The sequence below is a fragment of the Macrotis lagotis genome, chromosome 6, assembly GCF_037893015.1.
Source record: "Macrotis lagotis isolate mMagLag1 chromosome 6, bilby.v1.9.chrom.fasta, whole genome shotgun sequence".
Taxonomy (NCBI): domain Eukaryota; kingdom Metazoa; phylum Chordata; class Mammalia; order Peramelemorphia; family Peramelidae; genus Macrotis; species Macrotis lagotis.
Window position 1 is genome coordinate 131,637,401 of NC_133663.1, and position 72,089 is coordinate 131,709,489.

Genomic DNA, 72,089 nt, shown 5'->3' on the forward strand with positions numbered 1-72,089 from the left:
GCACGTGAATTAGATTTAAATGAGGGAGAACTGTGCAAAGTCACCAGCCTCACTTTCTCCTTCAGAGTCATCTGGGTCCAGTGGTCAGATATGGATCAGATAAGGATGGTCCTGGGAAATTAATCAACTCAGAGGTGGAAATCCTATCCTGGAGTTAAGTATTTGACTGGTGAAGGAGTGAGAGCATAGTCTCAACTACCAGACCTGATCTTTCTGGGTTGAATATATGCACCCAGAGTCTATGTGGTCCTTTCCCTCCTCACCTTCCCTTTCTATCTCTTGCTCTGGGTACTATAATTGAAACCTTAATACAATTTCTTATGGAAAGAAGCGGCATTTGACATTTTTATATGACTCAGGTTCACTATCCTGTGGTTCTGTAGATCAAAGCTTCCTTTCCTGGCTATTACTTTGTCTTCCTTTGTTGAAGTGTAAGATTCTTGAGGTCATGAACTGCTTTGCTTTCATATTAGTATTTCTATTGTTTAACACAGGGTTCATAGTAAACACTTCATAAGTGATTTTCATTGATTAATCCTTCAAAACTCTTATCTCAGGTTATTCATTTGACATATTGTCCTGAAGAATTTGTGCATTAATTCAGAGTAAAGTTATTGCTAATTAGGGAACAAAATGAAAAATGCACTGAATCTGAAAAGCATGTTAACAATGTTATTGCTATCTTTTTATTAACATGCCCTGATGGCTTGTTGAAATTATTATAGTCATTGACTGATTCATTCAGAAAAAGAAATATGAAACCTCTAAATTAGCAATTGATTTCTTTCAAAAGAAGGCTTGAGTAGATATTTATTTCATCTAAATTCAATAAATATTATTGGGATATCAGGAACTCTTAGTATTTCTTGCCTCAGGAGAAGGAATAATAGGATTGACTTCATCATTAAAAGAAAAAAGCCTCAAAGGGAAGATCCTGAGGAGAATAAGATAAGTACTTGGGATATTGAAATTGGAAACTTAATAATGAGAAGAAGGAGGCAAGTCCAAGGACTACATTTTTTCCCCATAAGTTAAAATCTGAAATGAGTTGATAAACTAGGGATTTAAATAGTTTCTGTGAATTCTTAAAACCAAATGTCCTGGAAGGCACAGAAATATTCTTGGTCTGATTCTGCCTGAGAAACTATAAGTAAGTATAAACATGAAGCACATTTTAACAGGTGCAAATGGAAGGCCTCTCTAAGTTTCTTGTAGAAAATAGTGGGAGGAGAAGAACACTTGTTCAGTGAGTTCATGTTCATGAAAAAAGTATCCTGGAAAGAATAGTACTTATAAGAAGTCTTTGCAAAGAAAGTTATTTTTTCAAAGTTTAAAAGCAAGGAAGGAAACAAGATTTTGTAAGCTCCTACTAGGTATCAGGTTTTATGTACCCTATGTTATTTCATTTGACCCTCACAAAAACACTGGATTACTAAACCCATTTTATAGATGATAGACTTGAGATAGCAGAGGTTTAGGGATTTGCATAAAGTCACATCTAGTAAATGTCTGAGACTGGATTTGAATTCAATTCTTCTTATTTCTCCAGGGTCACTGCCACATTCACTTGATTTTTAAAGAAAGAAATCTTTCACATAGATAATAGAATAGGATAAAATGTACATCTACCCTATGGACTTATCAAAACATGAAAAACCTTTAAAGTATGTAAGTCAAAATGAAAAAAAGTACTAGATTTTGAGTGAGAGGATCTGAGTTCACTTCCTAGTACTAATGGTTTTTAACTGTCTGGTGCAAATTATATAACTTCTCTATCAGTTTTCTTATTAGTTTATTGGGTTAAGGTATCATTTAACTATGAATCTATGATATTAAAAATGCAAATGTAAGCAGCTTCTCTAATTCAAAACTTCAAATTCTATCACTGCATATTGGTATTTTGAGAGTATTATAGACTTCAATACCCAGGTAATCATATCACAAATAATCATGGTATATCAGAATGGTCAAGAACTATGTTTAAAGGAAAGAGTAACAGACATTCTCAGATCAGGATGAAATACTGCAAGAAGATGAGAAGCAATATAATCACTTAAAAGTGGCATGATGCAAGCAAAACAGACCTAATTTTTACATTAAATCAAGGAGATCTGAAAGTTGCAATCGTCATTTTAAATTTTTTTTATAATTTAGCATCTAAATTAAAAGTACATTTGAAAGTACATTAAAAAAGTTTAGCATCTAAAATTTTACATTTAAAATTTACATTTAAAAATTTAGCATCTAAATTAAAAGTACATTTAAAAAGTAAATTAAAATTGAAAAATTTGGTGTCAAATGAATTAAAATATCATTTTAAAGGAAATATTCTGTTATGTTATCAGTTTACTCTAAGTTTAAAGTATTTAGGGTAAAAAATTTACTGTCTTCTTGTATGCAACCTCATCTGGGCTCTCATTGCTATTAGACAATCCTTTTTCATTTATAAAGTTAATCCCTTTATTGCTCAATTGATCCTATTCTCACTGATATACCTACTCTATCACTTATTTTCAATTTCTCCCTGATTACTAGCTAATTCCCTCCTGCCTATAAACAAACTTATGTCTCCCTCATTCTCAAAAAATTTCAGTTAATCCTTTTAACTTTGCTATCATTTTTAAAAAATATATATTTTATAATTAATTTACTTATATAGTATCATATCAAATTACCAAAATTTATTTCATTGGTTTAGAAAAAAATAAAAATTTACCTGAGAGAACAAAGGATTATCAAGAAAATCAATGAAAAAAAGGTGAATGAAAGTATTCTAAATATATATAAGATCTCCAACTGTATTACAAAGCAGTAATTATCAAAACAATATGGCATTGGCTATGAGATAAGAGAGGTGGATCAGTAGAATAGATTGGACACAATATATAGTAGGTAATAACCATTGTAATCTTTTATTTGATAAATGTCAAGATTCTAGTTTTGGGGGCAAGAATTCACCATCTGACAAAAATTGCTGAAACAAACTGGAAAACAGTTTAGTGGAAACAAGGCATAGACCAACATCTCATACCATATACCTAGGTAAGATCAAAATGCCTATATGATTTAAACATGAAGGATGATACCATAAGCAAAATGGGAGGAGTGTAGAATAGTTTGCCTGTCAGATCTGTGGATAAGGGAGCATTTCTGACCAAAAAAGAGATAGAAAACATTATGGGATTCAAAATGGATATTTGACATTAAATCTAAAAAGTTTTACAATAGCAAAACCAAAGTAGTCAAGATTAAAAGGAAAGCAAAAAACTGGGGAAAGAATTTTATGGAAATTGTCTCTGATAAAGACATCATTCCTTAAATGTATAAAGAACTGAGTCAAATTTATGAGAATTTGAATTTCAAATTCATGAAAATTTTATGAGAAAATGACTCATGAGTCATTTCCCAACTGTTAAAGAATATGAACAAGCAGTTTTCAGATGAAACATCAAAGCTTTCTATAGTTATACAAAAATGTCCTAAATTACTATTGATTAGATAAATGTAAATTAAAACAATTCTGAGATACCACCTCATACCTATTAGATTGGCAAATATGATAGAAAAAGAAAATGACAAATTCTGGGAGGATGTAGAAAAATTGGGACACTATTGGTGGAGTTATGAACTAATCCAAGCTTTCTGGAGAGCAATTTGGAACTGTACCCAAAGTGCTATAAAACTGTGTACCCTTTGATTCAACAATACTTCTAATAGGTCTATTTCTCAAAGAAATTTTTTAAAAAAGGAAAATAAAAGGATCCATAAGTACAAGAATATTTACAGAAGTTCTTTTTGAATTGGCAAAGAATTGGAAATCGAGGGGAGACACATCAATCGAGAATTAAGAAACAAGTTGTGGTATGTGATTGGAATATTATTATGCTATAAGAAATGATGAGTAAGATTCTTCTAGAAAAACCTGAAAAGTTTAGGTGAATTGATGCAAAGTAAAGTGAGCAGAACCAAGAGAATATTGCTCAAAAACAGCAATATTGTATAATGATCAACTATGAATAATTTAGCTATTCTCAGTAATACAAAGAGTCAACACAGTTCTGAAGGATTTATGATGAAAATTGTTACTCATCTTCTATGAAAGAACTGATGGAGTCTAAGTACATATCAAAACAAACTATTTTTTTGTGTTTATGGTTATTTTTGTTTATATTTTCTTATATAATATTACTAAATGGAAATATATTTTATTTATCTGTCCTTTTTAACATATTAGTTTGTTTGCCTTCTCAATAAAGGAGGAGGTGAGGGAGAAAATTTGAAAATAAAAAATTTTATAAATGAATGTTAAAATTGTTTTTGCATGCAATTGAAAAATAAATACTTAATTTAAAAACTAAAAAAATATTTGTTTTGCCAAATGTTTCCCAGTTGCATATAAAATTTTTAACAACTTTTTTTTAAAAACTGTGTTCCAAATTCTCTCCTTCCTTTTTGTTCTTTCCTCTTCCTTGGGAAGACAAGAGATCTGATATCATTTATACATGTGAAATCATGAAAAACACATTCCACATTAGCTATGTATTATCATCTTATTTCTGGTTAAACTCCCCACAAAGGCTATCTGCAATGGGTGCCTCCATTTTCTCTGCTCTCACTCTCTTCTTAATCCCTTTTCATTCAGCTTCCACACTTATTATTCCCCCTCCCCCCACCACCAAATTGCTCTATACAAAGTTGGCAATAATCTCTTCATTGCCAGATCCAAAGGTTTTTTCTTAATCCTCATTCTCTTCTCTGTAGCCTTTGACATTGTTAATTATTCTCTTCTTGATATTCTATTCTCTCTAAGTTTATGGGATACCACTCTCCTAGTTCTTCTCATACCTATCTGACCACTCCTTCTCAGTTTCCTTTGCTGGATCCTCATCCAGATCTGATCCTTTAACCTTAGGTGTCTCACAGACTATCCTGGGTTATCTCTTTCCTCTGTACTTTGTTATTTATTGATTGTTGGGAACTGTTGTGTATGGGAACATTGTAAATTATCTTCCCCTGATGTCTGACCATCAGATCCTTGTTTTACTAAGTGCCAGGGGAGTGGGAGTGTATTAGAGACTGGAAAGGTATTTAGGCACTGGTGTTTTGGTAAATGGAGCACTTGGAGATCTTGAGGGAGAAACTTGATTCCTTTGTCTTCTTGGTCTCCTGGCCCTCCAATGCTCACTTGGGAAAGATAAGTAAGTCCAGAAGTGGGACTCTACAAGTGATCCCATTAGCTCCCATGGATTTAATTATCCTCTCTGTGGTGATGATTGTTTTAAAAAAAAATTCTATACTGCCCTAACCTCTCTACTGATCTTGCACATCATCTTCCTGAAGTCATGGACCTTTTTAAGAACAAGACAAATAACTGACATCCAATCTCACATCTCCAAACACATTTTGGTCTTCTCGAACTAGATTAGATATTTAATAGACATTTTAAATCCCAAATGGAGCTCATTATCTTTCTAACTCCCCCCCCCCCCCCCGCCCCCTTTAATTATATAGGATAAGATTATCTTTCTTTCCTTTTTTTTTTAGGGTTTTTTTTACAAGGCAAATGAGGTTAAGTGGCTTGCCCAAGGCCACACAGCTAGGTAATTATTAAGTGTCTGAGGCCAGATCCGAACTCAGGTACTCCTAACTCCAGGACGGGGTGCTCTATCCACTACGCCACCTAGCCGCCCCTGTTTATCTTTCAACTCAGCCTCACAGCCTGGAAGTTAGCCTTGACTTCTTACAATTTCTCACACCTCTCCCTTCCCCTCCAAATAAAATCTGTTACCAGAGCCTATCAATTTTACCTTTGCCACCACCCTTCCAATATCCTGCACCCTTCTCTCCTCTGATACTGTTGTAAGTCTGGTTCAAGCCTTCATCACCTCACTCCTAAACTTTTCCAATAGCCTGCTAGTGGAATTGCCTGCCAAATACCTCTCCTCCAATCCATACTCCATTCAGCCATCAAAGAGATTACACTTTATTGAGACAAAATAGTATTCCCATAGACAAAGTTTTTTTTAAGTGATACAGAATAGATTCAAAGTGATTTGGAAGGCAACTCTAGTGAGTGGTGTAAACAAGTTAGACCTCCTAAAGAAGATGACATTTGACATAGGCTTTGAAGGAAGCTGGGGATCCTACTAGACAAAGGGGAGAAGGGAGTGCATTTCATATATTGGATACAACTTTGTAAAGGCAGTGAGATAGAAAATGGAATATTGCCTAGAGTAAATAGGCCAGATTGGTAGGAGTGCAGACATCATGAAGGAGAGTTATGTGCAGTAATCCTGCAATGGAAAACTAAATTGTAAAAATCAAATAGAGTGAGGACCTGTGCTTTAGGAATATCAATTTGGCAATTATATGATTATGTGTATCATTAGGTAGAAAACAAATTAGAAGGTTTGAGTACAATAGTCTGAGAACTGAGAAAGACCTGAACTAGACTGTGATCTGTGAATCTTAAAATGTAGGACCCTATTCCAAAACATCAAATAGTTTTGACCATTGACTTTATATTCTCCAGGCATTTTTTCAAAAGTTTTTCCAAAGTAGAGACCCAGATAAGCTAACTACTGTTAAAGGATGAGTTAGGGAAAAAACCCTATAGTTTTTCCTATGTTTCTTTCTCTATGAGATATTTTGGTGGGAGAATTTGCCTATTTGGGTCCCAAAAGGGCTATACAATAAGGTTTTATTTATTTGGCTTCATGGAGGAAAGTGCTTCACATAAGTGAATTTTCTAGCCAAGTGAGATCCTTTGAGTCCCAAATGAAAAACAACAACAATAAATTTTAAACATTTCAATGAAAAATTCTTTAAATGTATTGTACCCTTTCCTATCTTCTAAAAAGAAGCACTTAAACTTCAACTAATTAAAAAAAATATAAATGTCAGTTATTTCATCTTTCTTATTTTCCCATCTAAGAATTGAATAATTAGATCAAGGATTTTTCAGTTTCCTTTGAGCTATGACATTCTGTGAGATGAATAAAAGCATCTAATATCCTCTATAGTGCAATAATTTGGTATTTTACAATTTTTTTGGGGGGGGTAAAGTTTTTGTACAGTTATCTATTGCACAATGCAACTTTTCCCTTTATAGTTTTGACATATCACAGGTGAACATAAGAAATTAAATGGGACTTTGGAGGGGGGTTTGCAAAAGCAATAGACAACACATAAAGTCCAGCAAATGACAGAATCTGTGATCAAATACTTAATCCATATTTTACAATAAGGCATAGTAAACTCATAAAAGAAAAAGAAAAATACATTCTTCTTTTGTGGTACAAAAAAGAGGGCCAAAAAGTTTCCATATTGCAGGGTCATTGTGCCTCTAGCCCCCTATTGTGGTAGGGATAACTGTACTTCTATTATCTGAGCAGTCGTCTTTGATTAACTTGCAACAGTTAGATAAGTGGAAGAGACCTGAAGCTAGCATTGTGTGTACAAAGGGTTCCAACTAACCTATTTAGAAAATAGGTTGCTAGTTTTCTTTGGCAATCAATTAAACATTTGACTCTGATAAACACAATTCATTTCAATGTCTTTATTTTTAGAAAAAATTATAAATTCATATATATATATATATATATATATATATATATATATATATATGTACACACACACATTGTAGTAGACTAGAAACTATTTATTCTTTGGAAAGAGTGTTTAAAAGAGAGAGCCTAATAGGTTTACAGAACTGGCCTGGCTGTATTCAGTTGCTAACAACTCTAGATTAAGACATAACACTGAATCACTTTAAATCAGTTACTCTAGTTTTATGATTCCTTCCAAGGGAATCACAGAATGTATGTACTTTGTTCTTTTTGGATTCTTCTTTAAAAAAACATTTCATTCATGCCTCTTCTTGACCATCATCCAGAAATATGTATTCATGGATTAAATTAATATTAAATGTTTATGGGAATTTATAACATTGACATTTTGTCATAATAAGAAAAAATAGTAATTCTTTTCTGAGAATAATGTACAATTTTGAGATCATGATTCATCATCATGAATGTGATTGGTGATGACATTTCTATTGCTATTTTTGATTTAGAGAATATAATTTTACTTGAAATAAACACATTTCATTAATTATTAAATTCACCTGTTCGTTGCGGCCACTGTGTGTAAAAAGGGAGAAGATTAAACTATTTCTCTTAATCAGTTTTCATTTTGTGTCTATTTTGAATGGTGAAACACCCATCCCTCTAAATTTAGTTGACTGACATTGTCACTGAAGAAATTATTTCATTCTCTTTACATACATATTTCTACATATCTATCCTCAGAATTTACATGAGGGTAACAGGAGCAGAGACAGGTTAAGAAGGCAAAAGAGTTAAAGATCATTAAAATGTATACAGGAAAAGATACACTCGAGCTACTGAATAAAATACCTCTAAATGATCCTATTTTTGGATCCAGAAAAGAGACATGTCAGTGAAAATATAAATTCACCAATGAGCTTGGTTAGAATCTCTCTTTCTGTTTTTCTATCTTTCCCCACTTTCTTCCAAGTCAAACCTTAAAATTAATCCATTCTTTTCATATGCTGCTATGTTACTCTCCATCTTACTAACCATTGTCCTATCTTTTTATTCACAAATTCATCCTTCACTATCTCCTATCCTGTCTTCTACATAGCACTTCTATTTATTTATTTATTTAGGTTTTTTTTGTTTGTTTGTTTGTTTTTTTGCAAGGCAATGGGGTTGAGTGGCTTGCCCAAGGCCACACAGTTAGGTAATTATTAAGCGTCTGAGGCCGTGTTTGAACTCAGGTACTCCTGACACCAGGGCTGTTGCTCTATCCACTGCGCCACCTAGCCACCCCGACATAGCACTTTTATTAATTTCAAAAGGAGTTAAACTTGGCTGTGTGTGTGTGTGTATGTGTGTGTATGTGTTTGTAAAATCTAGGGATTTTTCTGTTCTATATAAATATGTTATATACATTTTCTGTTTTTATATATGCTATACATAATTCTGATTATATGTTGTATATAATTTGGTGTTATATATGTACATATAGGCATGTGTGTATATATGTATATATATAACTTATATATATATATATATCTACAAAGTCTGAAGTGGGGAAGGTTACTAGTCAGTAACTTTTCATCTATGTGACTATAGTTGGCCCTAGAAAATGTGCTTCATCCTCTCTCTCTCAGTCTATTTTCTTTTTTTTGTAAAGTGGGAATAATACTAGAACCTACCTCACAAGATTGTGAAGATTAAATGAAATAATTTTTGTAAAGTGCTTTGCAAATCTTGATGTACTATCTAAAGGCGAATTGTCATTTTAAAAATAATTTATTCATATTGTAATGCTTCAGGGCATCATATGAGTTGATACTATAGAGAGAGGACAGATTTTTAAAATCAATATATTGAAACTTCTCCAGCTATTTAAGTGCTGTATTTCAAAATACATCTCCATTTGCCCCGATTCATATCTGGCTACTGAACCCAGATATTTTGGAGGAGAAAATGAGACTGGTAACTTAGCACAGTCTCCTTTCCCTCCCTCTCCCATTCAAATTCAATTTAACATACTTGTCATGGCAACCCCATCCTGATGTCACGGTCATCTTAGAAAGTGAGGGACAAAACATCACTTTAGAGGAATCACCTTGAGGAGAGTAATCACTCAATATACTTATATCAAACAATGTTAGTACCATTGTTCAAAATGTTTTTTGATTTTCTCTTTTGGATTTTCATATGGAACAAGTCCATTTTTTCATTCTTCTTTTGTCAGATAAACCATATAAAGCACTTTGTAAAACTTAAAACATTATAAAAGTGTTCATCATTATTATATTATATCCTCAGTGTTAGTAAATCTTCTGGACTGTAGATTTGGAGAAGGGGACTTGAATCATTTAGAGACATCTAATCCAGGTCCCTAAATTTTACAGATGAGGAAACTGACACACACACACTCATATAAACATGAGTTTATCTATGTGTGTAATAGGTATATGTGTACATATATATGCAAGCATAACACATCTAAAAACAGATTAATGTCATTCCTAGTCAGATAAAACCATAATTACAAATTACAACTTTGTTACCAAAACTGACAACATAATTCTCATAAATATTGGTATATATGACTTTTGATGTGTTTCAGTCTCCCACTGTGAGATTCTTGAGGCAAAATGAAATAGTTTTCAGGAACAGAGACTAGGAAAGCAGTTCATGCCTTCTGTAGTCCTAATAATGGCATCAGACTCTCTCCTTCTGTAGCTATCTTTAGGCAGAAGATAAAAGCAGAAAGAGCCTGGTCCTCTGGGCTATTATTTAGCCTGCCCCATTAATTTTACTGTGGTAGTAGAATTGTATGCTCAGAGGTAAGGCAAACAAAAGTCAGGTGAATTTTTTTGTGTTATATCAGCATGGCTCTGGGAAGTCTGGCTATCTGAGTAGCTTTCCTTATGAGTTTGTATTTATATTTCTCTATGTTGTGTATGTTCTTGGAAAAAGTCTTTGAAGTCTTAGGCTCAGACTACCCCCAAAGGGATCAAGTAATGATGACTTTTTGTCTGAGTTACAATGGTAATTGTGTCCTTGGCAACACCATCTGAGTCTTTCTTGATTTTCTTGGGTACTCTTGGGTTAGGGATACAGATCTTTTAGCAGTCCACAGTTGCTGAATCTTTATTTTCTGAGTCTATTATTCATATCAAGTCAGAGTTTATAGAAGCCTCACAGTGGATAGTGCTGGGACCAGGAAAATTGTAAGGATTCTTAAATTGTATCCTCTGGAATCCTGGTGTTCTGGAAAACAAACAAAGTATTATGAAAATAAGGGGATATGCTAGAAATAATTTGCTGGAAACAAAATGAGAAAAGGTTCATTTTTCCTAATATCAGAGGGAAGAGGTGGAATAGTATAAAGTAGTAATTTTAACAAAACATTGTCTGAGCCCAGCAGGAATAGGACATACTGGAATGAATTGTTTAGAAAGCCAGGGGTTGATTGGTTGTTTTTTTTTCTTTTACTGTCTAAGATACATATATCTATGGCTAAATTTGGAGAAAGGGTGTTGCCAAGAGACAGATTGGATGGGAGAGCAGATATCCTGAGAATATTGACAGTTGAAGGAAAAAGATTGGGCAGTATCAAATCCCTTCTTAAAGTAAAAGAGAGAGAAGAAAAGCACCGAAAGTCCAATGTAATCTGAGAAGTTACTCTTTATAGATCTGTAAATCCATTATACTGGAAGATGATTACAGCCCAGTAGTGTTTTACTCCAGATCAACGAACCAGCACTAATACGTTCTGTAAATACCTCAAGCCCCAAGGTCTTAAGTTGGCAAAATGAGTTTGGGAAACATATCTCTGTATTATAGACAGTAATCTGACTTTTATGATTGAGTAGTGTGATATTTAATTCTAATCCTGCTTAGAAATCCTACCAAGAATAAGGTTCTAATTTTTGTCTATGTTTCTTGACAAAATTATATATATTTGATAAATTCTAGCTTGGATGAATAATTTTCTGGTCTATTTTTCTTCCTCATCTGAAAAAACTGGAACAAAACTTACTGTAACATCACCAGATAAAAACACTAAGGAATTGTAACAGAAAAGAAACATGAATGATGCCCTTTGACTTGACACTAAAAGAAAAAAGAAACAGCAACTAATAGTTGCTTATAAAGTAACTCAATCAAATTTGAAGTCATTTAGATTTCTGCTATTCAGTAAAATAGAGAAATAAAAAACTACTTTGAATATATATGATCTTGTAAAGTAGTAGAAATACTGATCTAATAAGTTGAACTCCATGCTCAAATAGTCCAAATTCTATACACAGATTTGTCCATTTGAAACATCTGAAAATGAAACAAAATCAATCAATTTGGAAAGCAAGTATTGCAAATGTTTACAAAGTTTTTATGCATTTTCTTTTTAGAATTAAAGTCCTTCCTTAGGAAACAGGTTATTTATTAAAGTATCTTAGTTCCTTTTTACCTCTTTTTATTTTTTAAATTTTTATTAAAATAATAAGATAGAATCTTGAAAATTATACATAGAAACAGTATTTCTCTCCCTTGTAAAGACCCTAGTGAATTTCCATATATGGATAAGGAAAGGTTGTAATAGTAGAAAAAAATCCTATGCCTTTTCTAATTTCATAACTAGAAAGTTCAATTTTGAGTCATATTTTATTGGTCTGCTTCTGTTTAGCTAAAGACTATTCTTTTCTGATCTGTATAATTTTCTAGTTCACTTTTGCAGTTATGAAGCATGGAATTAATTTCTTATAATTCAGAAATGATAAACTTCAAAGGCTGTTAGCTTCCTGAGCTAATAGATTTTCATCTTATTTGATCAGATAAAACTCAGATTTCCTTTTCACTTAATTTCTAGCCATAATCTGCTCTATACAAAGAAGTCATTCCTAGAATGATCCTCTGGATGATGAATTATAACCCCTCCCTCCTTTCTCTTGTTGAATACTGGTGTTTTGAAATTATTTCCTTTCTTCTCCACAATAGTGTAAATAAACGTTTCCTGTGTGACTACTTGGTTTCCTTCAAAATATATTTGAATGTATTTATCATAGACAAATATTCTCCATTTCAAGGAGAAAACTTGCCATTTATCTCTTAATATAGCAAGTACGTTTTGTTCAGATTTCCAGATATGTCACAATAGCAGATTTTAGATATAGTGAGGTGAGTCTCTTTCCCACAGAGCTACATAGTTGTGCATAGGAGGAGAAACTGGCCCCTATGGTACTTGATAAAAAAGGAATTCCTAGCACAGAGATATTTTTAGTACTTCCAAAAGAATATAAATTCCATCCACATTTCCTCAATATATTGTGCAGTATTCTACCACCCATATTAGATTTTTTCTGTTAAGTAACAGTTATGGGAAAAACATAGAAAATCATAAAGAAAAAAGTAGAGACTTTTGGCATGGTACTGATGATACTCAACTCAACTCAAAAATTTGAGACATTTACTTAAAGTAGATGTTAAAAATTTACTAGCATTTTTCTGAAAAAATTCATGTTTAACATTAAATATTGTTATATGTTTGATTGGTTCTATAGAAAACATCAATGTCCAGCAACTGATTCCAAATAAAAGAAATGGACCTATATTAAGACAATCTTCTTTCTAAGTTTACTGATTTATTGACTTATTTAAGTATTAGCACATTGAAAATAGTTGTTTGTTGAAACACCAAAGAACAAATATGTGTTTATGATTACTCTCTTTTTCAGTTTTGGGGGAGTAAAAATGTGCTAGGATCTCTTGATGAGTATAGAAAAATAAACTGTGTTGATCCTTCTATCTTCAATCTCTTGGAGCCTACATAAGGTGCCTATTGCTTTTCAATATTTATTTGTAAGAGGCAGGTGAGATGTAATGTATTTTTGTAAAGAAGTTCATCTATTGATCTGGAACAATTTTGAATTAAGTAACTGGTTACTCTGTGGTCAAATATTGTCACACAGGAAGATTTGTAGAAAAGGAATGAAAAAGGGAAGAAAACATTTAAAAAATATTTTTCCCATGAGATAAACTGCTATCAGAGTCTGGGGATTCTTGGCTTTTTTTTATTCAAAAGGTAAAAGAATGTTAATTTTTGAAATATTTTCATTTCTATTCTGAGGTCAGGCAAGTTCACCAAGAAAACTTTTAAGTGAAACTAAAAGAAAAAAATTTGCTAATTGAATTTAATTTTGTCTAAAGCCAGAAAATAAGATTTCCCAAAGGTAAAGTCACAGTTAAATATTTGGGGCAAAAGAGCAAAATATAAAAAATTTTACATGACTACACCCTTCAACTCATTGGAAAACAATTAAATCTTGAGGATTTGAGGTTTTAAGCTCAACATTACTTTTTTATGATTCTTTCATACTGAAAAATGTGACCACCTAGTTTTAAGGGGGAAAAATTTTCTAAATGTAACTGAAAGGAAATGATTTAGTAGCTGTTGAAATGAATGCAAAACATGCAAATTTAAGTTTATTTAAAAACACATGGATTTCAAATTATTGGATTCAGTATACTCTCCCACCCCTATTCCTATGCCCTAATAACATCTAAAATATTTTTAGGAAAGTTAAATATATTATTCTAACAAATATTTCTTAGTTTTTTTGGGTTTTTTTACAAGGCAAATGGGGTTAAGTAGCTTGCCCAAGGCCACACAGCTAGGTAATTATTAAGTGTCTGAGGCCAGATTTGAACTTAGGTACTCCTGATTCCAGGGCCAGTGCTCTATCCACTGTGCCACCTAGCTGCCCCACAAATATTTCTTAAATACTTCCCAAATTCAAAATAATAACCTAAGCTGCTTCTCCCCTACCTCCCCACACCCAACAACTCCCCCCGCCTCCCTCAATGACATAGAAATTGTCTTCCAGGATTTATGCATTAGTAGGAGGTTATAAAATATATGCTAGTGACTATGATGCAAAATAAAATCTAGTAATATTCATATTCATGAGCCCATTCTATAGTTGAAAAAAATCCTCTAAATGCACTATATTATGTGATCTTATCAACCCTGAGATAGGTACTGTAAATGTTTGCTATATCTTTTTTTTCACATGAGGGTACTGAGGCTAGAAAGTTTAAATAATTTGTGCAAGATAATATACCTGGGACTTGAACTTGGGTGTTCTGACCCCAAGAACAATGTCATATTATTATTAGGTAATGCTCTTAATAAGAGAGCAAGAGAGGTGTAAGCAAATTTAGAGGGCAAGATACTCTCAAGTTGAAGGGTTCAGAAACCTTCACAAAGGAGATGATACTTAAGTTGAGCTTTGAAAATGTATAGTATTTCCATAAGCAGATATGTGGAGGTAGGATGTTCTAGTAGGACTGAAGGCAAGGTCATGCTCAAGGACTAAAAAATGTGAAAAAAAAAGAATCTGTTAAGTGAATGATTAGGTATTTCCATTTCATTAAAATGTTGAATCTATGAAGGAGAATAGCATTTGAAAAGATGAAAAAAACAGCTTGATGACAGTGTGTATCTATGTCTGTGTCAGTTTGAGTGTGAGGGTAGTGCTTGAATGCCAGTCTTAGAAATTTGTGAAGAAGGCAATGGTGAACTTTTTTATTTGGAGTGAGTTGAGGAACAACATTTTATATTATCTTATTTAGAATGCTTCTGAGTATTCAAGATAACAAATATTAATTGGGTATATTAGCTTGTATTTCTTTTTGTTTCCCAAGCATAAACTATATTTTTATGGAATCATAACATATAATTTCCTATCATCCTTTAGCTAAACTTTCTTTTCGGAATAACAAGTGGAAGAGAGAATTTAACTGTTATTTTCATTGTCTAGAAGAATGAATAAGCCAGTTTTCCAACTATGGTATTATATGTGTGCTACACTTGTGTATATATTATATATATATATATATATATATATATATATATATACATATATATATATATACATATATATACACATACATACATATGCACCAATATATACATACATATATACCATAATATATACATCACCAACGATGATCATTTGTTCATTTAACCTGTACAGCAAAATGAGATATTTGTAAAAAGTGCTTAGCATATAAAGTTTATTCCCTTTCCTTCCCTACCTGTTAAATATTTCCTGTTACATTGACAATTATATTATATTGCTCAAGGAACTTATTCTTATTTTGGAGAGAAACAATATGTGCAAAGATAAGTACCTATAAAATAAACTTAAAAATAAAAATAAATGCAAATGTACATATCCAGTATTTTTATCCTTTCTACATTATGAACATTAAGGGTATGGTGCTGACTCCCCCCCTTACCCCTATACATCTGGAAAATCTACAAAAATTCTTTTGACCTTTCCATTGTACAAGAAAAGAAGTCTAAATGATTATGGAATTAAAAGATAAAATATGTTGACATTATACAATGCTGTACATATATTTTATACATTTCTGAGTTTCTAAATTTTTTCTGTATTGTGTGTGGCTTTTGCAAATTCCCACTTAATTTCTTATGCTGGCCTACAATATATCAAATTCCCAGGATGGGGAAAGTTGAAATGTGGAAGGGATAATTGAAAAGGAAAGGGGATATATGAGCAATTAAGGAGATTGGGTATAGTTCATATAAATGGACCTTGAACAGTGATGACAGATGTGAGGATGGAATTCCAAGTATGGGAAATAACATTTTCAAAGTCACAGAAGTAATAGATGGAAGGTTGTATACAGGGAATAGTCAGTAGGCTGGAGCCAGAGTGTGAAGGTTTAGCAATGCCAAGCAGAGAAGATTGCATTTGATCCTAGGGGCAATAGGGAACTACTAAAACTTCTTGAAAAAATGAGTGAAATAGACAGAATTTGGTTTTGGGATATGGTTTAAAAAAGCCCTTTTTGAGTACCCAGAGAGTTTGTCCTTTGCAGTCTCTGGCAGTCAAGAGTATAGGCATAGTGCATGTTTTTTTCAATCAACCCAAAGTCTATTCACAAAAAGTCTTCAAAGTTGTATTACAATGTGCACTTCCCCAGAGATTCATAATAATGATTCCCTGCTTAAGACTGTTGGTTCAGTAATCCTGAAAATGTTTGTTTTACCCTCCTTTGTAGGAGCCCATTTCAGTTCATTACATTAGCTGACAATGGCCTCACCTCTCTTCTGTGTAGGAAGAAAACCATCCAATTGTCCATTTCACTTCATGAGAATGTATGTTCTGTCCTTTTTTCAGTTGTGCCCATTACTCTGTTATTTAGATACCTAGAAAGATACTGTTGACTAGAAACAGGATGTAAATAGGGATGGACAATAAACACCACCCTGTTCCAAGCTGAGGGTCAGGAAAAAACCAAAACATCCTGGATTGTAGTTTGTAGTTTGTAGTTTGTAGTTTGTAGTTCATTGGTTTCCTGAGCTAAGATTAGGAATTGGATCAAAAGGTGTGTCTTGTGTCTCTTCCTGAAGATTGCAGTTCTGGGGTTCAAAGGAAAACCATGGAAGGTTCCCACAGTAATGCCAGGAAGCTAAATAAATAATAATAAGATCTCTGTTGCTGACATTTAACCATTCCCGTATGTGCTGTACTTCATGGCTGATTTATTTTGTCTTCCTAGCTTAGTCTATAAGTGCTCAGGGCAAAGATCAAGTCTTTTATTCTTGTACAGGCTGGCATGCATTGTCAAAATGCAATAAATAATAATCAAGAACAATAGCATTTCTCCCTGTCATAGACCATCAGTTGATGATGTGTTACCTCTGACCTTTGCTAGTTAATCCCTGGAGGTAAGGGTGGAGAGTGTGGGGTGTGATAGCATCATAGGACTCAGACTTTTAGGGTAGGAACATGCTGTTTGAATGAAGTAGACATGTAGTCAAATAAAGTTGTGAGGATGATTTTGGTACCATTATTAGAAAAAGTTGGGAAGAGGAGGAAAGCATTTTAGGAGGACATTTGTGTGTTTGACTTGGGACAAAATGAATTTGAAGTGAAGGTAAGAGATTAAATGGAAATTTGAGTTCTACATAGAACAGTAGCTTTTCCAGGAGGGCAGAATTGGGAAATAATTGAATTGAAATGATGGTTTTCAGAGTCTCAGTGTTGGGATTGAGACCTCAAAGGACACTTTGTTAACTCATACCTGACCAAGAAGTTCCTCTGCTATATTTCTAATGAGTGGACATTGGACCTTTGTTTGTAGTACCACAGTGATGTAGAATACATTTTTGCATAGCTTGATTGTTAGGAAACATTTCTTTACATCAAGGGTTCTAAACTCTGTGTGTGTGTATGTGTGTGTGTGTGTGTGTTTCTGTGTGCATGTGTTTCTGTGTGTGTGTGTATGTGTGTGCATGTGTGTTACAGAATCCTTTAGCAATTTAGCCTACAGATCCCTTCTTATATCAATATATTTAAATGCATAAAATAATAAGCATAGGATTACAAAGAAAACCAATTATATTGAAATTCATTTTATTAGTATATTAAGAAGAAATTTTGTGACATAAAAATATACTAAATGGCAACTATCATATGTGAAATTTCAAAGTATTTGTGCTGTTTTTGAGATATCTCTAACAAGGGACTGCTAGTAGATAGACCACTAGCTTTCAAGTAAGGATAGACCTGATCAAATCCAGATGTAGACACTTAGCTTTATGACCTGAAGCCAGTCACTTAACTCTGATTACCTCAAAAAAAGATATCGTCAATAATTGTATTTTGACAAGAAAGTAACTATGATTTCTATTGAGTCACAAGTACTAATACTACTGTGGTTGTCTATATTCACAATTGAAGAAAATGCTAAGTTCCAGTTATAGATCAATAGTAATGTTTTCCATCTATGTTCACAGACTCCTTAATAATTATCCATGGATCCCTTGGGGTCTTATAGAACCCCTTCCCTAGAGCAAACCTAAGTTTGATTCCTTGCAGCTTCTATGTACTGTTCCAAATTCTGTAAGCCATTGGAATGGACAAATACAGTGGAGGAAAGTGTAGACAACATGGAAAATTTCTTCTAGAATAAATTTCATTCTGAAAATTTTTTTTCAGACTTAAAGAATTCTCAATCATAATGCACAATTTTTAGGGAAATGGCACCTTAGCAATTGTTGAAAATGGGTGGCAGATCCAAGACAAGGGCAAAAAGGTGTGTGTGTGTGTGTGTGTGTGTGTGTGTGTGTGTATGTATGTGAGAGAGAGAGAGAGAGAGAGAGAGAGAGAGAGAGAGAGAGAGAGAATGAATATAAATATGTCATGAATTCAAACACTCTCTCCTTACTCCTTGTATGGCTTTAGGCAAATTATGCTACCTCCTAAATCTCAATTTCCCCATCTATAAAATTAAAAGATTAGATCATATGATCTTTAATATCTCATTTGTCTCTAAATAATATTGTGAATTCTAAAAAAATAAAATAGAACTATAAACTTCTATTTTGTCTAGGGTTATCTCTGATGGACTTTATCAGCTAGAAAATGATGAAAGAAAGTGTAATGGGTATGTTCTGGTTCAGTAACTCAGAGTTATGTGGTTTACATCTCTCAGAGAACTCAGGTTATTCTAAAACCTTCTATGATATAAACTTGAAGTGTTGTGAATTTTTTGTCATCAGACTGAGAATCCCCCAGCTGCATTTTTTGCTCTGTTGGATGTCAGTGTCTTGTGCCTCATTCTCATCCATCCACTTAACATCAATTAACTTTTTAAAAGGTATATTTATTTTGAAGATATAAAAATAAGGTAAGTAAAAATAATAACCCCCTCCAACAGTTGGGGGGGCACATTTTTAACATCTCACCTTGGTTTCTGAGGAGACTAGGTTCTAATTTAGCTCAATATCTGTATAATATAGTTTCTATCAATATTACCTACAGACTACTTGATAACTGATCACCTCATCTTTCTCTGGCTTGGATAATAAAAGTCACCCTGCTCTAATGGGCACTAATGTGGAGCTGCCTGCATAGTTTGGATGCAAGAAAGTCTGAGTGAATAACTTTCTGAGTTTTTCAAGTTGACTAGACTGGAGCTCCCATTTATTCACCTAGAATAAAAAGAATAAATATAGAGATGAGTTCTTAAGGCTTATCATTTGGGGTCACATGACATCTAGGGGGAGAAAATCCCAAAGACTTTCTTCTTGAAGAATTTTCTTTAGCTAGCAGGGAATAATGAAAGGGTATAATTAAACACACACACACAACACACACACACATTAATCTATCTAAAATTTGAATCTCACAATGCTCCTACAAGGTCTGTTTTATTCTTATCTCCTATAATAGTTGGGAAAACTGAGATAAAGGTAAGAGACTTGTCTAGCATGGAAATCCTATTAAGTATCTGAAGCTAGATTTGAACATAAGTATTACTAATTCTAGACCCAGCACTCTATCTGCTGTGCCATTGGCTACCAGCAACTATCAACCAAAAACTCAAAGCAAACAAGTACAATTGAAGAGAATAAGACAAAGAGACCAGTCTAAGACTGACTTGGGTGTGAGTAAAAGGTTAGACTTTTCCTAGCCTCATGATTAGCAGACTGGAACCAGTTATTGAATGTCTACATATATCCCATGTCTGTCCAGGGCACTGCCATCCCAAGTTCCATAACTCCTCCATGAGTAGTCCTCCCCTCTGGAAACTCTGATTCATGCTGTGCATGTACCATCCTTCAAAATAAACTTTCCCCATTTTCTAAGGCTACCCATTCTCATTCTGTTCTTCAACAATCAAGCCATGCTCATGAAGTGCTGCTCCTCTGTATTCATTATATTGTAAAAAAGCATTAGCTTTTCATGACTGAAATTCAGTATATGCTTTCTCTAGGTAAAAGTTACAGGCAACATTAATCTTGGAAATGAGTCTGATTTTAGATATGTTTTTGAAGACTTTGTTTCTTTTTATTTATTAACTAACAGTATCTAAGCAAGAAAGGAGAAAAAAGCAGAAAGGAAGAGGGAAAGGAAAAAAAGAGAGGAAAGAATAAAAATGAGCCAATACACAAACTTTCTCTGTTTTAATCTCACCTTTGTAAATCTTACTTGGATTATATCTCTTCTATGTTGATATAAATTATTGTTATGTATTTTATAGCATTGAGTTTATTTTCATATCACAGGATAGCATGATTAATAAATGGAAGTATGAATTTAGAGGTATTTCACATATAAATTTTATGATTTTTTTGTTCTGTATCAAATCTGTGACAAAATTTTGAACAATTCAAAGGGACTCATTTAATGCCATATTTTATGTCATAATTTAATATATGACTTTATTTCTTAAACTTCTTTCATCTATAGAATAAAAAAGTACAGAAGAATTACAAACACACAGATATAAATACCTCCCTCCATACCTCCACCTACACACTCATGCTATCAATTCTCAGAACTACCCATTTCTTCTAGGATCAAAACACATTGTTGTCAGACATGAACAGGCAAATATAAATTCTATCAATTTATCTGCCATTTCCCTTCCTTTTTCTCCATAGATCTAAGGCAGAAGTCAAAAGATTATTTTGTGAATGACACTGGGATCTCTGTCTTTTTTTTTTTTAATTGTCTAAGGGAGGACAAAATTGATTAAGAAAATCAGAACTTGAGCAGTTATATAAGAGCAGTATGTGTGTTTGTGTTTGTGTATGTGTGTGTGTTGTGTGTGTGTGTGTGTGAGAGAGAGACAGACAGACAGAGAGAGAGAGAGAGAGAGAAAGAGAGAGAGAGAGAGAGAAAGAGCTTTGAAGAACAATATTTGGAACCTGTCATCAGATCCCTATGTGATCCCAGAAAACCATATAATCTCTCTGGCCTCATTTTTCCATTTGTAAAATTAAGATTTTATATTAGATTTTCTCTAAGGTGCCTTCTGGTTCTAATATTTCAGCTTAGAAAAGCAGAGATTAGCATATCAGAAATGATACAATAAAATGGTAGATGGCAACATGCTATTCTTCATGTATATACATTTATAAAATTATATATAAATTTATTTTTAGGGAATAAGATTTGGAATCACTAGATATGAGTTCAAATCTCAGTTCTGCCACTTAATAGCATGATTTTAGATAAATCATTGAAACTTCTTCACCCTCAGTTTCATCATTTTTAAAATCAGCTATTTGTAACAAATACTAGATGGTCTTTGTTCTCTCTACTCTAAATGTATGATCCTATGATTTCATAATTACAAAGAAAAGCAATAGGCTATCTTTGAGTGATATTACATTTCATGTTCTTCATAGCAGCTTAAAAAATAGACCTACTCCAAATCAAAATGATCATAGATTTAAAGCTGGAAAGGACCTTAACAGTGATTTAATTTAAACCTTGGATTCCCCTTTTTACAGGTGAGGAAAACATTGCATGGGGAAATTTAGGGACTTTTTTGCTCAAGGCCATGAAGGCAAGGAAGAGGTAGAATTCAAATCCAGATCTTCCAATTTCAAATTCATAGTTTCATACATTGAGCATTTTTCTCAATATGTAACTAGAGATAACAATCCTTGTGCTACGGAAATCACTTTGTAGTCTGTGTGAAACTATGCTTATGAGCTATTATCTCAGAGGGGAAGGGAGAAAGGCAGAGGAGAGAAAGACCATCATGTAAATTTCTACCCATCTATACAAATACAGATATTCCTAGATAGTTTTTTTAATTGCCCTTGTAAACGAGAACCTCTTTTTGTATCTTATCTCTTTGCATCCTACATAATCTGGAAATTAGTTGTAATTTTAGAAACCCCAGAAAAATAACAGGGAACCTCAGTGCCAGTTGATGTAGCCAGGACTCAGCAGGTAGTAACCACAACCTAACTGAATTTTTTTTTCTTTTTATTAAAACTCTCACCCCAAATTAAAAGCTCCAGGGAACCACTCAAGTTTTAATGATATTGCAAATTAAGTCCTATAGAAGTTGTGAAATCCCATGGGAATTAACATCTGATTGTGATGTAACCTAACAAGGGAGAAAGAAATAAATGAGTCAAAGTGCTAGGGTCTAATGGGAATGTGAAGAAGGCATTCAATTGCTTTGAATTGAATATTTATTCTACATTTTATGATGGTAGGGGCTTGGAACCTGTTTTTTCTTCTCCCATTATTTATTGTCCTGCTGTATGGATTTTTCATTAGAGGATCATTTTTGACTGTTTCCCCTGGAGGGCAAAGATGATACAGGGCTCTCATCTGTCTCTGTTACTGTGTATTATTGCTTGAGAAAATCACAACAAATGTCACATAAATAAGAGTCAAGAAACTTCAGTTCTCATTGTTTGACAGTAGTGAAGAAGAGAAAATGTTTAAAAGTTCTAAAAGCTGGCTTTAATAATAATATTAAAAAACTGTCATTTTCCATATTGTAAGAGGGGGAAAAATCTTTCAAGGTGGATATAATTTGACATGGAAGATTAATATACTCTTTATTGAGTCTGGCTTTATCTGTATTTGCCAATGACTAGTTGGTTTTTATCATAATATGTCAGTCTCATTTTTATTAGTTTTAGTACATGTTCTCAGTTTTTAGGTAATAAAATTAATCTACTGAAAATAGTAATATTTTATTAGCAATGGGATGGCAAATCTGATTTGCATATTATTGCTCTGGGGACTAGTTTTTAGTGTAATCTCTTTTTAAAGTTCCTAGCTGGGTGGAATATCTGTAAAATGCAATCAAATTTATCCTCCTATTAACAAAATGGGTAGTCTCTATGGCTCATCTTTTGTTGAAGCTTCTTTTAAAAGTCTTTCCATTAGGTCCTAATAATGAGGAGATTTGTTTGATTTTTTTATTTTGCCCCCCAGGACTGGCTTTGTTTTTACACAAGTCCTGGGAGGGGTTTGAGTATTGGGGAAAAGGCAGGTGGAATTGATCTGTTCACTATAGCATCTTTGTAAATGAGGCTCAGTCACTATTGCAACCAGAAATATCAGCAGATGTAGACGCAGTCATTATAGTTAAGGTGAGAATTTTCATATTCTCATAGCTATGAAATCTGTCTCTAATCCAGGTAGTATATGGATCCAGGAAAGGCAGTTGTCTCTCTCCCCCAACATAGACTTTTGAGAAGTAAGACATGGGAAGTCATTCTGTCCCTCTGCTTCCCAAACTGAAAGACTAGCTTTGTTCAGTGTGTGGTCTAGATCTCTGAAGCTTTTCTTCCACAGTCCTGGTATTGTTCAGTATTCTTCACAGTTCGGAGATTACTGAGCAGCACCAAGATGATGGCACACTAAAGCTGAGCCATTCATTTTGAGTAGCTACTATGTTAGTCCAAGTGGATGTGATTACTTTGTGTGGTCTGGAGTGGGTGGATTTGATTTCAATCACTAAGGGAAAGTCTCAGTTTAATTTCTTTCTCTATAAAAAGTACATTCTTGTGGTGTGATATAACCTCAATATTTCTTTTTTTTCACAATCGCAAAAAACATAGTTTTTACTTTCAGAAAACAGTTGTAAATTTTAAAGAATAGATTGATTTGAGTAATTTTTTGATCAACTTTACATTTATATCAGAAAATCGAATGATAATTTGGTTGTTTCTCCAGCAAATTTATTGGAACAGATGTTTTAAAAGATATTTTGTAAGGAACCACATCTAATTCAACAGGTTGATTATGGACATTCTTAATATACTTTCATTTCCACTATATACTCAGAAGATGGGGAAGTACTCAGGGCAGATAGGTGGTTCAGTGAATAGCATGCCTAGTCTAAAATCAGGGAGCCTCAGACCCTTACTAGCCATGTGACTGTAGTCATCACTAACTCTGTTTGACTCAGTTTGACTCATCTGTAAATGACTTAGAGAAGGAAATGATGAATCTCTCTAGTATCTTTGCCAAGAAAGTCCCAAATGGGGTCACAAAGAATTGGACATGAGAGAAAAGAAATTGAACAACAACAGCAAAACAAACTCAATAGGGTTTAGCTTCAACACCTACCTCTGACACAAACTGGCCATTGACCAGTTTTTTAAGCAGCAAATCTGGGAATTCCTTTCAAAAAGAGGACTATTATGAACAGAAAAACTATTTAAGCTTTTAATTGACTAATAAATGCCCAACTTGTATATTACATATAAATTTTTTCATTCAATCATTCAATCAATTAAATATTTATTGAAATCCTTTATGTTTGAGACATTGTGTTAGATATCATGGGAGAAGGTGCCAAAAGTATATAGAGAGCTAGAAGAGAACTTCATACAAAAAAATATTGTTGCAGTTCAGAGGAAGGAGAAAATACTTTTCTTTAAGAAAGACTATGGAAGAAGTGATATTGATTTAGGATTTTTAATAGGTAAAAAAGCAAAATAAGAGTAGAAGGAACAGGGTGAGCAAAGTTTTGGAAGTAAGAAAGGGTGGTGGCCTTGTTCAGGAAATGATGAGTAGTTTGATTACAAGAGTTAGTGAACTATGCCTAAGACAACTAGAAGAAATGATTGCTATGCTAGGTCACTCTGAAACCATCAAGAAAGAGGAAGAAAACCTCTATGATTAAGATTTAATTTTAAGATTTATTGCTAATATATAAGCTATTCTTGTGAGCAAGGGCTACAGAAAAGACACCTACCCTTTTCATTTCTCATTGTTATGGTTCCTAAATATTCTGTTCTTGTCCTGGAAGAAATGAAAGCACATGTTGAGGAGACACTAGCCCTCCTCCCAAGCTCCAGATTAGATCTGAGTGGCCCCAGAAAAATTAGGGAAGGTCATATTTTGTACCTATATGGGAGGACATATTATGTTCAGAAGTGGACAAGGAAAGTTGGTGTACTTCCAATGGTCACTAGTCAGAGAAAGAGAACTTCCTGTTCTTCCACAAATATACTAATTACACGCAAGTCAAGAAAAGGACACATTTGGACTGGCTCAGTATCTTTGATCTTTGTTATGCCACCGTATGAAATTACTTCACACATTTGGCTGCTGCTATTGATATATTTTATGTCCAGAGATAGACAAGGAAAGTTGGTGTACTTCCAATGGTCACTAGTCAGAGAAAGAGAACTTTCTGCCAAGTTCTATTACTTTTGAATCTTCTGAAAAAAAATTTCTACTATTCCAGGAGACTTCTGTGTCATCTCTCAACCTTTGGCTTCTTGAATTTTGAATGCTAATCTTTTGTCATCTTTCCCTTTGTCTGCTTTATATTGAGTTCCCTGAAAATTAATAATATATTGAGGGGTGGCTAGGTGGTGCAGTGGATAGAGCGCCGGCCCTGGAGTCAGGAGTACCTGAGTTCAAATCTGGCCTCAGACACTTAATAATTACCGAGCTGTGTGACCTTGGGCAGGCCACTTAACCCCACTGTCTTGCAAAAACCTAAATAAAAAAATAATATATTGAACTGGTATGGAGGGTCTTGCCAGCTTTTCAGAGTTTCTCTACTTCTTCATCTTCCATCATAGATGCTTACAGATTTTCATGATAATCATTTTTGCTCCTGGTCATTTAAAAAAGGCCAGATGGCCAAGCATCCTTCAATATGATCCTTCTTGTTGCCTTCAAATGAATAATAAATGTAGATCTTTTATTTAACTCCTTTATTTTGTTCTCCAAGAATTGCCTATGAGCCAAGTTCCTTTTAATTGCAACTGCTTTTTATGTATTTTTGGTTTTTTTATACCAAGATTATCAAGAATAAAACCATTTAAATCACTTAATAGTATGCTGACATCATTGAATATGATCCTAACATGTATAATACCAACTATTAAATTAACATTCATACTTAGCCTAACATGAAATTCTTCACATTCTTGCTGCCTCCCCCCCCACCCCATCCATTCCTCTGTCATCACAACAGATACCATTTGAAATTCTTTGTTTCATGGATGCTTTGTTGGATATTCATCACTCAATGACCAACCTTTTGGTTTTGTACATTTGGTATTAGACTAAGCTGATTCTCATATAGGAGATCATCTGTCAACAGGGCAATCCTTACTATATTCCTAATCTTTAGGAACCTATAAATGTTAAAACATCATGATGAGATTGTGGAGTAGGAATTTTGAGGAAGAATAGTTGAGGAAGAAATCTGATCCAAATTTCAAGAATCCAGTTGACTGACAATTTCAAAATTCACCATTGAAAATGACGATTCCTAACTTTCCACCTCCCTAGACCCTTCTCCAATCATCTGTCTATTCCTCTGCTGCTTTTAATTTCTTTTTTGTAACATGAGGCAGAACTGATGCTTGCCTTAAAAAATGAGATAACCAAGTATTAATCATAGTTATTCACTTCCAATCACTCTTCATTCTGCTGTGGATAAAAACCTTTTTAGGTATTTTTTAGGATAAAACCTTGCACAATTCTTTTGTCAATTTCTCCATAATATGAATGGCATTCCTAGGCAAGATATTAAAAATCAGAACCCTAGCAGATGCAATAATTAGTAAAGGAAAAGAAAAAGAAGTGTATTGAATTCTTGTAACTAAACATTTAAGCCCCATTCTCTCATCCATTATCCATTTCTTTTTGCTTTTTTTTTACAAGGCAATGGAGTTAAGTGATTTGCCCAGGGTCACATACCTAGGCAATTATTAAATATCTGAATCTGGATTTGAACTCAGATCCTCCTGACTCCAGGGCCGGTACTCTATGTATATATTTAATTATATGATATTCATAATAATAATAATTATTATTATTGTTATTATTACAGTCTATTCAACAAAGGATGAGGGAAGAGGCCTTGATGATGCTATAATTGACTGATTCAAAATCCAAATCTGGTCAGACAAATTGACTAAGTTTCTGAAATTTTACAAGGTAATCTAGAATTGAATGCAAACGAGGAATAAAGGGTGACTTAAAGCTATCCCGTTATAAAAACAGGTAATAGTTTATTGTAAATTTTTGGACAAACCATAGTTAGGTTTATTAAAGACTTTGAATTTGAGAGGAGAATTCTATGAAGGGAAAGAGACAGAATTAGAGCACCCAAAAGAGGGAAGAGTAGAAGAGAAGTAATATAATGAATTTCTAATTTAGGCACTATAGGTAAAATGTTAATCTGCTCAAAAAATGACCATGGGAGAGAAAAGGTAATTCATCAACCACTCATCTTTTTGATCAGTCAAAACTAAAATATTAATAACAATAAGTAGATAAGAAGGGATCGGGCATAGATGGGAATGATTAAAGATAGATTATTAAGAGATTAGATTGGTCTTCATTTTATTTGTCCAGGTGTTAACTGTAATATAGAAATATATTAGAAAAGAAGGGTAGCTAGCTGGTGCAGTGGATAAAGCACTGACCTTGGAGTCAGGAGGACAGGAGTTTGAATCCTGCCTCAGACATTTGACACTGTGTGACCTTGGACAAGTTACTTAATCCTGATTATCTCACATTCAAGGCCATCTTCAGTTGTCCTGGCCACTGAACCCAGTTGACTCTGGAGGAAAAAAGACTTAGCACAGCATCCCCTCACTCAAATCCAATTCATGTGCTTGTCATGGCATCACCTCCCCTGATAACATGGTCTTCTTCAAGAAAGGACAAACATCATCTTCATGGATAATGAGTGAATTAGACAGCAGAATCTAATAATTTTCTACTTACCTAAATATATATTTAAAACATGAGGAAATATATAGATTCAAAGAAAATGGTTGGAAGAAAAATCATTATGATTTAGTTGATTTAAAAAAGCAGAAGTTCCATTATCATTTTTTGTTAAGGAAATATCAGAAGTAGATACCATTTCCATGTATACCAAATGGTATGGCAAATGTCACATGTTTTAAAATCAATTAATGGACTACTGCAAATATGGGCTAACTGGTCTCCACTCAGCTATCAAAATGATCTTCCTAAAATACAGGTCCAAGCATATTACTCCCCTAATCAATAAACTTTAGACTCCCAATTACTTTCAAAACCAAATAAAAAACCCCATTTTTTGGCTTTTAAAAACTTTCATAACCTGTATCTTTTTACATTTTTTCCCCCATGTGTTTTGTAAGTATCATTAACCTCTTTGATCTTCTCTTGTGACACTCCACTTCCCAGATACATTTTTGTACCTTTTTATATTTTTCCCCATGTGTTTTGTAAGTATCATTAACCTCTTTGATCTTCTCTTGTGACACTCCACTTCCCAGCTTGGTACCTTACACTAGTTTCTATTTCCCATGTCTAGAATTTTCTTCTTCTTAAGGTTTGCCTCCTGGCTTCTCTGGCTTTCTTTAAGTCCCAGCTAACATCCTGTCTTCCACCTGAAGTTTTTCCTTATTGCCATTTATGCTGCTGCCTTCCTCCTTAGATTAACTCTAATTTAAATTATATATAGTTTGTACATAATTGTTTACATGTTATCTTCTCCCATTAGATTGTTAAATCCATGAGGGCAGGGTCTGTTTTTCCATTTTCTCCTTCATGATTAGCACAGTGTCTAGTGCCTAATAAATGTTTGTTAACATAGGTTAACTTGATTAAGTATTTACAATATAAACAGATACCAAATTGGGTTATAAAGACATTTATATAAAGGCTGAAATAATCCATTAACTAAATGAACTTATATTCTATTTTTTGATAAAGGTATATGTGTGTGTGTGTATGTGTGTGTAAATATATATATATATATGTATATATATGTATATACAGAATAAATATAAGGTAGGGAGGAAGGACACTAGCATTTAGAGGTGAGAGAGGAAAGAGGAAAAGCTTTATGTGGAAGTTAATGTTTGAATTGAAAGGTGAAAGAAGAGAGAGGTGAGGAGAGAATATATTCTAGGCATGGTTAATAGTCAGTGCAATACTGAGGAAAGACAAGATGGAATGTCATATCAAGGACCAAAGAGAAGGCCAGTTTGGATCAGGGAGTATAGGAAGGTAAGTAATGTGTAATGATAAACCTGTGAAGTACAGATTGGTTTTGGCCAGAATGCAAAGATTTTTAAATGTCATAGGAGAGAATTTATATTAATCCTTTGGATGATAGAAATACTGTAGTTTTTGAGAAGTGAGTTAAATTGTTAGCTTTTTTAAAGAAAATCCCTTTGGAAAGAGTTGAGCCAGGAATACCAATTAAGTAAGCTTAGAAATCTGGATGAGAAGGCTATATGAAATGAAGTGGAATTCATAACAGAGACATGCTCAAGATAGAAATGGCAAAATTTGGCACTTATATGATACATGAAACAAGGGAGATTAATTGAAAATAATGGCATGGTTACAATTTTGGGAAACTAGAAGAATGATGTTGTCTTCACCAGAAATAGAAAAGCTTAGAATAACATTGGGTTAGAGAGGTTATAAAGTAAGTGGAATATAAAAAGTTCTGCATAGCAAACCTTAATTCTAGGGGATCTTAAAGTTTCTTGTTAGAGCATGCAAAACTGAATAGAACAATAAGAGACTTAAACAGAATGTTGAAAAACTTTGGTTGATGAAGATTTCAGAGAGGAAATATTAGAGAAGAAATGCATAAAAACTAACCTGTGATATTTATAATTCAAAGACTATAGAAAGGCAAAAAACTTTTCAACATCATTTCTAAGTTATAATTTAATCAAAATTATAATTGATAAAGGAAATCTGAATATTGGAAACAATCATAAATGGAAATTATAAAATAACCTCCCAAACAATGAGTGTGTCTCAATGTATAATCAACTTATTTTGCTATATTTTATACATGAAATACTATCTTTCTTGGTTTCTTTCTTGGTTTCTTTCTTTGTCTCTTTCTTTGTGTCTTTATTCTTGGTTTGTCTGTTTCCTTCTTTCTGTCTATATCTCTGACTGTGTATGTGTGTGTTTTGTGTGTGTGTGTGTGTGTGTGTATGTGTGTGTGTGTGCGTGTGTCTCCTCTTTCTGTATTTATCAAGTTCAGAATTAAAAAAAACTCATAAATGAATAGGTCAAAGACCAAATCATAGAAACGATAAAAATTATTTAAATAGTTATAGTATTGAAACAACATATAAAAATATTTTCACAAAAGCAGTCAACTAAATGTATGTATATATATATATATGCATAATTGATTATATATAAACCAGGATTTGTTTATATTATTGACAAAAGCTAAATAACAAAATGTTTAGAATAGGTGGGAGTTAACTTACTAAAGCACACATATAGTTTCTATAAAAATTTATACATGCACACACACACAGTATAAAATATTGCTGAAACAGTGCTTTAATGGTATTCCAATCAAGTTACCAAAAGGGATACTTTAGAGAATTGGAAAAAATAGCAACATAAAAGGAGAAACATAAGAAAAAGAATATGTAGGAATAATGGGGAAAAGAAGTAATGAAGAGCATTTGGCCTTGACAGATGACAAATTGTTTCATAAAGCAGTAATCATCAGAACTATTTGAATTAAAAAAACAGGAAGAAAAATCATTTAGAAAAAGATTAGAAAACTAAAAAAACATTAGAAAGAAGTAGGTGAGTAGGCTAGTCTCCCTAAAACTTAATCTGTTTAAAACTTGGAGAAAATCATTATTCAACAAAACCGTGCGGGAAAACTAGGTACTAATTTGTCAGAATATTTGTTTTGATTAATAACTTATACCACATGACAAAATAAAATCCAAATGCTCAAATATGATGAATACAAAAACACCCCACTAATGGCTAGCTTTTAAAAGCCACCCCACTTTAAACTTTAAAAACTTTAACTTTAAAAAGTTAAAGCAAATGAAAGGTCATATTGTTCACAACATGTGCCAGGGACAGCTTCATAGCCATTTTGGATCTAGAGAATTGTATGAAAAACCAAAACAACCTACTTCAATTATATTAAAATTTTTTTTAGATTTTTCAAGGCAATGGGGTTAAAGTGGCTTGCCCAAGGCCACATAGCTAGGTAATTATTAAGTGTATGAGTCTGGATTTGAACTCAGGTTCTCCTGACTCCAAGGCCAGTGCTCTATCCACTGCGCCACCTAGTCACCCCATATTAAAATTTTTAAAAGTTTTTTCATAGAAATTAATTCAGGTAGAATAAAATGTTGGAATAAAACATTGATTTCGGGGGAAAGAAATTTCACAGAGTATCTCTGATAAAATTTTAATATCCAATATCTATAGGGTTTTGTCACAGTCCTGAAAGAGTAAAACAATTCCCCAAGAAACAAATAAAGAATATGAATAAATAATTCTTAGAGTAAGAAATATAAACTAACAGCAGCTATTATGAAGGTCTCAAAAAAGGCAACAATAAGATAAATATAAAATTTTCTGAGAATAATTTTACATCCATTTAATTGACAATAGAGAGTAAAAGATGTAAGTATATTAATATATAGTTGGTAGATCTGTAGACTGGTCCAATCATTTTGATTAAAAAAATTTCAGTTAAGCAAGAAAAGTTATAAAGCTTTTTGTCTTCTTTGATCTAATGATCTTGGTATTGGGTTTTTATTTACCGAGGTTATGGACAACTGTTTCTGGCACATAATAGGGATTTAATAATAAAACCTGGTTATTGAGAAATGGAACAAATAAAAATCCATCATAATGAAATAGTCGTAGAAGCACTATTTGTAGTGGTAAAAATTTGGAAGTAGTCTTTTTGCCCAATGAATGAGAAATGATTGAACAAATTATAATATGTGAATATAATGAAATATTTACTATGTCATAAGGATGCACTGTATGCCAACCAAGCAAAACCTAAAATACAATAAACAATTATGCAAAGGAAGACACTTTTAAATATCAGACTATAGCTAAAAACCCTTAAATAACATAGATATATAAAACATACAACTCTTTCAACAAAATCTATTAAACTATATGGTTGCTTAAACTATTTGTCACAATTATTTTCATGTATTGTTTTACTTAACATTTTTCAGGTATTATAGTCTGGCGATTTGTGAAACATTTGAAACAAAATTTAACTAGTAATATTTTAAAATCAATCTAGTTCAATTCCCTTCCTGTTATAGAAAAATCCCTCTAAAATATTCCAGACAAGATATTATTTACCTTCTGTTTGAATACCTTGTGACAAAGATCTTACCATTTCACAAGGCTGTCCATTCCATTCGTGGACAGCTCTAATTACTGCAGAGTTTTTTCTAATGTTGAGTTGATATCTCCCTTTGGTCCCATTTCTTTTTCTGGAGTCACACAGAATAGAGTAAATCTGATTTCTGTTACAAGTAACCATCACAAGGACATCAGCAGAAGTGATTCCAGGACACCCTGAAGGTCTCTCTTAAGAACTTTAGAGTTGATTGGGCAGCGTGGGATATTCTAGCACAGGATCACCCAACATTGTATACCCTCGTCAGTAAGGGTGCTACACTCTATGAGCAAGGCAGAATTTGAAGCAGCTCAAAGGAAAGGTGAGATACATAAGTTTAGAGTAAACTTCCCAGGTGTTCACATGGATTATTTCTGCCCAACCTGGTATTCCATGAGCATTCCAAGCTAGTATTGGTCTGATCAGCCACAATTGGACACACTATAATTTGTCTCAAACATAGTGATATTATTTTGTTCTTCTTCAATAACGAATGACAAGAACCATCCAACCAGCCAATCAACCAACTGCTATTAAGTTGGTTGTTCATTATTATTCTTTTTTTGATTTGTTCTTTGATCCACTCACTCTTTAGGATTAGATTTTTTACATTTCCAATTAACTTAAATCTATGTGTCCACAGCTTTTATTGAACATAATTTTTATTGCATTAATTTTTGGAAAAGGTGCATTTAACATTTTTGCTTTTTTGCATTTGCATCTCCCAACTTCTTTCTTGTTTTTGTGGGGGGTTTTTTGGTTAGTTTTATTTAGTTCTAAGAGTTTTGAAAAACTAATAAAGTTTTATTGTCTATTTTCTTCTGTAATTAATTTCATTTTTTTCCTTTAAGAATTTGGATGTTGTGCTATTTGGTGCATATGTTTAGTATGAATATTTTTTCATTGTCTATGGTGTCTTTTAAGTAGATGAGGTATATTTTTGCTTTTGCTTTGTGTGAGATGATTGCTACCCTTGCTTTTTTTTCTACTTCACCTGAAACAAATTGGATTTTACTCCAATTCTTTATTTTAATTTTGTTTCAAGCTTGTTTCTTATTAACAACATACTCTTGGGTGCTGGTTTCTGATACATTTTGTTATTAGATTCTGTTTTATGGGTGAGTTCATTCCATTCACTTTTTTTTTTTTAGATTTTTTTCCCAAGGCAATGGTGTTAAGTGGCTTGCACAAGGCCACACAGCCTATTATTAAGTGTCTGAGGTCGGATTTGAACTCAGATACTCCTGATTCCAAGGCCAGTGCTCTATCCACTGCTTGAAATATTTTCTCTTTGACCTGGGACTCTGAAATTTGCTTATAATCTTCTGGGAGTTTTCATTTTGAGATCTCTTTTTCAGAAAGTGATTACTGGCTTCCTTCAATTTTTATTTTATCCTCTGCCTCTTGATATGAGGACAGTTTTGCTTAACCATTTCTTGAAATATGGTGTCTAGGTTCTTTCTTTGACTGTATTTTTATTTAGTTCTTAAATTATTTCTCCTTGATCTATTTTCCAGTGAGATATTTCATATTTTCTTCTTTTACTTAGTTATTTTATTATTTCTTAATACCTCATGGAATCATTAGCTTCCAATTGTTAAATTCTAATGTTTAAGATTTTTTTGGCCAATTCTGCTTTCTAAAGAGTAGGAATAGGCATTGTCTCAAACTCTAGATTTTACTTACCACTGCTTTCAAACCTAGTTCTGGGCATTTAGAAGTTTTCAATGCTTCCAACAAGTTATGATCTGGGGAGAGGTAAGGTCATTGCTCTCCTGGTTCTTATTAAAGAAAAGTCCCTCATCCCTTGGAATTGCAATCAATATTGCTCTTCAGTGCCCCCTTTCCCTTGGGACTGGAAATGATTCCTTTGGAACTGGATCCCTGATTCTTTGGGATCATAAACAACTCCTCAAGGAACTGGATTCCTGATTCTTTGGAATCAAAAGCAATTCCTTGTTCCCTCTTGACTGAAAGTGCTCCCCTCTGGCTTTGAACTAACATCCAGAAGTAAATATAGGATATGAATTTTCCAAACAGTATCTGATTCTATTCCATTGTTAGCACAGAGATTCCTTGTAATCTCTTTCTGACCAGTTTTTAGGTCCCCTTATTATTTCCTAAAGCTTCAGTTGATTTTGTCACCACTATCTAGTCCAAACTTTATTGTTTCCATAATCATGGTCTCTGGGTCAGTCTCCACTACCATTTCACAGGTCTCACTTTCCAACTTGCTAAGTTGTCTTAGACTGGAATAATATCTTATTATTATTTGTTGGTTTTGCCATTCCAGAATAGATTGAGTCATTATTTTAAAGTTATTAGGAGGCAAATATTGGTAGAGCTCAACAGATTGCTTTTTCCATTTTGTTATCTTGAAAACTTCACTCCTGATATCATCTTAGCTATGCTTCAGCCCTGGTAACACTTCTGAACCTGCTTTCTAAAAGGTTACCAATGATATGTTAAAACAAAATCCAGTAGTTTTCTTTGTTTCAGTAATCATTCCCTTTAACATCTGAAGTATTTGACACTTCAGTGCAGGCATGGTAATCCCTTCTATCCAGACACCACCTCTTTTTTTCTTCATTCATATGTAAATTTTATATAGAGAAGTATAATTGCATGTACATATTTAACCTAAATAAGAATATGTGCTCATTATTTATGTATATATTATTATATTATATATGTATAAGTTATATATGGTTAAATATAGATATAGACTATTAGTATGTATAACCTATATATGTATATTATATAACTAAGGCCCTCTGCCAGTGTTTCATACAAGTTTGGCTTTAACTCCAAATTCTCAAAGTCTTCCAGCAGACTACCAGTTAAACTGGGCTTAGCAATAAAATCAAAAGGAAAATGAATAAGCTCTCCATCCAGTCTAGGTTTGCACAAGAAAATAAGCTGAAGCCTTTTGGTGTTCCAAAGAGGAATGTGCCATGTTGTTATTCGTTTTTTTTGAATGCTATTTTATCTTATTTTTTTTCGATTCCATGCAAAGATAGCTTTCAACATTCATCTTTTTGTAAACATTTTATTTTCCCATTTTTCTACTTCTTTCCTTGCCCTCCCATGACAAGTATTCTGTTGTATAATCGTGTTTAACACATTTTCATATTAATCATGTTGTGAAAGAAGAATCAAAACTAAAGGAACAAAAACAATGATAAAAAGAAAAAACTAAATAAATTTTTAAAAAAGAGAACATAGTATGCTTTTGTCTGTGTTCAGACTCCATGTATTTTTCTATAAAAAAACCCCACTTTTTTCTTCAAATAAAATTAACTTATTATCATGTTTACTACTTCTTTATTTTTATTAGTAATTAATATATCTATGAATGATATTAAAGGAATAATTTCCCACTCTCATATGTCTAGTTGCTGGCAACTTGAAGGAGATTACTTGGCAATAAACAAGAGCAGGAGATGAACAGTTGGTTGGTTTGCCTAATGATTTAGTGGTTAATGGGAGGGAAGCTCAGAGAGGGGAGATGGGGAGAGGAATCATAGGAGGGAGAATCAGTTTGGCACAAGTAGCAGAAATTTGAGATACATTTACAGTGCATGGAAGGCAGAGGTCAAAACCTTACATACAAGTGCATGAGCAAAAATGGCAAAAGAATCCTAGAAGTCTGTGATTCACAGCCAAGATCTTGTCTTTGCAAACCACAATCTGTTTTCAATGAAAAATGAAAAGACATTTATTAAAAGGAACTTAATGATATTTTTAGTATTTGAAGGATTATTGGGGAAAAGTAGACAGATCACTTTCCTTGGCTTGATAGTTGTTATTGTAGTGCTATAAATTCTATATTTCCATTTGACTAACAGTCTTGTGGCAATGTCAACACTTAATTATGTTGTCCCTTTTTGTACATAGATACTTGAATCTCCTATACAGTACTGAAATGCGGGCAAGGTGGCCTTTACTTTAAAGTCAAAGTTTCACTCATGCTAACAAAGTACCATATTTATGGCTAGTAATCCAGTAGAATTCATATGGAAAAGAAGCAGATGAGAGACTTTTATGTCTGAAAAAGTAAGAGGAGCCAAAATCAATAAACATGGGGCATACTTCTAAGTCTCCAACTTCTATGTCTCTTCATAGCATGACCTGTCTCAAAAGCTGTGGAAGTGTGGGTCATGGTTTGAAATCTGCTCCCTCTCAATAGTCTTAGAGTCATAAGATAAAAGATCCTTTGAAGAACAATTTTTTTCAGACTAGATAGAAATTAGGTTACTATTTTATAATGATATTTATAATATATTTTCTGAAGTTAATAAAAGCAAGATTTTATGTTTAATTTATGAACACAATATTAGTGTTCCAAGGAATATAATTTAAAATGCCACTATGAAATAGAGTGTTCTGAGTATGATCAATACTTGGGAAAAAGAAGAGAAAATAAATTAAGAAATTTGAAATCTGTACTTCAAAAATAACAAAGATTTCAGCAGTTTTTACCATACACTCCTTCACAAATTCATTTTTACAAAAAAAAAAACACGTCTAACGTTTTAGGTACAAGGTTTGAAATAACATAGCTGAATTCTGACCATGATCACTGCTGAAATTCTTTGTCCTCCCCCCCAATAAAAACTTTTCAAAATATTTCATTATAACAAAATGCTATTATGGAACGAAATGAATGAAATTGAAGCTGACATGCGTAGACAATTTAATAAGAATTGGTTTTCATTATAGCTATTAGGGATACTTAGTTTAGTTGCCTTTAAAACTTCATCAGCAAAATCATATAACATTTATCTGTACCTTCATTAACACATTTTAGATTAAACTGGGTCTCTGGTAAAGACAATTCAAAAAATGTGATTTTTCTCATTTTCCTACTTGTAAAATTGATTTTGTTCTTGTAATTTCATTTTAATAAGTAAAAGATATATTTGTTTTATTTTCTGCATTTGTTTGTAAGGTTTTTATTCCCCAATACATAATTTCTATAAGGATTCCATACCCAGAGAAGAAATATGTCTGTGTGGGTGGCTAGGTGGTATAGTGGATAAAGCACCGGCCCTGGAATTAGGAGTACGGGGGTTCAAATCTGGCCTCAGACACTTAATAATTACCTAGCTATGTAGCCTTGGGCAAGCCACTTAACCCTGTTTGCCTCGCAAAAAAAAAAAACCAAACCCTAAAAAAAAATATGTCCGTGCCTTCCTATTACCATTCCATAATCAATATAAATAATCATATTTAACTTTCCTAAAACTCTATTTTTACCTCATAATTTCCTTTTTTTTCTTCTTAGAATTGCCTGTGTTTGAAGGGGACACATTGATATTTCTATTATATAGTTTGACATATTACAGCATTTATTTCATGTGTAGGTTTGGCTACAAATTGACTAGATGACTGAGGATGTGCTTTCTACCTCTCAAATTCTGCGCTTCTGTGATTTTTAGAGTGATTGAAGAATGTATTTAAAATCAATTAGTAGTGGTGGTCATTTAACATATATAAAGGCATGGTATATTTACTGTAAGCTATTTTTTTTATCCATAGGTAGATCAAAAAGATTATTTTGTTACAGTCATTGAAGACAGCTATCCATGTTTAGGTTCAACTGAAAAGTGAACCTAAAGACATTTTCAGACTGGTCAGAACATATCTCAAGGACTCTCAGTGAGCTGATAAATGCTCTCTCTCTCCCCAAAATATCAAGCTGAGTTTATAGTGAGGCCTTCTTTCTGAGTGTCATGCTCCAAAGGGTCACATTTTCATATATTGCTTATCCCAGCTCCTGCCCAAGTATGATATTCTAGGCCTAATTTTTTTTTTTTTAGGTTTTTGCAAGGCAAATGGGGTTAAGTGGCTTTCCCAAGGCCACACTCTAGGTCTAGTTTTGACAGTAAGTGTTGACCAAGAGGTAAGGGAATTACTTGAAATATTGCAAGAATGTACTATTTCTTTGAATAGTGGGACCTGGTTGTGACCAGTTGGCTAGAAGTGAGGGTCTTTCATGGCTCTTTCAGTCAAAACTGGGAAAGACTGAAGTAAGAAGTTTTCTAAACAGTGAAGAAGACAAATTTTGGATTGGTTATGTGATTTGAAGTTACTTGCATGGAAGATTCAGTGCAGACCCAAGCTCCCAGAGGAGAAGGATATCTCTGGATCAGAAACCAGGCTTTCAGATCTGAGAAACTAATGGGTTCAATATTAGGGTAAGAGAGAGGTTTAATACAGTATCACTCAGAGGTCACAAATTATGTAGCTCTAGTTTCTTTGAGAACATTGAATATTTTTATCCTTGGTCACATGAGGATAGCTCTCATTTTTAGCTTCCTCAAAATTAGCCACAGCTGTATAACTGCAACAAAAGAATTACTCAGTAAGAATATGGACATCTCTAAACCACATCAGAGAAAAGAGAATGGTGAAGTTTACTAGATAGTATCTAAAGTCACTTCCAAGGTTAAGATTCTACAATCCTAAATTATGCGATAAAGCTATTATTTAGTCCTTCTATACTGGCTAACAATCACAGGTAGTAAAATACCATTTCCAATTAATTTTGAAAATTGGTTTGTCTTTAGACTTTCAACTATATTAGTGCAGAAAAACTCTGTTTTTCTGGTTCTAACTTTTCTTGTAGCTGACTTTCTCTATTGGAAACAATCCTCCTACACATGCCTAGTACCCTATCCCCATTTCTGTAATACTCACCCTCCTCAATTCTACCTACTGATTTCCTATTTTCCTTTAAGACTTGACTAAAATCCCGCTTTTTACAGGAAGCTTTTCACAATACACAATTCTAATGCCTTCTCTCTTAATTATTTTCTATTTTTCCTTTATATAGCTTGTTTACCTGTTATCTTCCCCATTAGCTTATGCATCCTTGAGGGCAGAGACTTCCTTTTGCCTTTTTTGTATCTTCAGCACATAGTGCAGTTATCACTCACACCAATTCTAGAATCTTTTATATAGACAATAACTTGTTTCATTGAGGAGAATAGCCCAATATTAATTGTGAGATGTGGTGGAAAGTAATGTCCCTTAGCTAAATGCTTGGTTAGCAGGATCCCCTTCGTCCTTTCTGTGTATGTGTGTGTGTGTGTGTGTGTGTGTGTGTATGTCTAGCTCTTTGGATCGCCAGTGGCCATTCTTACATCCACACTCAGAGCCTATCCTTGCTATCTCTCTTCCCTTCCTCATATCTTCAACAATTCTTCAATCTTCTTTAAGGTACTTAAGAAACAATTCTAGTAGCTGAATGTAACTACTAGTAGCAGACCTGAATATGCTATAAGGTCATCTAGTCTAATCCCCTCAATTTATAGATGAGAAAAAGGAGGCCAAAAGAGGTGAAGGGACTTTCTCAAGGTTACAAGGTAGTAATGGGGAAGAGTCAGGATTCCAAATTCAGTTTTTCCTATCATTCCCTATTTCCTCAGTTCTACAGCTGAAGTAGCTAATAAATAACTAAGTCTTATAAAGTACTTTTCATATATTATTTCTTTTAATTGCCAAGACTACTATTTAATTTTTCTGATAGAGAAATAACCACATGACAGCCTAGTCACAGAGAAGTTTCTGTCCTTCATAGTTGGAAGGGGTTACTTAAACTGAGACTCTTCCCACACCAATAAAATCACACATCTTGTTTCTACCTTCCAAATTAATGGTCATCACTTAAAAAGATAAATCTCAGAGATATTATGAATAAAATATAATGAAACAATTTTGATTCATCCTGAAGAACTCCTGAATGATGATAATAATAGTAAATATTACTTGTTAAGAATTTTGTATCATTAAAGCCAGAAAATGAAGAAAGGGTGCCAAAGCATAGGAAAAAATTAAAATCTCTATAGATATCCTTTGTTTGAGAGAGGAGTTGAGTTAGAGCAATAATATCTTGTAAAGGGGTCGTGGGGTACTGACAAGGAATTTGTGGGATACCACAGAAAGCCTTTATTTTACTAAATGGGCCAGTCTCATATCCTTTGAATTTATTAAGTCTACTGAAGTTTGCATTAAGTAATGTCTTCATGGTGTCTTGAATGGGAAGATAGTTGCTAGGCATTCAACTTTTCTTGGGTCAGTATGGTATGACTCTTTCCACTTTTTGGGAGCTAGTATCACAGCCATCCCTTAGTGAAAACGATCAAAAAGAGGTTTGTCTTGTGACTCTTTGACTCCTCCTTATATTCTTCCAGTCATAGTCCTCTCCCTCCTGCCAGATTCTGAGACTGGGATATTTAATTGCATACTGTTGTCTGCAGAGTAATTATAGCCTAATTTGACTTGTTGGACAGCAGGATGACAAGAGTGCTGGCTGTCAGGAAGGGTCAAAGATCAGCCCTTACCCCATGGAGTGCAGACTGCAGCCTCATAACTTATTCTGCTGAAGACTCTTGAGTCACAGAGCAGGGTCTGCAGCTGTCGACGATTCTTTTCAGATGACTCTTTGGATGAAAACATGGCCTGTTTTCAAGACACAAAATCCCAGCATGCAGTTTGGCTTCTTGTTTTCTTATCAAAGGGATGACAATCATTCTGAAAGGGATAGAGATGCTTTCTGCTCTTGTTATATGAATTTTCAAGTGGAATTTACACAGAAAACTCACAGCCACAACATTTCATCCAATTTCTCTCTAAAATGTGAGAGCTAAAATAATATTTTAAAAGCTTATTTCAGCATTTGGAATGCTAAATCACTTGTATAGAAAAATATGTGTTTTATGATGAATGTATTATTATATGGAAAGAATTAAAGATCATCACATTTTCACAAAAACAATTCTATTATTCCTTCATATACAGAATCAGTAGAATTTAAAGATAGAAAAGATCTTATATTGTCAAAGAGAAGACGTAGCATGGCATAGGAGGTGAAGAGCAGGCTTTTTAGTCAGAAAGACTTGAATTCAAGACCTATCTCTGATGCAAAACCCTGGCTAATACATCAGCCACTCAGTATATTTTAAGAAAGCTCTCAAAAACTTCCAGTTCTGTAAGTTAAAGGACAATTGCTCATATGCATTGGTAGAGGGAAGTCTTCTTATTAGGAGCTGCCTATATCACAGAAATCACTAGTACATATATATATATATATATATATATATATATATATATGTATACACCCAAATATGTATATATATTTATATCCTTTGAATAATATCATAGAAACATCAAATTACAGGTTTAGAGCTGCAAGGAACATTAAATATCATGTCTTCAATCCCCCTCCCCATTTTACAGATGAGGAGAGAGACCCAAAGGAAAAAAATTAGCTTTCCCAAGATAACACAGAGAGGAATTGGAAGAACTAGGATCATATATTTATTTTTTATTAATCAAAACTATTTTATTGTACTATGTTTAATCTAATTTTTCATATCTCTTACAATAGGGAAGGTCCTTCTTTGTAGAGAATTTATCATGAAAAGGTGTTGATTTTGAAAAATTCCTCCACCCTCATTTTCAATATATGAAATATTTAACATAATTGCTCATCACCAAAATGTAGAAAGTCATACTCATCTATCTCAAAGTAATTTCTATGAATAAAGCTAATAAAGAACATAATTGAGAATTTGCTCATCAAATTTGCAGATGATACTAAACTAAGTGGGAAAGATAATTCTCTAAAAGACAAAAATAAAATTTAGTCTGACCTTGATTGAGTTGGTCAGTGGCTTAACTAAATAGGATGAAATTCAGTAGGGACAAGTAAAAAATGGTACATTCAGCAATACAAAGTCAACAACTTAGAAACACAATGGAAAAAGACTAATTTGGCATAAACATAGTAGGAAAAAAGCTTAGAGATCAAACCAAAAATAGTTAACCTCTTTAAATAATTGCAACTAGATGATAGGATGCATCAAACTTCATGTGACATGGAAGAACTGGAAGTTACTTTTCAATATTTCACACTGAAGTCTCTGTGGCAGGTCTTATATATTCAATCCTGGTGACTACATCAAAAGAAGAAACTTGGGACCTGATGAGTAACTATGGAATAGTTAATCAGAGTTGGGACACAGTCCAGCACCAAGAATGCCTAACCTCATCACCAAGGACAGGGAATAGTCAAGGGTCAGATTCAGATTATTAGACTGAGATCAGAATCACAAATCAGGAAATGAGAGATACCATGAGCAGCAAACAGGAAGGGAGAACCAAAAAAGGTTACTAGGGCAAGATCAAGGGCAGAGGATATTAAACTCATACTAATTTTTGTAGATCTTAGTATCTTGGCATTAAAAAATTCACAGTAAATAGAGTTCAAGTTCATAGGAAATGCTAGAAGGCAGGACTGGGAGACAAATTATCAGGAGGGTACAAAGTATGTGAAGGCTATACCTTGGATATACCTACTGATATATCCTTTTCTATATCTGTTTCTTGCTAATATAATAACTTCCACATAGTTATTCTTGCAACTTTCTCACATAGAAGTGGAGAGGAAAAAAAAAGTTTATTTTGGCAAGATGGACAAAAATGAGTAAAGGACTAAGGAAAGATGGTCTTTTTTTTTGTTTTTTGCAAGGTAGTGGGGTTAAGTGACTTGCCCAAGGTCACATAGCTAGGCAATTGTTAAGTGTCTGAAGCTGGATTTGAACTCATGTCCTCCTGACTCCAGGGCCAGTGCTCTATCCACTGTGCCACTTTGCTGCCCCCAAGATCCTTGGTTCTTTTTATAAAAGACTAAATAAATTGAACTATTCATCTAATAAAGATGACATTTAATTGCTGTATTAACTAATAATAAAGGATTTTGATGAAGAAAGTTCTGAGCAGGTTTTCCATATCCATAAGTATTATATTAACAGTACAATGTACAATTGAAAATTTATTCTTAATGAAAAGTTCAATTTAAGATTTTCTAGTAAGGATGATGGAAGAGGCCCACTGAAGAGAAAGAAGATGGGACCCACTAGATTCTATTTTAAATAGGGCCTGTCTGTGTCTTTATACATTAATCACATATGTGAGCCACCTGGAAATACTTTGCCACATTTCAAAGTATTCTTTTGAGTCTTCTTTATCTATTCAAAACTGACTCTTCAAACCTGTATTTATGCAATTACTTTTACTAGTTAAGCAGAGGACCCAATCAGTTCAAATAAAAGATATTTAGTGAAATGTCATAAGAGAAAAATTACTCAGTCTACTACAGATAAAGACACAATCAGAGGCAAATGTGGACATGCATAAAGCCTGTGTTGTATGGTAGGTAGGACACAAAAGGGAAACATTTGTGGCTAGTACATATGAATAGAAGGATGGATAACATAAATGAAAAACTATCTGCATTTGAATTAAGATAACTATGACATAGCGAATTTAGTCAGGAAGAAATATGTTCAGATCTGATCTCAGACCCCCATTTCTATTATGTGACCCTGGGAAAGGTCACATAACCTCAGTCAAAAGCACTTTGCATAGTGTGAAAAATAAAGGTATTATAAAAATGTTTATTCCACTCCCCTGCATCATTAGGAATTTCCATATCATTATCAACATAGATTTCTTAAAATAAATTCCCATGTCCAATTCAATATTCATTGATTCAAAAATATGTAATTTTCTTATTCTATAAGCTGGGAATAAAAATGACAGTACCTGCCTCCCTAATAAATGCAATGAAATTAAGGAGAAGTGAGATGAATGAACAGGATATGCTCGGAAGTATGTAGGAAGCAAATAACTATACAAAAAAGAGCCTGTATGGTGAAATGACTAGCATACTGGAAGTTAGAAAGAACTGAGCTCAAATATGGTGCTAGGTGTTTTCTAGCTGAGCTACCCCAGGGTCACAATTCACTTAACCTTTGTCTACTTCAGCTTTCTCAATTGTGAAATCAGGATCATAATATCACCAACTCACAGGGTTGTTGTGAGAATAAAATGAAATAATATTAGCAAAGTATTAATGTAGTGTCTTATACAAAATAAATGCTTGGTTTTTTCCTGTATGTATTTTAGTTTTAAAAATTGCAGTGATTCAGTTGAGATAGTTCCATAGTCATTATCTTTGTGAGGAATCAGAAAATATTTCTATGTGTAATTCCAGGCCAAGCCATATGATATAGTTGGCTTATTCTTCTATATTTTTCCATCTGAAATTGTGGCATGCCTGGGTCACTTTTTTTATTTTTTAAGCAATTTAGACATCTCCAGGATTATCTATTTTAAATATACAAAATATTTGGACTAAAACCAGAACAAAGACAATACTTCAAATACAAACAAGTCATTTTGAAATGAAAATAATCTATGTACTTGAACTTTGTGTTGGAATGAAATTCAATACCTTACTAAATATTTCTCCTGGCTTTCTCTAGTAAGAAAGAACATGGACTTTCCTCTGCTAGAAAAAAGTCATGATCTATGTACAGAAACTGGAAGAAACATTTTTTTTACCATTTTATTGGTTTCTGTTCTGTGGAATAAAATTGCTTAGTTATAATCTCCAAGGGCTGACATTCCAACCTAGGGCTTTGGGATATAATGTAAAGGAGTTGTCCCTTTGTTGTTGTTATTATTCAAAATCATTTTTTTCAGTCATGTCCAACTCTTTGTGATCCCATCTGAGGTTTTCTTGGCAGAAATACTAGACTGGTTTACCATTTCCTTCTCCAGTTCATTTTACAGATGAGAAATTGCAGCAAATAAAGTCAAGCAACTTGTCTAGGGTTACACAGGTAGTAAATGTTTGAAGTTGGATTTGAACTCAGGAAGATGAATCTTCTTGACTCCAGGTTCAGGTCTCTATCTACTAAAACACCTAGCTGCCCAATTCATTTCTAAATTTCATTACTTTCTTAATGCAACAAAGTGCCATAAATTATCCCTAAATAGACTTTATGTTGCATGGGAAAAATAATAAGATCACCTTTCTAAATCTGTGAAATGGGGATTAAAAAAATTAAACATGCTTAGCCTCTATCAATGTAGGTTCATAACTATAACCATTGCTAGAATTTTTCCTTTTATTACCTCTATCAAAAAGAGTAACGTATCCTGAGAATGTGCTTTTCAGATGACTAATCAGGAGCAGAGCTTCCCTTTTCATTACAGAATAAGTTATGTTTGGTTGTGGATCTATATTGTTTTCCTTTGGGAATATTGTATTTCAACATCTCTTCTCAATTCTAGTAGAGGTTTCCAACTCTTGTATCATTCTGACTGTAGTTTCTTATTATCTAAAGTGCTTCTTTCTTGACGCTTCCAAAGCGTTTTTTCCCCCTTGATTTGAAAACATTAGATTCTGGCTATGACATTACTTGCACTGCTCCTCCCTCCCTCCCTTCCTCCCTCCCCTCCCCATTCTCTTTTTTCCTCTTTTTCCTTCTCACTTCGCTCCCCTTTAGTTTTTGGTGGTCAGAGCTTTTTTTCTCTCTTCTTTTTGCCCTTTGATTCTTTTTTTAAAAAATTATTTATTTAAGGCAATGGGGTCAACTGACTCGCCCAAGGTCACACAAATAAGAAATTTTTATGTGTCTGGGGCCTGATTTGAACTTAGGTCCTTCTGATCCTATGGCCAGTACTCTGCACTACCTAGCTGACCTTTGATTCTAAGAAATCTGATTATTTCTTTAAATATAGTATCCAAAGTTTCTTTCTAATGTATAGTAACAATTCTTAAATTGTTTCTCCTTGATCTATTCCCCAGGAAAGTTGCTTTGGGTATTAGTTATTGTGAGTTTTACTTCTATTTTTTTCCATTCTTTTTATTTGGTCTAATATTTCTTACTTTCACATGGAGTCATTAATTTTGATCTAGTTAACCTAGTTTTCAGTCCTTTCCTTGGGTGAGGCTTTCTATTCATTTTTTTTTACACAATTTGTTGCCCTTTTAATTTTTAAAAAAAATTTTATTTAAGGCTGTGTTACCTTGAGCAAGGCAATGGGGTTAAGTGACTTGCTCAAGGTAACACAGCTAGGCAATTATTAAGTGTCAGAGGTCACATTTGAACTCAGGTCCTCCAGGGCCAGTGCTCTATCCACTGTGCCCCTCTGTTGCCCCCCCCCTTTAATTTTTTTAAAAGAACAAAAGAAATAGAGTTAGCAAGACACTGACTTTTCAACATCTCATGATATATATGATATTACACATTTATGTCCTCACCTTCTGCAATGATGAATGTAAGGAGTATTTTCTTCTCTTTTTCCCTGGTTCTCCTTACTATGTTCCCCATTATATAATTATATTCTGACTTCATAATAATTATTTCTTTTGGTACACTGATAAATCATTATATTCATGGACCCCAATTGATTTAGATATTCCCCAGTATTTGTCTTTACCATGGGAAATAATTCTAGCAGTTTGATCTCTGGTTAAAAAAAATTAAGGGTATATATTTCACTAACTTCTTAGCATATTTCAAATTATTTTACAGAATGGTAGAACCAATATAAAATCTTAGCAACAATTTATTAATATACCTAATTTCCTTCAGCCCTTCCAAAGTAGATTGTATCTATATTTTGGCATCTTTGCCAAAGTGCTGGTGAAAAATTTGGTATGTTTTTATTTTAATTTATTTTATTATTAGTGATTTAGAGAAATCTTTCATGTGGTTGTAAATAGATGGCAATTTTTCTTTTGAGAACTGTTTATTTATGTATCCTTTGACCATTCATACATTGGGGAATGACTGTTGGTCTTATTTGTGCTAATTCAAGGAGGCAAATTTTGACTCAATGTCACTTAATGGATAGAATTCTAGATTTAGAGTCAGAAAGACCTGATCTTATATCTTGCCTTTGTCCTTAGCATATCACCTCAGTTACCTAAGCAAATAATTTAACTTCCCTGTGCCTCAGCTTACATAGTTGCATACATACATACATACATACATACATATCTATAAAAGTACATACGTATAATGTGCATGGCACCTACCTTTTAGGGCTATGAGGTTTAAATAGGATAATGTATGTAAAGCATATGGTAGACTTTAGAGTGCTATATTAATGTTTATTTTTATCAGTACCAACAACACCAGCAGCATTATAAAGATGTCCCAAAATGAAATAAACTGCAGGGTAATAATCTCTATGACCAAATATGTTCAAGGTTGGGGTATTGTAAGGGATTTTTAAATAATAATAATTTTTAGGATTTTTATAGTGTTTTAAGAATTGCAGTATCTCATTTGAAGCTTGCAATAATCTTGGGAGGTACATGCTATTATTATTCCAGTTTTATAAATGATGAAACAAAGTCAGGTAGAGATTTAGTGACTTACCTAGGTTCACACAGTAGGTAGATATTTGAGGACTAAATTTGAACTCAATTCTTGTTGACTTCAGTACCAGCTCTCTTCCTTCTATTAGACAAAGAGAAAGAAAAATTTTTTCTCCAAAGGCATTAGGGCCTTTTTTGGCAATAAGGCTATCATTTATTTTAAAATTTCTGGTCCCCCTGCAAAGTGGTTGTGAGGAACTGAAACTAGGGAAGGTATATTTCAATTTATTGTTTTTTCAGCTTTTAGTCAACAACTGAACTCAGGTAGAATCTATAAGGGGCATTTCATAGATAGAAATAGACAGTCAGCCTATAGAAGTAATTGAAAGTTATCATCTATCATAATACAAAATTAATTAACAAACTCTCCTAACAGTCCAGTAGGTAATTTACTTGTGATTTGAGAGCTGTGGACTGTGTATGCTGTGATTGGCTTTATCTTTTTTCTCCTTTCAGAATCATTGCTATTCTCTCTGTAACTGCCAGTTTTATATAATAACAGCTATAGTATGAACAGTCTAAAACTATCAGTCCTTGTCAAGTACTCTATAAATGACTTTGGAAGAGGGATGCCGTTCTTTCTGCAACAGACAGAAGAGAAAGGTCAATGATTTATCATGTGGTATAGAATTTTCCCTTAAGCAGTCTTCCTCTCAGAACTGTGCTCATAATGTGGGTGCTTTTGTCTGGCCAGATAGTTGACTTTACAATTGACTCTTAATGGTAAGGCCTTTCTGTTCAATGTAAGGTCAAAAGCAGAACTCAAATAGGGATATACGTCCAGCATCTGGTGGAAAGAAGAATATATTTGAGATGAACTCTAAAAAAATTAATTTTTGCCTTTCTAAAGGCCAGGAAATAATTTTAACAAATGTTTAACTTATTAAAAATTAATTAGATGACTTGTAAATTATGCATGTGGGAAAAGAAATTCTGTCAATGGGCGATTTGAGAAAATCAGAAGGGTTGTTAAGGTTCTTAACAAAAGCTATTTTGTCTGGCAGGTCACGTTCAGGGTGGGCTCTGCTCTTTCTTTGTGCATCAAAATGGAGAATACAGAATTGTACTTGTATAACTTGGGTAAATGGGGAGGGTCTGTCAGTTTCTGTAGAGTAGATGCTATGTATTTGTCTTGGGTTTGGAAGCATGGCAGGCTGCTGATCTAACTTTAATAAGAAAAGTCTGAGAATTGAAAGGCTAATAGAACTGGTGACTGAATACTGAATCTGTGTGCTTAGCAACAGGATCAAACCTCGGACTGTTCCTCTAAAAAATGCCTTGAGAACAGGGTGAGGACAATAACCATGGAAATCAAATATTTACATGTAAAGTGGAAAGTAAATTTCAGATAAGACACCACAATAAACATAGTTTTGTTTCTTTTCTAACTGGAACCCCCAAATAGGAAAGTTGTGGATTTAAAGGTGTTCTAAGTAGTTTCAGAATAAAAGATGATATTGTTTAGGTTTTATAATAGGGGTTCTTAACTTTTTGAGTATCCCTTCAGGTAGCTAGAAAAACCTATGGACCTTTCAGAATAATGTTTTAAAATGCATTACACAAGATACTTGCATAATGAAGGAAATATGTTGTATACTTATATGAATTTCAAAACATCTTTAGAAATTTTATGGATTCAGGTAAGACCAGGAACTTTTCACTTGATTTTTTTTTTGCCTTTTAACATTTTATTTGCTTTTCAATTATATACAATAGTAATATGTACCTAACAGTTTTTGTAAGGTTTTTTATTTTACAATTTTCCCCCACCCTCCCTTCCCTCCCCTCCCTCCCCCCTCCTCCTTCCCCACAGAAAGCTTTCTGATACTCTCTACATTGTTTTCATGCTATACATTGATGTAAATTTGAATGTGTTAAAAGAATAAACATAAACCCCCTCCCCACCAAGAAGATGGGAAACATCAAGAATGAAGAGAGAAAAAAAGTGTACTTCAGCCTATGTTCAGATTTCAATGGCTTTGTCTCTGGGCTGAGCTGCTTTCTTTATCATAAGTTCACCAGAGAAGTTGCTTCAGTATTTTTCCTACAGTTGCTATTACTAGCTGTACCTCCACTCTATTTCTCCCCACTCTCATTTATTCTTTTCTTTCCTCTCCTTTCATCCTGGCCCTGTCCAAAAGTGTGTTGAATCTGAGTACTCTCTCCCTCAATCTTCCCTCTCTTCTATCACCTATTCCCCCCTTCCTACCCTACATTTCCCCTTATCCTGTCCCTTTCTTCTTATTTTTCTCTAGGGTAGGATAGATTTCCTCACTGGATTAAGTGTGTATGTTATTTCCTCTCTGAGCCATTTCTGATAAGAATGAGGGCTTACTCATTTCCCGTTGCCTTCCCCCTTTCCACTCCATTGAAAAAAGCTTTTTCTTGACTCTTATGTGAAATTTCTTAGCTTCTTCTTCATTTCCTTTCTCTTCCTCACAGTACTTTCATTTATCATCCATTGACTCCATCTTTTTGCTATATTATACCATTATATTCTGCTCCTTCCTATGTCCTGTCTATATACGCTCCTTCTAACCACTCTTACAAATGAGAAAGTTCATATGAGTTATCAATATCTTCTTCCCATGCAGGAATACAAACAGTTCAATATCATTAAGTTCCTCATAGTTAGTCCTTCTCATCCACCCCCTCTATGGTCTGCCAGAGTCCTGTACTTGAAGATCAAATTTTTTGTTCAGCTCTGGTCATCTTGATAGGAAAGTTTGAAAGTCCCCTGTTTCATTGAAAGTCCATCTTTTCCCCTGAAAGAGGATGTTTAGTTGGGTAGTTGATTCTCTGTTGTAAATGAAGTTCTTTTGCCTTCTGGAATATCATATTCCAATCACTATGAACCCTTAATATAGATGCTGCCAGATCTTGTGTAATCCTGACTATGGAGCCTCAGTAGTTGAAATGTTTCTAGCAGCTTTTAGAATTTTTCTCTTTGATTTGGGAGTTTTGGAATTTGGCTATAATATTCCTGGAAGTTTTTCTTTTGGGATCTCTTTCAAGAGGTGACTGGTGAATTCTCTCAATTTCTATTTTACCTTCTGCTTCTAGGATCTCAGGGCAATTTTGCTGTATTATTTCTTGAAAAATGAAATCTAAGCTCATCTCCTGATTGTGGCTTTCAGATAGCCCAATAATTTTTAAATTATTTCTTCTGGATCTGTTCTTGAGGTCAGTTGTTTTTTGAATAAGATATTTCACATTTTCTTCTAATTTTTGGCTTTTTTGGAAGAGTTTTATTTCTTCCTGATTTCTTGCAAAGTCATCAGCTTCCTTTAGTTCCATTCTGCATTTGAAGGAGTTATTTTCTTCAGAGAGCTTTTTTTATCTCCTTTTCCAGGTGCCCAATTCTGCTTTTTAAGGCATTCTTCTCCTCATTTGCCATTTGTCTTGCTTTTTTCATTAGGCCCAAACTGGTTTTTAATATATTATTTTCTTTTTCCCCCCCTAAAAATCTTTTTTTATTAATTTAATATTTATTCTCATTTTGTACAAATAAATTTTTATACATTAATAAAATATACTTGTTTAAGAGTAAACAAAATACCCCCTCCCCCCCAAAATATAGACTCACTTGAGTGATAAAGTAAAGGGGAGAGAAAAAAATTAAAATTGAAAAAATAATAGTAATAATTGTAGGTATGGCCAGGTGGCGCAATGGATGGAGCACCAGCCCTGGAGCCATGAGCACCCAAGCCCACATCTGGCCCCATATACCCAACAATCACCCAGCCATGTGACTTGCAAGCCACCTGAACCCCACTGCCCTGCAAAACCCCCCCTAAAAAAGGAAAAAAAAAGACCCAAAATAAAATAAAATAGGAATAATAGTAGGGGGTGGATGGGTGGCAGACAGAGCATTGGCCCTTGAGCCAGGAGCACCCGGGTCCAAATTCAGCCTCAGACATGCAACGATCACCCTGCTATGTGGCCCCAGGCAGGCCACCCAGCCCCATTTGCCCTGCACCCCCCCCCAAATAATAATAATAAAAACTGTACTTTAGTCTTTGTTCCAACACCAACAACTCTGTCGCAGGCGGATCACATTCTTTATGATAAGTCCATGGCAAAAGTTACTTCCATATTTTTCCACCACTGCCATTGCTGATCGCAACTCCCTCTTTCGGTTTTTCTCCACTACCATGTACTATATTTTCTCTTTCCTTTCACTCTGACTCTGCTGTAGGGTAGTTGAGTGGTGCAGCTGACAGATCCCCAGATCTGGGGCCAAGAGGCTCTGAGGCCCCATACCACCCCTTAGGCCCAGAATCCACCTGGCCCTGTGGTCCTGGACAGGTCATCCAATCCCAGCCCCTTGCAAGAAGTAAAAAAGAAAATGTGTTATATCTGACCACTCTCCCCCCATGGTCCATACTCTCCTCCATCACTCACATCTCCCCCTTCCCCCATCCCCCCCATCCTTCTTACTGCAGATGCCTATACCCCATTGCTGTTTCCTCTCCTAGCCACGTCTGATGAAAGCAAAGTTTCCCTTATTCCCCTTTGCCTTCCCCCTTCTGTATCATTGCAATAGCTCATGGTAATAAAGAAAAATCTTATTATATGAAATATCTTAGCCTATTCCCCCTCTCCTTTTTCTTTCTCCCATTACATTTCCCTTTTTTCTATCGACTCCATTTTACACCATATGTTATCTTTGAATTCAGCTTTCTCCTGTGCTTCAACTATAAAAGCTCCCTCTACCTGCTCTATTAACTGAGAAGGTTCATATGAGTATTAACAGTGTCATTTTTCTATACAGGAATACATGCAGTTCATCATCATTAAGTCCCTCATATCTTCCCCTTCTCCTCCAATCTCTATGCTTCACCCAAGTCCTGTATCTGAAGAACAAACCTTCTGTTCAGCTCTGGCCATTCCAACAGGAACATTTGAAATTCCTCTGTTTCATTGAAAGTCCATCTTTTTCCCTGGAAGAGGATATTCAGCCTTGCTGGGTAGTTGATTCTTGGCTACATTCTAAGCTCTTTTGCCTTCCAGTATATTGTAATCCAAGCCCTACAGGCTTCCAATGTAGTTGCTGCTAAGTCCTGTGTGATCCTGACTGCAGCTCCACGATATTTGAATTGTGTCCTTCTGGCTGCTTGTAATATTTTCTCTTTGACTTGGGAGTTCTGGAACTTGGGTATAATATTCCTAAGGGTTGGTTTTTTTGGGATCTCTTTCTTGGGGGGATCGGTGGATTCTCTCCATTTCTATTTTGCCCTCTGCTTCTAGAATATCAGGGCAATTTTCCTGTAGTAATTCTTTGAAAATGATGTCAAGGTTCTTTTCCTGATCATGACTTTCAGGTATTCCAATAATTTTTAAATTATCTTTCCTTAATCTGTTTTCCATATCAGTTGTTTTTTCAATGAGATATTTCACATTTTCTTCTAATTTTTCATTTTTTTTTTTTGGTTTTGAAGTATTGATTCCTCATTTCTGGTAAATTCATCAATCTCCCTGAATTCTATTCTTTGTCTGAAGGATTTGTTCTCCTAAGAGAGTTTTCTTATCTCTTTTTCCATCTGGCCAATTTTGCTTTTTAAAGCATTCTTCTCCTTCATAACTTTTTGAACTGTTTTATCCATTTGACCTAAGCTGGTTTTTAGCATGCTATTTTCTTCAGCATTTTTTTGGATTTCCTTGACTAGGCTGCTGACTTCATTTTCATGTTTTTCCTGCATCTCTCTCCTTTCTTTTCCCAGTTTTTCTTCTAATTCCCTCATTTGATTTTCAAAGTCTTTTTTGAGCTCTCTCATAGCCTGAGCCCAATTTCTGTTTTTTCTTGGAGTCTTTAGATGTAGGAGCTTGTGCTTCCTCATCTTCAGACTGAGCATTTTGATCCTTCTTGGGCTCATTTGCAAAATATTTCTCAATGGTGTTCCTCTTTTTTCTCTGCTTGCTAATTTTCCCAGCCTTATCTTTTTTGGGGTGCTTTCTGAGCTTTTGGGACACTCCCACAAGGGTCTCAGTATGTGAGGCTCTGTCCTCTCTCCTGGTCTGTGTATGACCATATGTGCCCCACTCTGCCACAGGGCTGAGGTGGGGGGGGGGCCCTGCTGTTCTATGGGGGGGGCCTAGACTGCGATCAGGATCTGAATGTGTTCAGAGCCCCAGAGTCCTGTTCCAGGGGCAGAGGACAGAGCTCTGAAGTCTCTCTCTCTTCACTTCCCTCCCTAGTTTCAATGGGCAAATGCCCTGGGGGCTCCTGCTTACCAGATCCACCTACTTCTGTTCCTGGATCTGGGCTGTGCTGGCCATGCTGCTAGCTGTGTGCCCTGAGGGCTGGGCTCCACGTGCTCCCTCTGGCAGAGGTCCCCCACTGTTCCCCCAATTTGTGCCCAGTGCTCCCAGGGGTGTAGCTCAGGAGACTTCCCTGCTGCTGTGAGCTGCGGCTCCCAGCGCTCTGGGGCTGCCTCTGGGAGGCTGAAGTTCTTTCGCTCTGGTGGGCCACCCCTCTCAATATATTATTTTCTTCAGTTTTTTTTTTTTGGTATATCTTTCACCAAGCTTTTGATTTGGTTTTCATGATTTTTCTGCATTGTTCTCATTTCTCCTCCTAATTTTTCTTCCACCTCTCTTAATTGCTTTTCAAAGTCTTTTTTTTTTTTTTGAGCTCATCCATAGTCTGAGCCCATTTTCTATTTCTCTTGGAGGTTTTAGATAGGATAGCTTAGATTTTGTCATCATCTTTGATTTTCCTTGGGACTAAAGTTATTCTCTATGGTCAGATTCTTCTTTTTTTTCTGTTGTTTACTCATTTCCTCAGCCCAAGACTAATTTACAGCACTTCCAAGGTTTCGGGTTTTTTTTGGGGGGGACACCCCACTGGGACCTTTATTCTTGCAAGGTCTTATGCTCTCTTGCCTTAGCTTTGATATGTAGATGCCCTGCTTCCTACTTCCCTTTGCCCTGGGGTTATAAGGAGGATCCTACTATCTTAGTATGGAAGCCCAAACTGCAAGCTGGATCTGAGTGTAGGCAAACAGCAGAGTTTTCTACCCCAGGAAGAGTAGAGAAATCTCTGCAGACTTCCCTTACCATCTCTGGGGGTGCAGGCTGCTTTCTTCTGATTCTTGCTACAGATTCTGCAGCCAGTGCTCCTCACTTCACACTCATTCTGGTTTAGCAGAGTTTTCTCCCTGCTCCTCCAAGATGTTGCTGGTGATCTCTGTGCTGGGCTTCTCTGTGCTGTGCTGTTCCATGCTGTGCTGTGCTGTGCTGTGCTGTGCTGTGCTGTGCTGCAGCTGTGGCTTTTTCCAACACCCGGTCCTGGTGAAACACACCTTTCCCATGGAACTTCTAAGTTATCTTGGACTGGGAAAATATATCACTCAGTCTTTCTGTGAGTTCTGCCCCTCTAAATTTTGGCTAGAGCCATCCTTTGTTTTATTTGGAGTTTGTGGGGGAAGGAGTTCCTGGGAAATGCTGCCTTCACGCCACCATCTTGGCACCTCACTTGATTTTTTGAGATAGTGTGATAACAGAAACAAGAATTTATTCTAGCTTTAAAGGATGTGAGCTCAAATCCTGTTTATGATATCACTAGCTATGCATTCTTAAGCAAATCATTTAAACCTACTTTCCTCACTTGCAATGTATCCCTTCCAGATATAGATTTGTTATGTCATGATCTATAAAATTAGCTTTTATTTGTATAGAGTTGTTGTTCAGTCATTTTCAGTCATGTCTGCCATGACAATTTTTTTTTGTTTTTTTTTGGCACAGATACTGGAATGGTTTGCCATTTACTTCTTCAGCTCATTTTACAAATGGGGAAACTGAGGCAGCAGGATTAAGTGACTTGCTCAGGGTCAGACAGCTAATAAGTGTTTGAGGCCAGATTTGAACCTAAATCTTCCTGACTTGACTTAACACTGTCCACTATGACACCTAGCTTCCCTAGTAGAAAGGGTAAAATCTTCCATTTATATGATGGATTCTTGGTGATATAAATGTTCTTTGGTTGTGGATATTTGTTTGAAGACTGGCATATATTGCAATCATGAAATCTGCATAGATAGTTTTTTCCAATATGTTTTAAAAATCTTACATTTATTCAACTATATCAACTTCTATATCAATGGTATCTTAAGATTTAGTCTTTTCTTCCTTCTTTTAAGTATTTTTAAAAAGTCTTTTTTGCTAGTCTTTCCAGAACCCTGTCCTGGATGGTAGGATATGTTATCATTTTACATTTACATGATAAACAAAAGAAACACCATTATGTTATAGATTGGAGTCAGGAAGATTTGAGTTCAATCTTACCTCTGACATAAATTGTCTGTGATAACCCAGGAAATTACTTAACCTTTCAGAATTCTAGGCAACTCTTCAACTATAAGGATCTGAATTAGCAGAAGGAATTTCTTCACTGGAAGTTCCCTACATCAATGAAATTCCATGTCCAGCTTAAAAAAATGAGGAGTATATGATATTCATTCTTTCTATCCTGTAAATGGCAAAGAAATAAGAAAGTTCATAGCGGTAGATAATAAATACTCTATATATCTTTCTCTCTAGCTATGTTTATCACTTTATTATTTCCTTTTTCTTTCCTTGATTTGAAAATTGGGGACCAGAGTACTAATTACTCTTGCTCTACAGATGGAACTATAGAACATTTAAAAAAAATTCTGTGAAAAGTGCAAATTTGTGATATTATCTGAGCTTACACAGCTGCTTCCTTCTCAGCCTTTTCCTCAACCTTGCTTGAGAAAAGATAAACAGTTTTCTGTATGTAAGAAAACTAACAAAGTTTGACACAGTAGAACAAATAGATATCAGATATCAGCTAATGAAGAGTTAAGGAAGGTAATGGGTGTGATCTGAATAGAATTTTAAACAGTTAAAGGCAAATGTAGGATAAAGACAAAAGACAAACATATACTTGCATGTTTGCGTTATGATCAAAACTATCTTTACAATTGCTCCTTTTGATCAAAGGCACAATGAAGCATATCATTGAGGAATATGATATGACAATTTGTCCATGATATGTCCTAGAAGTTTAGAAGCACAATATATAGTTAGAAAGTCCTGGACCCTATTTAAAGTAAGACTACGAAAAATATATTTTCAAAAAATACTCACAATAAGTGATGGCCCAAGTAAAATTATGAAGTAGGATTTTTCAAAGGGAATTCTTAGTTTCATTTTCAGTAATTTCATTCTTCCTTTCCTCTATTGACCTCTGAATTTAAAAACATACATTTCTAGTCATTGTAGTTTCAACTCTGGTCATTGCTTCTTCTGGGAACTGAATCTTAACAAAATAAGGAATGTCATGCCAACTATGACATTGTTACTTTAATGTTTTTTTAAGTTTTTGCAAGGCAGTGGGGTTAAATGGCTTGCCCAAGGCCACACAGCTAGGTAATTGTTAAGTGTCTGAGGCTGGATTTGAATTCAGGTACTCCTGACTCCGGGGCCAGTGCTCTATCCACTGCGCCACCTAGCTGCCCCTACTTTAATGTATTAAATGATATTCTACTTATGTTATTTCATTGATCCTCACAAAACACTGTAATGTATGAGCTTTTACAAACTGAGTTAGATAAGATTCAATCTCAGTTCTTCCTTACTCTAAGTCTAGTACACTTTTCACTATGAGTGCAGGGACAGTCTCAATTTATGCTTTTATTTGTATTTGAAGAACTGGCACATAGTAAGTGCTTAATAAAATGCTTAGTGAGGCATGCAAAGCTAAGATGGCAGATTAGAAGCAGTCATCCAGTGAATTCCCCCAATATTCCCCTCCAACTTTAAAAATAAGACCTCAAATCAAATTTTGAAGAGGCAGAACCAACAAAGGTGGTTTAAGAAAACTTAATAAGTTGGCAAGAGAAGTCTATGACACTGGTATGGAGACATCACTAGTGTTCACACATACCTTGATGATAACAGAGATGGTAAAAGCAGCAGAAACAGCATTTTAAGGAGCCCTCAGTCCAGTAAAGGGGGTGAGAAAAATGTTCAGAAAGGATTTCAGAGGACCCTTTGCTGGCACTGAGCACAGTTAGAGGTGTTCTTGATCACAGTTCCAAGGTAGAGAAGAGCTGGTGGTTGGTCAGAGCAGGAGCTCTAATCACATTCCAAAATAAAGAGAAATACTAATATTTGTAACTGTAAGGATTAAGATCATACATAGGCCAGGGGAGCAGTGACCATATCTTTCCTAGGATCACATTGCATTGGAAGCACTAAAAACTTGTAGAACTTTAGAACTAAAAAGCCTGAAGCCTGGGACATATATCCCCACCCTCAAGTGAGCAGAACCCAACTTTAACATAAAATTCAAAGTCAAGAAATAGGGTGGAAAATAAAGAAACACACAATCTTAATATGCTACAACAGTGGCAGGGAAGATGAAAACATAAATCCAGATTAAGACAACAATTATAAAAACAAGCAATATTTCTTTCCTAAAAATATTCATATCATAAATAATGACCCAGGTAGAATTGTGAAGTACCAAAACAGCCTCAAAGAAAACTTCTAGTTGAATACAAATGAAACAGGAATTCCTGGCAGTGTAAAAGAAAGAGATAAGAGTGGTGGAGAAAATAATTTGGGAAAAGAAATGAATAATTCAAAAAAATTATGAAGAGAATTAACACTTTGGTAAAAGAAGAACAAAAAGTACTGAAGAAAATAACCCCTTTAAAAATAGAATTGGTCAAATAGTAAAAGAAGCACAAAAATTCACTAAAGAGAATGATCTTTAAACACAGAATTGATCAAATGCAATAGGAGATACAAAAATTCATTGAAATAAAGAACTCCTTATAATGTAGAATTGGTCAAATAAAGGCTAATGTTTTGGTTTTTTTTTTTTTTTTTGCAAGGCAAATGAGGTTAAGTGGCTTGCCCAAGGCCACACAGCTAGGTAATTATTAAGTGTCTGAGACCGGATTTGAACCCAGGTACTCCTGACTCCAGGGCTGGTGCTTTATCCACTGCACCACCTAGCCACCTAACCACCCCTAAACAAAAGCTGATGTTAAAAGACTTGTGAACTGTTTCAATCATTCTGGAGAGCAATTTGGAACTATGTTCAAAGAGTTATAAAACTGTGCATACCCTTTGACCTAGAAATGTCACTCCAAGATCTGTATACCAAAGAGATCAAAAGAAAAGGAAAAGTTCCTACTTAAAGCATTCTTTTTCTGGTGACAAAGAACTGAAACTTGTAGGCGTGCTCATCATTTGGGGAATGGCTGAATAAGTTGTGGCATATATTGTGATGGGGGTACTATTATGCTATAAGAAATGATAAGAGAAGTAGTTTCAGGAAAAAAAATATCAAGATCTATATGAAAATTGATGGAGAGTAAAATGAGAAGTGAGAGATCAATGTGCACAACATCAGATCAATGTTTTTAATGATAATCTGCAGTGAAAGACTTGAGTACTCTGATCAATGCAATGATCCAAGTCAGTTCCAAAGGATTCATTATGAAAATTGTTATATGAAAATTGCCATTCACTTCCAGAGAGAGAGTTGATTAACTCTAAATACAAATTAAAGTATAATTTTCTCGCTTTACTTTTCTTGACTTTAAAATATGGTTAATAATTATGTTTTACATGATTTCATATATACGATTGATAACATATTGCTTGCCTTCTCAGTGGCTGGGGTAGAAATTGAAGGGAGAGAGTGAATTTAGAACTCAGAATTTAAAATGAAAGTTGAAAATAAAGAAATTTTAAGTTAAAAAGTTTAAAAAATAATTGTGTACTTAGTTGCCTCCTATATTATGCAAAATATTAATATAAGTAGAGGGATTTGATTGAGTGATCTTGACAGTTTCCAGGTAAGACACTATAACTAGAATGATCTAGTATTCTATGGTAGAGACAAACTGGAGATTCAATTCTAGGTTTTTCCCTAAAATATACTCATATAACATCGGAGTTATGACTTGTCTTTCCCCTTAGTGCAATCCTATCATTTCAAAGGGAAGAATTCAGTGTAAAAATGTTAGTCTTAGAGTTGGGCAACCTAAATACCAGCTCTTTCATTTCCTTTCTGTGTGACCAAAATCAAGTCATACCTATGAGTCTGGAAAATTTTAATGCATTATATGAATGTGAATCATTTTATACACACTTCAAACCTTCCTATTGCTAAAGCATGTAGTCAATCTGTTAGCTAAGCTAGCAAGTTAGATAATTAGACTATTCCCTGGAACCATAGTTATATATGTTGTCATATTCCAGAAACTAAAAGAGAAAACTGAATTTGACAAAAAAGCGACAGCCTCCCATCTTAAGGAATTTTATTGTTCCAGTTGCTATTTTAGGATTATTTCTAGTAACCAACTTCTCTGGTTTTCACATTTCCATTAAAGACACCTCTATCCTCCTAGTCAAATCCACAAGTAAAGTCATCAAGCATTTTTTTTAACACTTACTATTTTCCAGGGTTTGCTGTAAATACTGTAACTACAAATACAAGAAGAAAGAAATATAGTTTCTACTCTAAAGAACTTAAGGCAAAACTTAAAAGTGAGCTGAAAAATGAAAGTCTGGCACTATAGAGAAAGTGCCCATTGTCAAGAAGGCAGCCCAGAGTGGAATGATGTTTGCCTTTCTCATCATCCAGGCTCTAAATCTTGGAGTTATCTTGGAGTCTTCCCATTCCTTTGACTCCCTGCCCTGCCCTACTCTACCCCACCAAGTGTCCAATAAATTGCCAAGTCTTACAGGCTCTACATCTACAACTTCTTTCATATCTTTTAACTCCACATATCATATTATCCTTAGTAAAATGCAAACTTCCTGTATACCCAGTATCTAGAATAGTAGGTGCTCGATGTTTCTTACACTGAATTAACTACAACTTGGTCTTGAAACATCCATCAAAAGGAAAGTATAGTTTCATATTCAGAATAATAATTCTTTGTAAGCTTTTATAATGATCTGTTTAACTAAGCTTTCTTTTTGACCTCACTGATCTGAACTGTTACAGACAGCATGTTCTGTAGCATCTCCAATTAATTTCTGACCTTGATGAAGCTTGGACACAATAAGGCAATGAAAGGGTGGAGGTCAGATTTAATTTTGAATTTCCGGGCTGTTGTTGGTTTGAATCAAAACTTGAATATTACTTAGACATGTTATTTTTGGTCAATGACTTTTTTGTGGAGCACCCTGGTTAAATATAATTAAGCATAGTAAGTTTTGTTCTCAGAGGTCCTTCGGGTTCTCACATGGGAACTCAGAGTACCAACAGGAAGCACCTGTATTATACTAGCATTATCAAGTACTCCCAGCTCCCATATGCAACATTGTTCCTGAGGTTTTGAAGCTCTCCTACAAATAGACACAGCCAGTTAGAGTTGAAGGCTGCAGTTTGAAATATTAGTGAAAATTTTGTCTGTGATTAGTATCCTCAGGATACTATTGAATTCTAGTAAAACAGCACATTATGACATGGGTTTGGATGAAACTTGGGTCAGAACATATCCTTTGAAACATATCCATTATGTTTTTAATCTTTACGATGTTAAATCTTATCTACAAATATATGACTGAGGAAAATATTCTTACTTTTGAACCCAAGTCCAATGAGCTTTTATTATTATTGCTTACAAAATCTAAATAGAAACATTGATTTTTCCATGAAAAGTTCATAACATAGCTTAAGAAATAAATGATTTCTTGGCTGATTCTCAAGCTTCTACATGGTGCAATGGATAGCAAATTTAACTGGAGTCAGAAAACCTGGGATCAAATATGCCATCAGACAGAGTGTGATACTTGGGAAGTCACTTAACCTCTGTCTACCTGTTTGTTTTTTTAGGTTTTTGCAAGGCAAATGGGGTTAAGTGGCTTGCCCAAGGCCACACAGCTAGGTAACTATTAAGTGTTTGAGGTCAGATTTGAATTCAGGTACTCCTGACTCCAAGGGCCCGTGCTCTATCCACTGTGCCACTTAGCTACCTCATGTCTACTTGTTTCTTCATCTGTAAAATGGAGGTAACAGCACTTTCCTTTCCCTTCAGGATTGTCATGAGCATTAAATGAGATTATTGTAAAACACTTTGCAAATCTTGAAGTACTACATAAATGTTAGCTATTATTATTAAGGTGCTATATAAATATAGACATTATTATTAAAAACAAATATAGAAACACTTTGAAAAGAATTTGGATTGAATTAATAAGTTGTTAAGAAGTTTTGCTCTCTTAAGGATAAAATAAGCGCTGTGTAGAATAAAGTGAAAGTTATCTTTTCAAAGTCAATTTTTATCTTTGGCACCTCTCCCCTTGCCCCATGATTTCTGTTGAGTCAAGAATTAGTCTTTCCTCGTAAAAATGGGAAAAGTCCCACATGTTCCAAAGTATTCAAGGCAGCTCTTTTTTGTACTGACAAAGAACTGAAAATTGAGGGGATGTCCATCAATTGGGGAATGACTGAGTAAGTTATGGTACTTGAATGGTATGGAGTATTATTATTCTGTAAGAAACTATGAAAGGTTGGACTCTAGAGAAGCATGGAATGAATTACAGGAACTGATGCTGAGCAAAGGGAGCAGAACCAAGAGAACATTAACAACAACATTGTGAGTTGATCAACCTTGATGGATGCAGCTTCTCTCAGCAATTCAGAGAGCTAGGACAACTCTGGGAGAGCTGTTATGGACAATGCTTTCCACATCCAGCTGAAGGAAAAACAAAAAACAGAACAAAACAAAAACAAACTCTAGAATCTGAATGAACCCTTTGTTCACTTTTAAAAAAAAATCTCTTATATTTTTCCTTCCTTCTTTTTCCTTAGTCCTAATTGCTCATATACAAAATGTCTAATATATAAACATGTTAAACTGAAATGTACAAATACATTGTTCCACTGTGCCATTTGCTGTTGAGGGGGGAGGGGTGTTGAAAAACCTTCATTACCTGCAATTGTAAAAATAAAAATAAAATATCAGTAAGCAAAAAAAAAGAATTAGTCTTTCCTTTTAAAGGAAATGGTTAATATGGTTCCAATGTGAAAGAGAGTTGGAAAGAGATATATACCCCTAGTGGTAGAAATTGGGTGAGATGATAAAAGGGAATGGATGATATAAACGTCCTATCATCTCCAATATAAGAATTCATGAGACAGCAGGAAAGATTTAAAAAGGTATTGTTAAGTCCCCAAACATCAAAGATATGTCTGTTGTTTACCTCATGACACAAATCCATCATCACCCAAACCCTTGGGTGCTCTTCATACTCAAGACCTGGCACAATATGACCTGGTCTGTTAGACTTTCTCTGATGGCACAGATATATATATATATATATATGTATATGTATATGGAAATCTGTCCAGAATTACCAGATCCCTGCAACTATAATGCATCATTGAAAGATAGCTCCCTGGACTCATCCTCTTTCCTCCTTCCAAGTTAATACAAAAATGCCATATAATGATATTCCTCTGTAATATCAACCCAGGGAAATGCTTCTGTCTTCTTTTATCTGCTATTTGTACAAAGCCTTAAAATGGGAGAATGACTAGTAAAGTTTTTTAACTGTTGCTTGCCCCTCACACAACTCAGCTGTGCTGACAAGTGTATCATCTGAAGAAGATATGATCAGACAAAAGCAGGTGGGTTAGTTATGGTAGAAATTAGTAAAGGATAATCAAAGTATAACCCATGTGCTACATTGGGTCTAAGCAAAGTCAAAACAGCACAAAGAAAGGTCTTCAGTATGTCTTATGGGAGGACATGGACAAGAGTATTTCAGGATGAGTAGGAATATATGAGTTGAGATTTGCACTGGAGAAATTACCCATTCTGATATTATCATAGATTCACTGTAGTATTAAAGTATATTGGAAACTCCCCCCCCCAAAAAAAACACCTTTCTACTTACTGGAGTGATTCCAGACTAAAATGAATTATCCCAGAAGCTACTGAGTTTCCCCATTCCTGTATGTCCTTATGTTGACTCTGGATGACCACCATCAGAAATAATATGGATGACATTCATGCCATAGCTGTTGTGGTTGTGGTTGTTGTTGCTGTTTGTTTTTTTCTTGAAGAGCTCTTTAGCTAAAGTTTGGACTAGATGACCTCTGGGACATCTTCACATCCTCCAATCCAATGTCTCTGATGTTTAAATCAAAAATATTAACCCAGAAACCTACTTACTTAATATCTCTTGACAAATACAGAAAAAAAAATCTAAATTGAAGGAAAGTTATATGTGGAATAAGTACAAAGTAAAGTGGAAACTTGAAATGTTTATAAAAACAATTCAGGCAAAAAATACTCTCATTATTTTCCATTTAGATGGTCTAAAAGTAGATCTTGAGTTGCTTTGAAATGATTATAATAAGGGGTGGCTAGGTGCCAGGTGGATAAAGCACTGGCCTTGGAGTCAGGAGTACCTGGGTTCAAATCTGGTCTCAGACACTTAATAATTACCTAGCTGTGTGGCCTTGAGCAAGCCACTTAACCCCATTTGCCTTGCAAAAAACCTAAAACAAATGATTATAATTTATTCTAAGTCACATCATAATTTCAGAACTTAAGTCCATTTAAATAAGAGGTTCATAACCTTTTTTGTGTAATAGATTCCTTTGGTAGTTCTGGTGAAACCTATGAACTTGTTCTGAGAATAATTTATTTAAATAATTGAAGGAAATGCTGACTTTTAGCTAACGAAGAATTTTTTTTCTATTTCAAATTCTCTGATATCTCATTCATGGATTCCATGGGGGAGTCTGTGGACTATAGGTTAAGTGCCCCTGATTTAAAAGTACACTCAACTTTGGAGACAATAACTCTTTAAGAACTGAAAATACACTAATTTTCAGGATGGAAATGCTGATACAACAGTCTTAGAAGAATGGTTGTTTATCTGAGCTAAGCTATGATTAGATTTTCTTGTATAAACTCTGCTGGCAAATTTTTATTTTTGTCTTCACTTGTGGTACCTTCCAATTTAATGAAGAATATTTTAATCTTTGCCTTTAATAACTATCATCTACAAATAAAAACACTTTTTCTTCTTTCTTTCCTTTAAAGCAAGCACTAAATTTCTGAACCTCATTTTAATATATGTAAATTAATAGCACCAACTTCAAAGGGTTATGGTGAAAATCAAATAAAATGACATATGCATTTTGTATGTCTTATGTATTATATAAATTTGAACCATTATTGTTAAACCCATATTACATATAGACCACACGTAGGTATGTGATAGACTGAAATACTATAGTAAAATGGTAATAGCTCAATTGCTTCTATGTACAATTCCTTATCAATACTAAATTGCAGATTATACTTGCCTCCATTGCTCTTTGGGTGACTGTCAATTTTGATTCCTCACAGCCTATGGTATCCCAAACTTCATCGTCATGTAGCATAACTAGAATATATATATATAAAAGTGAAAAGACAGAATCATTAAAAGCACTTCCAATTTACCCCAAAGCAATTTAGTCTTCAATCCTCCTCTTGCTCAATCCTAGTCCCATTTCATAGTCCATCTTCTGATGCATGTTTTCACATACTCTATTCATTGATCATCCAACTACAAATTGTAGACTGGACAATGGGCTATGATCTATGTTTTTCCTTTATGGATAGATTTTATGAATGATTATGGTTTCCATTTAGCAATTGCTAGGATTTATAATTAACACAATGCAATTATCACAGTGTCGTGTACAAGAAAAGACCATCTGAGAAAAACACCATTTATGAGGAATCCATTTTCTATTTCAACTCTCTCCTGGACATGCTATATGACAGTGGCAAACAACTTTCATGAGTCAGTTTTCTATTTTTTTTGATAATAATATTCAGAAATTCATCAGATAACAGTTTCTTTTAAGGAATTTTGTATAATTTTGTTATCTCTGTTTAAGATACTTTGAGATATTCCTAAATGTAGGGGTCATATATCTGCCCATGTGTATATATAGACAGTCCCTAATTTACATGTGGTAAGCTGGTTGCCCCAATGATCACAATGGTCATAATTTACCATCTTTGACATGTGTTCTTGGAATTTCACTTTCTCACCTACTTTCTCAATCTGCTGCTGTGATCCCTTCATGGCCACTTTATCAATGCTTCTTACTTCATGGCCAGTTCAAAATGGAATTTTTAGAGATGGGACTTGAGAGAATGTCAAAGGGGGAAAAAAAGAAAGGGGAAATTAAGAATTTAATGTCACTCTTTCCTTTCCATTGCTACAGTTACTATATTTAGAATCCAATTAGTGTGAATAAGTGTCCCATAACTCAAATTAGCACTGCATGTTTTCATTGGATTAGAACCATTCACATTACTTTATCTTTAAATAGTACAAATTTGAATAATGGAACAACTTCCAGGATTTCATTATTTTCCCTAATTGGGACCTAACTGTATAACTCCCCATAGACTATTTTAATATTTTTTCTAGACCTTGTTCCATTAGCTTAATGCTTTATTGGCTTAATCCCAAAAATCCCTCCCCTGCCTTGAATCTCAAAAATAAATGTGATAGGTACAATGATTGTGGTTGTTGCTGAAATGTAGTGCCATTTTACTCTGATTATTCATATGCCATTAATGCTTAGAGGAGATACAATATGAAAAAGATAGAAAGATGAAAGAATTTGGAGTAAATGGATCTGTGTTTGAAAGGTGCTTGTTATTTAAATCCTATGTGTGACTTTGAAAAAGTAGCTTACTAACTTTAAGCTTTCTAATCTACAAAATGAAGGGCTGCAAGACTTTCCAGTTTTTCAATCTTAAGACTTTGTCTTTGACCTTTGAGGAAAAATATGCAAATTGTATTTCCTGAGTATTTCAGTCATCAGAGTTGGGCCTAGATTAAAATGTAAAGCAAGATTTAGGTGGAGGGCAACTCCTTGTTTTAGTCATTGCCTTTTTCTTTTTTCCCTTCTTAGTTGTATCAATTTCTGCATCATAAAACACTTCTAGGCTTGTCTGTTTTTTGTTATGACCAATGCAGGAAACTATATTCCTAATGAATTAGCAATGATGTCAAAGCAACTTCATGAGATTTCACACCCAATCAGACATTTCCCATATGATGGGCTCCAGGATCCATCTAACTTTCCAGGAAATGCTTCCCTTTATGAAATCTATAATCCAGCCCAACTGATCATGTTCTTGTCCCTCACACAGGCATCCTACCTTTCATATTTGTGTTGTTGTTGTAAAGGATATCCCTCAGGTTGGAAATAAATATACTCCCTCCTCATCTCCCCCTCTTAGAATTCTTAGTCTCTCTCTCTCTTCTACACAAAGCATTTCATGATTCTTCCAACTGCTAGAATCTTTGCACACAATCCCTCCCCTTCTTTCTCAAAATTTCTTGTAGTTACTTTGGAAATATATATATATATATACATATATATATATATATATATGTATATATATATACATATATATAATCATTTATGCTTACACATCTATTTACCTTTGTGTTTTAATTTCTCTCTCTCTCTCTTTCCCTTCCTTCCTTCCTTCCTTCCTTCCTATCTATCTACTTATCTGTCTATCTTGCTATATGTACACATATGTATTCTCACAATACACATATAAAATGTACCACATGTGTGTTTATACTCGCATGTATGTATATGGGGATCCAATAAATGTATCTATATTTGTATACATATGTATATATACAAATAAATACACATGGATATGTATCCAGATTTATTTGTATATGCATATACACCTATATATGGATTGTATATAACAAATGTACACACAGAATAATGTATGTGTATACATATAAAAATATATATCAAATATCCATATGTAAATATATATTCTCATGTAAATGTTCTTGTTATTATAGACTCTTCCCTTCTCCCTTCTTCCCTTCCCTTCCCTTCTTCCTTTACAGTCAAATTTTAATTCATGCTTATTTATTTATTGATCTATTGGTTTTGCTTTTCCCCTCTATTTTGTTTTTCCTTACACTTTTCACTTTTGAAACATTTTTTGACTTCTCTCCCACCCACTCTATCTCCTTGCTCTGGTATGTATCTTCCAACTACCCAATCTCTTCAATGGTATTTCCATTCTATTTCATAGTATTATAACTAATGTGTGAATGCTTCTTAGTATAACTGTATTGAACTATGTGCTATTGCTAAAATGATGGCTATTTGACAATGTAACTGACAGGCTATTGTTTACATATTCACATGCTAATTTTTGGAGTATGATCTGTATGTGCCTGGGTATGTTGCTTTGCAATTTTCAAATATGTTCTACTGAGTTTTTTTGCTACATGAAAATTTTGTTTCCTTTTTTTTTACTTTTACTGTAGTCATTTGAGGAATACAATCAATTAGAATTTGTACAAACTTTGATACAAAGCTGTAGAAAAGGTATTTGTGATGTCATGAATAAAAAAAAAGAAAGCTTTTTAATTCTAGGTGTAAACCCAGACAGTAGAAATAAGAACATCATGAAAACATTGAGAAAAGTTGTAATAGATTTGGATATATACATATTGTAGTTAAAATCATGTTCCAACCCATAATAGCACTATTTTTAAATTACTAGTTACCATTGATTCCTCAAAAATTAAAGATGGTAGATGATAGTACTTGGAAATTGATTATTATACTCTTCTCAGAAGAGGAAAAATTAATTAATAATTAATAAAGCAAACTCTCAATCAGAGAATATTTGTCAGTGGAAAAATCACAAAATTAAGGTTACCTAACTTTGAGTTGGGAAGAGATGCTTCACTCATAAATTATGCTTCATCTAGATCCCACCTTTTCATAGGAAACTTGCAGATGAAAACATGGGAACTGTACCAGGAAAGTGCCTTTATCACACTGAAGAAAAATCAACAGAAACTTGGGTTGTTCTTATTACTCCAGTGATGACAAACTAGATTGGAAAAGAACTGTATAATTGGTGGAATCAAAGAGTCAGCTCTTCCATTTATATAGGACTTGATGATAGAAAACATTAAATTATCATATTGGTAATTGTTTCACTCCATCAGTCTGTTGATAAGTATTTACTAAGCCATTATGTGTTAAGCATTATGATAAGTGCTGGGGAATACAATTAAATGCAAAAACATTGTTCTCAATGTTCAAATTCAAATGGGGAGCATTTTCCAAAGTGGAAGTTAGCTTTCAAGAGGAGCACTGCGGAAGTAGAGGTGGCTAGAATACATGGCACAGACTGTTTAATGTGAGCATTTAGACCCAGAAGCTATAGAGAAGAATCAAGGATTCAGAGACAATTCACAGTATTTAAGAATGCTGAGGAACAACTTGGGCTCAAATCTCAGATTTGAGAATGTAGATCTGAAGATATAATGATACTGACGACCAATTTATATCATCAACCAGCTCAGAAAAAGGGGTAGAAAGGTATGCTTATAATCCTAACCTCAAGAGAAAACTGAACTTGATGGTATAGTGGACAGAGTATTGGACTTGGAGATCTAAGTCCTGACTCTCTATCATTTGCTACTACCCTGACCTGTTTTGAAATTACTAACAACCCATTACAATTGTCAATAATTTCCAATTTTGCACCCCAGTTCTGAAAAAGTAACTTAACCACAATATCCTTGGTTACATGGAGAAACAAGTATGACTTAAGATCTGTTCCAGAGGCCTAGGTACAATGATATCTTTTCAATCAGAATTGGATACCCCATTCCCAATTCTTTTCATTCCTCTCAACAACTTATATAAATGCTGCTCCCTCCCTAAATAAAGATATTTTACCTGATGGGGAGAGTCATTGGTTTAAATCTTGCATTTGTTTAAAATTTCTGGTCTGCTTATTTGGTTATTCCTATCTCCCCACAGGGACAAACCTGAGTTCAAACCTTATTCATCTCCAAATTTGCTGTGATGCTAGCTAAATCACTTAATTTTTCTGAGCCTTAGTTTCCTCATCTGTAAGAAATAATAATAATATCAACTTATAGGGTCATTGGGAGAATCAAATGAAATAATGTGTCAAGTGCTTTGCAAATCTTAAAGCATTAAACAAATATTTGATTTTATTAACATAATTCTTTGACCTGAAGGAACAGGTGGTATGGTATTATTTTCTCAGCACCCCAAAGATGTACAAGGATAAGCAAAACAAAGTTTTAAAATGATTAGGTGATGAGCTACCCCAAGAGTGGAACCCTTTACTTTCAATTTTGCTACCTGTGGTTATAGAAGAAATAGATTTTCTATGCAATTACAAAATAGAGGGTAAATAATACATGATGAAAATTTTCAGATAGAAGGAATAGGGGCTCAAGGAGTTATAATCCCCCCCCCATTTTTCTAATCCTTTTATCTATGTATCTATGTATCTATCTATGTATCTATCTATCTATCTATCTCTTTATTTAAGGCAGTGGGTTTAAGTGATTTGCCCAAGGTCACACTGCTGGGCTATTCTTAAGTTCTGAGGTCACATTTGAACTCGGGTCCTCCTGGCTCCAAGGCCAGTGCTGTGTCCTCTGAGCCACCTAGCTGACCCCATTTTTCTAATCTTGAGCAAAATTTTATATCATCATCAGAAATGGATTCTTCTCTGCTCAAACTCTTGAAGTCAAAAGTTTGATGGAGTTTCACTTTCTGAACCTAAACATAACCTTTTGAAGTTCTCCTTTAAGAATCAATTTGCTGGTGGTTGGATTAACAAACCATCTAGTGGAATTTCCAACTACATTCCTTTTCTGACTAATAGAATGATGCCTTATCTTTTTATAAGGGACAGATAGGTGCTGGGCCTGGAATCTGAAAGACCTGAGTTCAAATTTGACCTTAGATACTTATTAGCTGTGTGACCCTGGGCAAGACACTTAACTGCTGCCTGCCTCAGTTTCTTTAACTGTAAAGTGTGAATGATAATAACATCTACTCAGTAAGATTGTGATGTGATGCTTTGTCCTTCATTCTCAAAGAAGATCATAATGTCAAGTTGATGATGCCATGACATGCACATGAATTGGATTCGAGTGAGGGGTTGCTGTGCTAAGTCAATAGCCTTACTTTCTTCTCCAGAGTCATCTGGGTCCAGTGGCCAGATATAAATCAGGATTATTGGAGATGGCCCTGGATATGAGGAATCAGATTAAATGACTTGCCCTAGATCACACAACTGGTAAATGTCAAGTGTCTGAGGCAGAATTTGAACTCAGGTCCTTCTGACTCTGGGGCTGGTGCCACCTAGTGGTGATGATCAAATAATATCTTAAAATGCATAATACAGTTCCCAGTAAATAGTAGGTGCTTAATAATTACTTGTTAATTTCCCTTCCCCTATAAGAATATCAAAGGCAGGATGGGATTGCTATTGTTATTGTAGCAATTCACGTCACTTTGTATCCATAAAGTACATATACAGACTAAAATAAAGGTAATGTATTTTCAAGACTCTGGAATCAATGAGGTATTAACCCTGGGTAATTCTGAATGTATTCTTTATTGCTATAGTCTTTAAGAACTCAGGCTCATTTCCTTGCCATAATGAGGCATGAGAAGAACATACTTGTAAAATCACATTGCCTGTAAAAGTAGACACTTTAAATATATTAATGAAGATTTAAAAATTTTTTTTGATTCAATATAGTCTTCTTATCCACAGAGAAGTGAAAAGGAAATGGGTTAATCATATTGCAAGATTAAGGGCTCACCAGTATGCAAAATTTAGAGATTTGGAGGAAAGCCCCAAGCATGTTGAGTTGATCCCCTGTACAAAATTTACTAAAGGATAAGGAAGTAGATTAGACTAAGAAAGTGTGGATGAATGATGTGGAGGAAGTTTCTATGTCAATAAGATCACAGGTATATGGAGAGTTCAGACTTTAGACAAGTTCTCCAATTTGCCTATTATTTCTCAGAGTACTAGGTAGAGTTAGTCTTCCCAGAATATTTAATTTTCATTTCCATCACTGTTTTACCTCTGATACTAATTGAACAACAAAAACCTTTAAAACCAATGATGTGGAAGTAGGTATGGGCCTTAACAAATAAACACACACACACACACACACACACACACAAATAAACACATATATATGCACACACATACATGCATACGTATAATATATATGAAGTGATGCTAAGAAAGCTCTTAAAATATATTTTTATTATTTAAGTTTGTTTTACTATAAAATGGGAACTGACTGAGATTTATATCTAGATGAGTTTTTCTGATAATCCTAATTGCTATTTGTAATTCTTATTTAGAGAAAGAACTTTAGTGGCCTTTGAGGAAACAAATGGAAGGGAGTCCAGCACATCACTTCTAGACAAC